Below are 72089 nucleotides of genomic sequence, written 5' to 3' on the forward strand. Positions count from 1 at the left end.
AAAACAAAATGACTTACATCGTAGGTCAGTCTACAGAACCTAAAACACTTGGCTCTGATACCAACTGTAACGACCCAACTCCTTATACTGAATCGAAGTCATTACTCAATATAGAACCAGTGGTTTAAGTCATAAAATTTATTAAAAAGCATACGGTTTAAGAAATTCCATTTGTGAAAAAGTTAAACAAGATAGCCATGCAAAAAGTGTAAATGCGTTCTGATGTCCTACTCGGGCCCTATCTACATAAAAGATGGCAAGTAATGAAAAGGTTTCAAACTCAATTACGAAAATCTAAAATAAGGATAAGCGGAAGCAGTAGTCCCTATGGCCCTCCACGGTCACTTCGGGTCGCTCGCCAGCTTGCCCTTGCCCTTGCCTCGTCCTCTACCTGAAAACATAAAATGAAGAGAGTGAGTAAAAAAAAAATACTCAGTAAGGGACCCACTACTGGTCCCACTAGGTGCCTGTTAGCTTCCTGTCAGAGTCCTGAAACTGGTACCCAATCTCTGGCACGTTCCCGAACACGTGCAACATGCGCTCCCGTAGGAACGTAGCTCTGGTCTTCGGTGCCCCGGGGGGACACCTAGGACAGTCGGGATGCGAGGACCCCGTCGAGTCACTCGAGTCATATCTATCTCATGCTAGACTGGTGTCCCGTCGGACCACACAGTCCTCAATAGGTGGTGATCCCGTAGGACACCCATGCAGGTACGACTCTAACAGACTAAGCTAACAGGTACCCTACTTGCAGTATACATACACATGGCATCAGTATGAAACATATCACATAAATCATCTCTACACTCTCCATCTCGACATTCGCCGCATGGCCACAACAGCTCTCGCCAAACATGACGGGCTAAAGTCTAATCACATCATCAGTTATATCATGCTAACATTTATTTCAGGCATTGTACTGTTTAATTCATAACATGAGAGAAATTGGAGCATACATAGTCTCACACTTCTAAACATGAAGCCAGTAGTGGAATCTCTTACCTGGAGATTCACCCGACGAGTCCTAACCGCAAGACACGTGTGCTTTCCAAGCAACGGGATCCTAAATATTTAATAACGCCAAAGTCCGTAATTAGGTCACCAACGATTAACGGTTAAGACTACGTTGAAATAACTTACCCCAGAAAAGGTTGCAGTGGATGAGTCCCTACTGAAGAGAGTCCTCTCGCCGCACCGGTCACTCGGTCCAAGACGCCCTTAGGAAAAATAACTTAACTTAGTCCTAAAATAATTTAATTTACGTCCGGACCAGGGAGTCTTACTGGGAAAATGCCACAATAATTAATTAAGTTACCAAAATGTAGGTGGATGGAAGCCAAATTGGTCTTGGCGGCTCGGCTGGAAGAGGACAGGGACCGGCTCGGCTTGGCGCAGGCGCGGCTCGGCTTTGACACAGGGGTTCACGCGTGCGGCTCGGCTTGCAACAGGGGGAGACGCGGCTCGGCTACGCAGAAGCGCGCGGCGCGGCTTCACACGCGAACGCGGCTCGCACGCGGACGCGGCTCGCACGCGGAATCGGCTTTCGGGGTTAGGGGCGCGCGGGATGCGGAGCGGCTCCGGGGTTCGGGTTCGACGGCTGGCGGCGCGCGAGGCTTAGCTGCTGGATTCCCGTCGGCGCGGCGGCTGGCTGACGAACGATCCGGCTGCGCTGCGTCGGATCTCAGCGGTGCGGCGTGGCTGAGCTATCCTCCTCCGATCGAAGCGGCGCGGCGAGTTCCGGCTTCGGCTTTCAGAAGCGGCGCGGTACTACGGCTGGCTGAGGGAGACGGCTTCGGCTTTTCCGCTTCCCGGCAGACGAGCGGCACGGCTGCGGCTTCGACTCCCGACTGAGACGTCGCGGCTCGGGGGCTTCGATTCGGCTGAGGGCGTCGGCTTACGGCTGCGTGGCTTCGGTTTGCTCGGCGTGCGGCGGCTTGGCGTGAACCGACCCTCGACGGCTGGGAGACTGGCGCGGCGGCCTGAGGCGGACGACAGGCGGGCGGCGGCGGCGTGGTTGGGAGTTAGGGTTTCCCTCTCCTTCTCTTTTCTTCTCTCTTTTTTTTTTTTGAATTAAATTAGCACGGGTTCCAAGGCTCTTTAAATAAGAGAGAAACTAATTTCCTTTCTATTATTTTATTATTTATTTCCAAAAGTATCTCTCTTCTCTCTCTCTTCAATGAAACACCCTTGACCCTTTCCAAGCTTATAAATTAGTTGCTACTAATTAATTGATTAAATCCTCCTTTAATAAATAAAAAAAAAAAATAGAATAAATTCCAACCTTAGTTTAATAAGGGTTTCCCCCTATTAATTCCAGCAAGACAAAAAGAAATAAAAAAAAAAAATAAAATAAAAGAAAAACGAAAAGAAAAGCTGGGCGTTACAATCTTCCCTCCTAAAAAACTTTCGTCCTCGAAAGTTCTAATCCTCGAACAGCTCGGGGGGTACTGGGCCCTCATGTCCTCTTCTTTCTCCCATGTGGCCTCTTCCACTCCATGGTTCTGCCAAAGGATCTTGACCAGTGGAATTTCTCGACTGCGAAGCTTCTTAACCTCCCTTGCCAAGACCTCGACAGGCTGCTCCTCGTAGCTCAAGTTCTCGCTAAACTGTAGTGGCTCGAAGTCCACCACGTGTGTTGGGTCTGCGACATATTTCCTCAGCATGGAGATATGAAATACGTCGTGCACTGCAGCAAGGGATGGGGGTAGCGCCAAGCGATAAGCCACGGGGGCCAATCCGCTCCAGTATCTCGAACGGCCCTACGAAGCGTGGACTAAGCTTCCCCTTCTTCGCGAACCTCAGAACACCCCTTCATGGGTGCCAACCTTCAGAAAGACCATATCTCCTACTTCGAACTCGAGATCCTTACGTCGTACATCAGCATAACTCTTCTGTCTGCTCTGTGCTGTCAGCATACGAGCTCGGATCTTCTGTATGGCTGCGTTGGTAGTCTGCACTAACTCGGGGCCTAGCATCCTCTGCTCTCCAACCTCGCCCCAGCAGACCGGGGATCTACAGCACTTGCCATACAGAGCCTCGAACGGTGCCATACCGATGGTAGCCTGGTAGCTGTTGTTATAGGCAAACTCCATCAGATGCAGACGGGAGTCCCAACTTCCTGAAAACTCTAGCACGCAGGCCGCAGCATATCTTCCAACATCTGGTTCAATCTCTCTGTCTGACCATCGGTCTGGGGGGTGGAATGCCGTGCTGAAGTCCAGCCTCGTACCTAAGGCAAGTTGAAGTCCCTTCCAGAACTTCGAGATGTGAAGAACGAGCGTCTCTGTCTGAAATGATGGATACGGGTACTCCATGTAGTCTCACAATCTCTGTCATGTATAACTGCCCCCACTTACTGGCAGTGTAAGTGGATTTTCCTGGCACGAAATGGGCCGACTTCGTGAGTCTGTCGACCACAACCCAGATCACCGTGTAGCCCTTTAGGGTCTTGGGCAGTCCCGTAATAAAATCCATCGACACACTCTCCCACTTCCACCCTGGCACACTCAGGGGGTTGCAGCAACCCTGCTGGATGCTGCCTAGGTGCCTTCACCTGCTGGCACACCAAGCATCTACTGACAAAGTCTGCCACATCCCTCTTCATGCCCCTCCACCAATAGACACTCCTTAAGTCCTGATACATCTTCGTACTTCCAGGGTGCATGGTAAACGGGGAACTGTGAGCCTCGGTCAAAAGCTCCGTCTTAACTGCGCTGTCTTCCGGTACACACAAGCGTCCCTCAAACATAAGGCCATCGTCAGCGGATATGGAGAAGTCTTCACCTTGCCCTGTCTCCACCATACGACGCTTCTCGGCCAAGTAAGGATCATTCCATTGAGCAGCGATGATCTTTTGCCTCAAGGTTGGCTGAACTGACAACTGAGCCAACTGTGCGGTAACCTCACCCACTGAGACTGCAATCTCGGCTCTCTCAAAATCCCTGAGTAAGGGGGCCTGCTTGGTGATTAGCGCTGCTGAATGTGCAACCTTCCTACTCAGCGCGTCAGCCACTACATTTGCTTTACCTGGGTGGTAAAGGATCTCGCAGTCGTAGTCTTTCACCAGCTCGAGCCACCTCCTCTGCCTCATATTCAACTCCTTCTGAGTGAAGAAATACTTCAGGCTCTTATGGTCGGTGTAAATCTGAATCTTCTCACCGTACAGGTAGTGCCTCCATATCTTCAGTGCAAAGATTACAGCTGCCAACTCCAAGTCGTGGGTAGGGTAGTTCTGCTCATGAACCTTCAACTGGCGGGAGGCATAAGCAACTACCTTACCTTGCTGCATCAGGGACACAGCCCAGTCCCTTCTTGGAGGCATCACTATAGATCACAAAGTTTCCCGAACCATCGGGCACTGTCAGGACTGGTGCAGTCACTAGCTTCTGTTTAAGCTCCTGAAAGCTGCGCTCGCATGCTGGGCTCCATACAAAAGGGGTTCCCTTCCTGGTCAACTGGGTCAACGGGCTGGCTATACGAGAGAAGTCTTCCACGAACCTCCTATAGTAACCTGCCAAGCCCAGAAAACTTCGAATTTCACTAACCGTGGACGGTCGAGGCCAATTGGTCACCGCTTCAATCTTTGCGGGATCCACTGAAACTCCTTCACTGGAAACCACGTGGCCAAGAAACGTCACCTTCTTTAACCAGAATTCACACTTGGAGAACTTGGCATACAACTGGTTGGCTCGAAGAGTCTCCAACACCTGGTGCAAGTGCTCCTCGTGCTCAGCCTCGGTTTTCGAGAGTAAATCAGGATGTCGTCAATGAAGACTATGACGAACGAGTCTAGAAATTCCTTAAACACCCTGTTCATCAAATCCATGAACACTGCAGGAGCGTTAGTCAAGCCGAAAGACATCACCACGAACTCATAATGTCCGTACCTCGATCGAAAAGGCCGTCTTGGGAATGTCACCATCCCTAATTCTCAACTGGTGATAGCCCGATCGCAGGTCGATCTTGGAAAAGACAGTGGCTCCCTGCAACTGATCGAACAAGTCATCAATCCTGGGCAAGGGATAGCGGTTTTTGACTGTCACCTTGTTCAGCTCTCGATAGTCAATACAAAGGCGCATCGACCCATCCTTCTTCTTCACGAACAATACTGGGGGCTCCCCAAGGTGACACACTGGGCCGGATGAAGCCTTTGTCCAGCAACTCCTGTAACTGGACCTTCAACTCTTTTAGCTCGGCTGGAGCCATTCTGTAAGGGGCCCTCGAGATAGGGGGCAGTGCCCGGCTCTAACTCGATGGCGAAGTCTACTTCTCTGGGCGGCGGAAGTCCTGGGAGTTCGTCTGGGAAAACGTCGGGGGTACTCCCTCACCACTGGTTCGGAAGATAGGGGAAACTTCTGGCTCTCTAATATCCACTACGCTTGCCAAGATGCCCCAAGTACCCTGGCTGAGTAGTTTACTAGCCTTCATGGCTGAGATGACCTTGGGTATACATACCATGCCTGCCCCCCTGAATTTTGAAACTAGCCCCGGAGGGAGGGTTGAAGATAACTTCCTTGCCAAAACAGTCTATATTTGCATGGGTTGGCTGACAGCCAATCCATGCCTAGTTATCACATCAAAATCCTGCATGTCTAACACTAGGCAAGGGTCACGTCTAACATACGATTCGCTATCTCTACCCGACATGCCTTTATTTGTTCTTTGGACAACAGGACCTCCCCAGATGGAGTAGAAACCGACAAAACACTACCCAAGGGTTTCTACCTCCAAACCCACATGTTGAACGAAAACTGAGGATATAAACGAGTGGGATGACCCAGAGTCAAATAGCACAAAAGCATAATGCCCCAAAATTGGGGAGCGTACCTGTCACCACTGTGCCAGCTCGCTCGGCCTCCTGCCGGGTAGTGGCGAAAACTCTCCCCTGCTGGGCCGCAGAAGGCTGGGGGCGGTGTCGTCTCAAAGGGTTTCCGAGGACACACATCAGCAGTATGCCCCGGCTGTCTACATCTGAAACAGACTCCACTTCCAGCCAAACAACGACCTCCGTGGACTCTCCCACAGGTAGTACAAGCGGGTAGCTCTCTCAGCGTCCTCCCGGCTGCTGCCAGCTCCCGTCGGTGTCTCTGGAAAACACCTCCTGATCTCAGTGTTCGCTGCGGTGCTACGTCAGGCTGCGTCTCAACCTTTCTCTTTTGTCCCAAGGCTGACCTCTGCCGGCAGCCTTAGACGAATCGGCTCTCTCAGGCAGGCTCAAATCCAGTGCTATACGTAGTGCATCAGCATGCGTGGCTGGGCGGAGAGCTCTGACAATGCCCTGAATGTCTAGCCTGAGTCCTCTAACGAATTTCTCCGTCCTGGCAGCCTCATCCCTTACCATATCGGGAGCAAAGCGGGACAGCATATCGAACTCGGCGTCGTACTGCTCCACCGTCATGTCGCCTTGCTCCAAGTTTAGGAACTCTTGCAGCTTGGCGTGCTTCACATTGGCAGAGAAGAACTTAGCATAGAAGTTCTCCTTGAACTGCTCCCAAGTTATCTTACTGACATCGCCCCCCAGCATTCTCTCAGCGGTCTCCCACCAGGCGGTGCCTCGGTCCTCCAAGAAGAAGACTGCACACTGCACCTTCTGGTCTTCTGGGCACTTTGTGGGGTTGTCCATAGATCCGTCAAAGGTCTTAGGATTATACTTCCTAAAGTCCCGTAAGTGTTTCGCCTCGGCCGACAGTTGAACTGGTACTGGTGGAGCTTCCTCAGGGGCTGGAGGAACAACGGCTTGGGCCTGAGCAGGGGCGGCCTGGTTCTGCTGGGCGGCCTGGTTCTGCTGGGCGGCCTGGTTCTGCTGGGCGGCTAGGAAAGGCGCCAAAGCAGCTTGCAGCATGTCCTGATAGCGCCGCTCCATCGCGGCGAGATCCGCCTGGGTGACCGGTGCATTTGGGTCGACTGCCGGTGCAGCAGGTGGCGCCTCCGGCTGGCCACGACCGGCACCTCTGCCTCCCCTACCACCTCCTCGGCGTGCACCTCTACGTGGCGGCATTCTCCCTAAAATTCACCAACAAACTTTTCACCACAAGAACTTAACGCCCTATCTCTAGATCTAGACTATTCAGGCAAAATCGTAATCTTAACATTAGCAAGGCTTTAGGCATACCTGGCGAGTGCTGAAGGACCGTATAGCCATAGGGTGAAGTAAAACCAAAACAAAATGACTTACATCGTAGGTCAGTCTACAGAACCTAAAACACTTGGCTCTGATACCAACTGTAACGACCCAACTCCTTATACTGAATCGAAGTCATTACTCAATATAGAACCAGTGGTTTAAGTCATAAAATTTATTAAAAAGCATACGGTTTAAGAAATTCCATTTGTGAAAAAGTTAAACAAGATAGCCATGCAAAAAGTGTAAATGCGTTCTGATGTCCTACTCGGGCCCTATCTACATAAAAGATGGCAAGTAATGAAAAGGTTTCAAACTCAATTACGAAAATCTAAAATAAGGATAAGCGGAAGCAGTAGTCCCTATGGCCCTCCACGGTCACTTCGGGTCGCTCGCCAGCTTGCCCTTGCCCTTGCCTCGTCCTCTACCTGAAAACATAAAATGAAGAGAGTGAGTAAAAAAAAATACTCAGTAAGGGACCCACTACTGGTCCCACTAGGTGCCTGTTAGCTTCCTGTCAGAGTCCTGAAACTGGTACCCAATCTCTGGCACGTTCCCGAACACGTGCAACATGCGCTCCCGTAGGAACGTAGCTCTGGTCTTCGGTGCCCCGGGGGACACCTAGGACAGTCGGGATGCGAGGACCCCGTCGAGTCACTCGAGTCATATCTATCTCATGCTAGACTGGTGTCCCGTCGGACCACACAGTCCTCAATAGGTGGTGATCCCGTAGGACACCCATGCAGGTACGACTCTAACAGACTAAGCTAACAGGTACCCTACTTGCAGTATACATACACATGGCATCAGTATGAAACATATCACATAAATCATCTCTACACTCTCCATCTCGACATTCGCCGCATGGCCACAACAGCTCTCGCCAAACATGACGGGCTAAAGTCTAATCACATCATCAGTTATATCATGCTAACATTTATTTCAGGCATTGTACTGTTTAATTCATAACATGAGAGAAATTGGAGCATACATAGTCTCACACTTCTAAACATGAAGCCAGTAGTGGAATCTCTTACCTGGAGATTCACCCGACGAGTCCTAACCGCAAGACACGTGTGCTTTCCAAGCAACGGGATCCTAAATATTTAATAACGCCAAAGTCCGTAATTAGGTCACCAACGATTAACGGTTAAGACTACGTTGAAATAACTTACCCCAGAAAAGGTTGCAGTGGATGAGTCCCTACTGAAGAGAGTCTCTCGCCGCACCGGTCACTCGGTCCAAGACGCCCTTAGGAAAAATAACTTAACTTAGTCCTAAAATAATTTAATTTACGTCCGGACCAGGGAGTCTTACTGGGAAAATGCCACAATAATTAATTAAGTTACCAAAATGTAGGTGGATGGAGCCAAATTGGTCTTGGCGGCTCGGCTGGAAGAGGACAGGGACCGGCTCGGCTTGGCGCAGGCGCGGCTCGGCTTTGACACAGGGGTTCACGCGTGCGGCTCGGCTTGCAACAGGGGGAGACGCGGCTCGGCTACGCAGAAGCGCGCGGCGCGGCTTCACACGCGAACGCGGCTCGCACGCGGACGCGGCTCGCACGCGGAATCGGCTTCGGGTTAGGGCGCGCGGATGCGGAGCGGCTCCGGGTTCGGGTTCGACGGCTGGCGGCGCGCGAGGCTTAGCTGCTGGATTCCCGTCGGCGCGGCGGCTGGCTGACGAACGATCCGGCTGCGCTGCGTCGGATCTCAGCGGTGCGGCGTGGCTGAGCTATCCTCCTCCGATCGAAGCGGCGCGGCGAGTTCCGGCTTCGGCTTTCAGAAGCGGCGCGGTACTACGGCTGGCTGAGGGAGACGGCTTCGGCTTTTCCGCTTCCCGGCAGACGAGCGGCACGGCTGCGGCTTCGACTCCCGACTGAGACGTCGCGGCTCGGGGCTTCGATTCGGCGAGGGCGTCGGCTTACGGCTGCGTGGCTTCGGTTTGCTCGGCGTGCGGCGGCTTGGCGTGAACCGACCCTCGACGGCTGGGAGACTGGCGCGGCGGCCTGAGGCGGACGACAGGCGGCGGCGGCGGCGTGGTTGGGAGTTAGGGTTTCCTCTCCTTCTCTTTTCTTCTCTCTTTTTTTTTTTTGAATTAAATTAGCACGGGTTCCAAGGCTCTTTAAATAAGAGAGAAACTAATTTCCTCTCTATTATTTTATTATTTATTTCCAAAAGTATCTCTCTTCTCTCTCTCTTCAATGAAACACCCTTGACCCTTTCCAAGCTTATAAATTAGTTGCTACTAATTAATTGATTAAATCCTCCTTTAATAAATAAAAAAAAAAATAGAATAAATTCCAACCTTAGTTTAATAAGGGTTTCCCCCTATTAATTCCAGCAAGACAAAAGAAATAAAAAAAAAAAATAAAATAAAAGAAAAACGAAAAGAAAAGCTGGGCGTTACAAGAAGAATTTAATGCCTTTCATGCACTGTTGGCTTCTGATTGGAAGGGTAGAGTTGTCATCACCAAAGAAAATACCATGTGAATGGAAGGAAATGAAAACCCATGAGTTGAGACCTTAAGATTTTTGGCTTCCCTCCAAAAGAATATAGGAGAATCAAAAGAATCCCAAAAGGAAGACTAATGTATGTGGACACATAGGTCAACCAAGAGAAACATGGTCGACTTTAGCCACCTATAATTTCATGTTCGAAGTAGAAACCAAACAGTTAAGGATTTAGCCAGTTACTCTTGGATCGTTGGAGCCCATGATTGATCTATAAGTCCATTAGGTTCCCCTGCTAACTCATATGGAATTAACTTAAAACAATATGATGAAATAATTCGAATCGTTCGAATTAGGTAAATAAAGAGAAACTGATGAATATATGTGATATAGTTGTTGGTTATAAGTTTAAGATAGAACTTTATGTTTAAATGTGATTTAAATATTAAAAATATGAATATGGATTCATATTCGAAAGCTCAAAATTGATGGAAATGGTCAAAGTGGTAAAAAGTCAAAATATTGACTTTTGATTTTGAAAAGTTAAACTTTGACCGACTTTATATTCAAATGTGATTTGAATTTTAGAAAAAAATGAATGTGGATTCATGCTCAGGAGTTCAAAATTAATCAAATTTGACAAAATAGTCAAAAGTCAAAATATTGACTTTTGACTTCAAAAATCAAAGTTTGATTTGACTTGAATGGTCAAATGACCATATTGCCCTTAGGCTAAAGTTAGTGGAAAAATTCAATGTTTTGTTAGATAATCTCACTGACATTTAGTGGGACAAATGACTACATAAGATGTAAACACAATCCATTAAGATTGAGTGGAGTATGAGGTGTTGATTTTTGGTGAAGTTTTTTCATGCATTTTGCATGTGATGGTTTTATAAAATTGTTTTGATAATTTATTTTCAAATTTTTTTTGATAATTTTAGAAATTATTCCTTTTTTCCAAAAAAAAAAAAGTTTTTTACCTCTCTTTTAACCAAAAGTTGGTTTCTTCCTCCAAAATTCATTTCTCTCTCAATTTCCTCCACCTTACAGGTCCCACAACCCGATTTTAAGTCCAGGGAATAGTGGGTAAACTCTAGTGGTAGCTTCCGATTCAAGTTTGTGAGGAGATATCGAGGATCGGGAAATCATCAAAGGTAAGTTTTCCTTTAACCCTAATTTTGTTTTAATTAGGGTAGTTTATGTATGTTAACATCTAAAATGTTTAGATGCATTTAGAGTAAATTTGATCCGCATTTCCATTGCACATGTTATGTTTTCCATCGATTTACTAATTTAAAGTTAATTTTTGAATCTTTTTTTACAATTTGTTTTAAATTTATTCATCAAAATCGACATTTTATTGATATTTCTATCAAAAATTTTATAAAACTAAGGCATTGATATTTTCATCGACGTCGCTATTTTAAACTTTGGTTATAAAAAAAATTCAAAAAAACTATATAAAAATTCCAAAAGTTGAAACATTTGAATATCTCTTATGTAGTTATTATCAAGTGATCAAGTGATAGAAGTATATCTGTCATATAAATGATATAAACATTATAAGATCCATATGACAATTTAGAGGGAAAATAAAATTTAGAAAAATTTAGAGAGACGACCTAATCTTGCTATAATATTTCACAAATGTCTTAAATTCTCAATTATTTTCATTAATAAGATTTAGCAAATTTTTAAGACGAATTTGACCTTATATTAAAATAAAATAAAAAATTTATATAAAAATATTATATTTATTTACCATAATATTTAGACTGCATTTATTATGAATATTAAAACTGACATATTTGAACTATTAATTATTTAATATATATTTTATATTTAATTTGTTTGATTACATTTATGATTAATCTTAACTAATTATGGTATATGTAACGTAGAATTAGGAAAGTTATTAACTAAATTTAATTAACAAATATTTATCTACAATCTTTGGATGAAACACTTTCACTATTCATTTCTTGATTTTCATTTTATTTTTTCTTTTGGTCAAAACTTGCTTCTTTTGTCGTTCATCTTCTTCATATTTTTTTGGTGAATTCATATTTTTTTCATGTTCTATATTATGCCCAATTACCATTCTATATATGTATTTTTTAAATGAATATTAATATGAATTTTTAGGTTTTTTAATTGATTTTCTCCTACATTAGTAAAGATAAATACCAAATAATATATGAGATGTATATTTTCATTTTTCAATATGTTTATTGATACAAAATAAATAATGGTATCTTTTTGAAAAACTATAGAATTTGTAGAACAAAAAAATGGAGAAACCATACATGTATTTATACAAAACTTGAACAACATAAAAATATAGGAATAAAAAAAAAGGAAAAAGATCATACAAATAACCATATAATAATAACAATAAAAATGAAAATAAATAGAATTTAATATGAGAAAGAAAAAAATAAACCAAATATTTACAATTTAAAAAATAAATATGTCTTAACTCACATTAAATAAATCGAATCTCATACTATTAAAGAAATATATGTATTATCTTACCTTAAATGCTTCAAACTAAAAAGAATAATAAATATACAAAACCATTTTTGAAATTAATTGAATAAGGAAACTATTTTATTTTTTTCCATATATGTATCCTTATGAATTTCTTCTATTTTATTTTTTTTTTTAATAATATTTATCATAATTAGATAATGTTGGTCATTTTGACCTTAATTTTGTGTAAATTGGAGACTCAATGTCCATTTTATGTATAAAAATGGTAATTTTTTAAGCATAATTAATCTAAAGATTTATTTAAAACTTTTTCCCTAATATGGGTCTGGCTAATTAAGCAAACATGCAAAAAAATATTTCAATCAAACTAATATAAGCAATCACTCAAGGTTGTAATTAATTTCATGCAATAAAATATAATAACAAAATTAATTGTACAAATAAACTGGGAGGGATAAAAAAAAAATGAGAATGTGATTTGACATACTCCACCTCCATAGTCCAACCTACATTCGGAGACAAGAACAAACTCCACGACTAAAAATCAAATTGTCATAACAACTCTCTTTAGGGAATCAAGATCATCCTTACAAAGGATTTGAAATGAGAATTTCTTTTTTTTTTTCTTTTTAAATAGTAGATTTACAAGTTAAACACTCGATAAACCAATTCTCAGTATCTCTCCCAAGAATTATATGAAAATACAAAATTTGAATTTGTGAGAGGAACAACTATGGAAGCCTAATGAATTGAGGATCGTAAAAATAATTTAAATTGTTGTTCAAATTTGGAGAAGAAAAATAGTTTTAAAATGGGAGGCGAAAAGGTGAAATCAATTTTAATCTGGGTCTTAGAACTTAGAAAAGGAAAAATTATCGTTGAAAATTTTCTTTTATTAAAATTAACCAGTCGTAATATGCAAACAAAAAAATTAACATACCAAAATTCATGTCCAGATACTCATTAAACATAAACATAAAAGAGGTGTTTAGGATAAAGAGTTATTATAATTGAATTATAATAATATATACCGTACTTAATTGAAGATTTTAAAATAGTATCCAAAAAATTTTAAATAATACTTACATAATCCTCGTCTTACATTATGAAAATGTATATTTTTAAAAAAGGGTAATTATAATAGGTAGCAATTTTTAGAATAATTATTAAGTATGTAGCAATATTTTAAAAGAATTGCAAATATAGCAAAATCTATCGGTGATACACTTCTATCGTTGATAGACTCTTATGGTTTATCAGTGATAGACCAACATCTGTTACATGGTCTATCGGTGATAGACTTCTATCATTGATAGATTTTGACAGATTTTGCTATATTTGCAATTTTTTTAAAATGTTGCTATATACTTAATTATTTTGAATATAATTGCTAAATTTGCAATTATCCTTTTAAAAAATGGTTTTATTCTTGACACTAATAAAAAGCAAAAGTCCACGATGTTTCACTCCTCCGTGTCGGGCAAAAGTCCACCATCATTCATGTTCCAAGTGGCACTTTTCAATTGGTCCACTTTAATGGAAAAAATGTCATGTCATCAACTTGTAATTTTTTCCTTATACCTAGTCAGCTTGATTCTAACTTCTTCATTTGAGCTCCTTACGAGAATAAGTAACTGAATAACTCCTTATTATCCTTTTACATGTTTATTCTCATGTACTCCTTGCCTATGTAAAGCTTCATTATCAATAATTATAGAATAGAGAGCGAAATGTTATTTACCTTCAAAATGTAACACTCTATTTTGACTTATTCAAATTGTATCAGAATCATTATTTCAAGCTCTATACAATGAGTTCTTCGAGACAATAAAATTGTTAATGAATAAGAACATGTTTGTTACCATCAAAATATTAATTAATTAATTAATATAAGATTAGTGAAAAAAAAACCAACACACTAATATAATAACTATAGTATCAAGTAAATTTTGCTTCTCTTTTGTTCATTAATAAACCTATTTCAAGTGAGCTTAGTGTACCGTATGTTATGAAAATTATCAACACAACAAAATAGGAAAATATATATGTATACAGATCTGAGCCCAACGAATTCACGTTGTCTCTTTAAGACAAATTTACTCACCCTAGTACTTGAGTTTTGAGAGTAATTGTCTTTCTAGATAAAACAGATTATCTTTCTTCTAAGATTAGCACCCCGTCTAGAAGATCGGCGAAGAAAACTTTGTGAATCTACCAAACGTGAAGATTGTGGATAATGGAGAGAAAATCTTTTTGGCAGAAGACAAAATCATCATAAAAATTTTTCCTCTTCTTCAACCAAATAGAAAAGGATCGTACTTATATACTTATTCGTAGTCATTCGAAAATTTGTGTCCTTTTTCTATAACACTTTTCATGAAGCGATACATCCATTCATGAAGAAATACAAATAGTTATTGGTTTTCATGAAGTGATGCATCCATTCATGATACATTCATTCATGAAGAAATACGAACAATAACCATTAACTGTATAGTTAGATAAACAAAACATTCATTCATGATTTAAATCAAATTGAAAGTCTAACGAGTATAGAATCTATTAGTCCCTATCATTAATAGAAATCTATTAAAGATAACTATTAATAAACTTAGTTATAAATATAAATATTAATCTTTCATAGAATTTGATTTCTGATACAAGCTGCATGCTTATCATAACAGTTAACAAGAACTTTGTTTGGTCCAGTGATGAAGCCAATTTCGGCCATCCCCACCCAAAAACAACATGGAGTCTAAACTAAAGAGAGGAATGTTTAGTCTACAAGAAGCTAGCAGAGCTTTAGCTATTGGACTACTCAATTGAGACAACCTAAATTGTCGACCTCTTTTCCTTTATGCAAATAACGCAAGTGCAGACAAATTCATTTTGGTGGCAGGAAGATACTACTTAAATTCATTTCCAGTAGATCATTCTTCTCCCTAAAAATAGAACATAAACCAAGTTCACTAATACCATAAATACATGTTGAAATCACTTATCGACATAGTTCACTGTACATATGCATTGATAACATGTGTGTATTATAACGTAGTAGTAAACTAGTTTCTTCAATACATATGCTAACTCTATATATAACATAACAACTATTTTAATCTACTATTGTAACAAAAAAATAACAATAATAATAATGTCTTTAGTTTTTCACTATCATTTTCCATTGAAAACATGCAACAACATTTGGACTTTGCTAAGCAACTCACGAAAACAAGGAGAAGAAAAATTAACTTAATGTTTGACTGTGAGTCATTTTCGTTTCTCACAAGGACTGAAACATGAATGAGCAAAATTTGTACAACCATATATTTGCAAATATTTTTTAAAATGTACCATAATTTAACACTTAATTTTAGATTATATTTATAATTTTTTTAAAAAAATATAATAATTTAATTATTAGTCATAAAATTGCTATTTCTTACGATTACCTCTAATTTTGCAGTCATCTTGGGGCCTAATGGGCCTACAAAAATTGCATGGGAAAGGGTGGTATTCCTTAAACCCTACAAGCCCACTAAGAAAATAAAGTTCAGCCCAACCCGTTTGTGTTTGTGACTATCAATCCATGAGCTAGGCCCACCAAAAAAAAGTGACAAACGTATTAAATCCTAGAAGAGGATCACCTTCGTTTGGATTATTCTATCAAAGCTTTGTTCATTAAGGAAAAGATAAAGAAGAAAGAAAGAAAGAAAACAGAAGGGAAAAAGAGTATTATTACTTTCCAACATCTCTTGTACTTTATCGTCATTACATCGAAGACTTTGAATGAATATTTAACTCACCGATAATTATAAATCATTCTCATGCAACCTTAAAAGAAAATTTGTAAATAACATCTTTTCAACAACTCTACAACCAAAATTAATTTTGTCATTTCATCAAAATTGAGTTTGAACCATTAAAAACATATTTTTAGTAAATTTAACCATTATGGAATCACTCCAAAGCATGCTTGTATTTGAAAGGATGAAAAGGAGAATAACAAATTATCCACAAACAGAAAAAGTAGGAAGATAGCAGAAAGGAGGGGAAAAGATGTATAGTGACATGGTTTCATTGCTTTCTCTTGATAATATTTGGAGAGTTAAGTCATCTATCCATGAAGATATTACATTTACTGTACAGAAAAAATTACATTGAAGTAGAAATGAAGATCCTATACTTGATAATACTCTACCAACTGGTGAATGAATAGGTGCAGAAGCTTTTCTTATTTACACAAAACTGTTGCATCTTTATCGTGCAGCTGACTCTAAACTCGTAGCAGCTCAATCCCTGGAGACAGTATCGTGTGTCCATATCCTTCATGGTGTTGTGATGCAGAAAGCCAAAGATGAAGCCTTTGGTGTCACATTTGACCTGATTGCGATTTCAACAACTTGTGAAAGAGACAAGAGAGACTATCTTAGGAAGCCAAGAAGTTATGAAGGAGAATGCTCCCCCCGGTATGACCATGAGGGTCGATTATTAGCGTTGAGAAGCTTCTTGGATGCTCGGACGTTCTTGACAGTCATCATCAGTTTCTGTCTCTCCCCTTCAACCTCAGCAAACTGAAGGCTTAATTTGGAGTAACGGTCATGCATCTCTCTCAGTTCAGTCTCTACAGTTGTGTACTTTCCCTTTAGATCTAACATGTCTTTGATTAGCTCATTGATGTCGCTAAAGCTTCGAAATATCGCTTCTTCATCACTGTGTTGCTTCAAGAAAGAACTGGACCACATACCAAAATTTGTGTTGAAACCATTAGAATAGTTCAACTTCAAACAACCTAAGAAACATAGATACTACTGCATCTAATAATGCTTTTATGCTAAGAAAAATGCTATAAATTTTAAATTGTTGGGCATGGTTATACTGGGTGATGTACCTCTGAAAATGCATACTTGGTTTCTTTTTTGACCGCAAAGCTTCAGCAAGCTTTATCTCTAGAGCTAGTACCCTTTCTAAAGCATTGCCACTACTCGAAAATTCCTTGAACAAGGGGAATATGTTTCCTAGTTCTTCATTCACCTGAAAAAAAATGAGCACAAGTGTTAAAATGTCGATTTACATATCGAAAGTGCCAAAGAATGTAATTTTCTGTATATTTTCACAAAGAGGGAAGGGTGCACTTAAATAGGAGAACAACCCATTACAAATAAGGAAAAAATAACTTTGGCAAATATAATACAACCAATATAATACAAAAAGGAAACAATCAACACTCTCCCTCAAATTGGTTTGAAGATATCAATCGTTGCCAGCTTGTCAATCAATTTATTGAATTGCCACTTTGGAAGGTCTTTAGTTAATACATCTACAATTTGTTCTGTTGTCGGAAGGTAGGGTATGCATATTACTCTTGCATCAACCTTTTCCTTTATAAAGTGTGTATCAACTTCAATATGTCTCGTCGTGTCACGAAGGACTGGATTGTGGACAATGGAAATTGCTGCCTTGTTGTCACCATAAAATGCATATGGGCATCGTATGAGTGAATCTCAATTCTTTTAGCAGTCTTCTTATCCATATACCCTCACAAATACCATGTTTCCTCCAACAAAAGAGCAATAACCAAATGTGAATCTTCTATCAATCATGCTACCTGCTTAATCAGCATAAGTATAAACTTCAACATTGTGTGAGAAAGATAGGAGTTTCTGCTACCTGGCAACCAAGTAACCCGGTCTCTTTTAGCAGATCAAGAATATACCTCCTTTGGTAGACAAGAATGCCACTTTTGGACCTAGCAAAACTCTAAGGAAGTGCTTTAAGGTTCCTAGGTCTTTGATTTGGAAATCATCATATTAAACCACCAATTCACCCAAAAGCTTAAGCTTTTCCCTTACCTATGGGTTTGAAATATTTGAAAATCAATTTTAATTGGGGAAGAAACGAGAATTCAAGGGCTTGAACATAGGACCTCCCTAGACCACCTGCTTTGATACCATATTAAACCATTAATTCACCCAAAAACTTAAGCTGGTGGTTGAAGGCAAATTTAATTACATATCACTAACACATGATCTAACTTTTTCTTCAAGAAAGTCAGTCTTGTCACATCATTGCCGGTAAGAGTGATATCAACGTAAACTATCAAAACCTTACCTTGTCATTTCATGTATGTTTATAGAACATCGCATGATCGGCTTGATTTTGACTGAATTCGTAGCTCGCTTTTTCAAAGCATTCAAACCAGGTTCTAGGAGATTGTTTGAGACAGTATGATGATCTCTTTAGCTTGCACACTTTGTTAATCTTGACATCTACTTCAAACTAGATGACAAGTCCATAAATACCTCCTCTTCAAGTTCTCCATTGAGAAAGACATTTTTAACATCTAGTTGATAAAGAGATCAATCAAAGTTAACTGCAACAGACAACGAAATTCTGATAGAATTGATGTTAGCAACTGGAGCATATGTTTCTTGATAATCAACATCATAGGTCTAAGTAAGCTCCTTAGCAACCAATCTGGCCTTATACCTTTAACTTCAACACTACCATCAATTTTACATTTCACCGATAACACCCACTTACATCCAACTATTTTCTTATCTTTTGGTAATTCAACTATGTCCCATATTTCAAATTATTCAGGGCCTCCTGTATAGGAATATACAGGTTGGTCATTTTGGATGTGAAGGCTTTATGACTGTTAGACACACTATGATAAGAAAGATAGTTTGCAATCGGATATTTGACACAATTACAGGTACCTTTCTATCAAAGACATCAAGTGAGGAATTATGAGAAGAAGAACTAGGAAAATTAGAAGAAGAAGGAGAATGTATGTTACCTGAATCTTCGTAATCATTTATCAAGTATTAGATTAGTTTTGTGATGGACCAAATGTTTGTTCCTGATTCCTTCGAGTCAAGTTTCTTTTAGTGTAAACCCATTGTTCAGATTTTGACTTATCAAGTCAGTTTATTATGTTTCTCCTCTTGAAGAACTCTCCACACTTGACATCAAAGAATTATAACTCATAATTTCATAATCAATGATGTCCGGGATAGGGATGGGGATAGGTGAAGTGTCCCAAAAATTATCTTTAAAATTAGATGTCTCCCTATGAAGAGAATTTTGGCTAAAAAAATGTTGATTTTCCAAAAAAATAACTTATCCATACTCTCAAATACTTTTTTGTCGAATGGTCAAAACATTTGTAAGCCTTTTTATGGGAGACAGCCTACAAAAATGCATTTAACAGATCAAGGGTCACGTTTAGTGCGAGTCGAGTTGGCATGATGAATACAAGCAGTGCAACCAAACAATTTGATTGGTATGTCAGAGAACAACGAAACAGTGGGAGAATAATCTTTTAATTGATTTAGAGGCGTTCTAAAAGTCAAAACCTTCGTTGGGATTCGATTGATAAGGTATGTAGCTGTAAGAACTGTGTCACCACAAATATTTTGGGACATTCATAGAAAACATAAGGACAAAATCAAAGGAAGAGGAATTGGTCAATCAAAGGCTCCAGAATCTATAATCCTGGAGATGAGTTAATCTAAGAGTGAGGAAAATTACCGAATTGTGCCAAGAAAACACTAGGATTTCCAGATGAGGAAGTTAGTCTCTAGCAATTTTAAGATCTGATCAATCTGCTCAACAAGCTGGAATCACCAACATTTGCATTTCATGTGTGTAGGTGGGAATTCCTCTCCCCTTGCTTTGAACTTCTCCAATTTGCAGGTTTTCCATGAAGCATCCAACATATTTCACGTGTATGTCGAGGTTTATTGCAATGGTCACACTAGACTCAAGAATTTTCATGTGTCTTGCTAGAACAATCAAAGGCTTTCATGGCTATTTGTTCGGCCACCAATGCAAAACTTTCTACGAAATCAATAGACTTTTTTCCAATCTTAACATTCCTGTGGCTTTCTTCCCTAGGAACTTTTGAAAAAACGTCATTAATAGATGGAAGAGTGGTTTTTCCAAGTATTCGACCTCTACGTCATCAAATTCAACATTGAGGTCTACAAGGAACTTGTAAATACAACCGTCTTCTACAGTTCTGTAATGTTTTTTATCATCTGTAGACTTCCACTCATATGAATCAAAGAGATCCAAGTCCTGCTAAATCTTTTTTAGGGAGTGAAAGTATTGTGTCACCAAGTTACTTCCTTGGCGTATATCTCCTAAATTGAGATTCAACTAAAATACTTGTGATTGATTGTCTAAATCAAAGTACATTTGTGTCACATTGGCCCACAATTCCTTGATCGTGGTGTAGCATGTGTAATTACAACTGATGTCTTCAATCATGGAGTTTACAAGCCACGTCATAACCATGGAGTTTTCAACATCCATGCAGCAAATGAAGGATCATCTGGTTTTGGGGCAGTTTTTTCTCCAATAATGTAGCCAATTTTCCCTTGTCCATGAAAATATATTCCAACACTTTGTGAACAACGAAGAAAATTGTCTCCATTAAGTTGGATCGTGGTGATTTGGATAGTGGGGTTATTGGAATGGATACGATTGTCGACGTTGCCATAGATAACTTAGTATCCAACATGACGGAAGCAACAAAAGTCAAAAAACGGAGAGAACAAATCTGAAAACGCCAACCAAACTCATCACCGGCGCGGAATCAACAGCGGATGACTAGAAAGGGGTGACCAGTGAGGACCATGACAAATGATGGCAAAGACAAAAAAGAACACCAACTTACAGCCAAAAAACAAAAGAAAAGTGGCTGCCAGCAGCGGCGATCAGTCAAAGTGAAACGACAGGCGGCAACAACCCTCAAGGCGGCAGAGCATGTGGGCAGGCAGTGGACTGTAAGAGTTTTAGGTTTTTTAGGTTTGAAAAAAAATTAGGGTTTTTTTAGGCTTTCAAGAACCATCTCTGATATCATGCCAAAGAATATAATTTTTTGTATATTTCACAAAGAGAGAAGGGTTTTCTTAAATAGAAAAACAACCCATTACAAATAAGAAAAAAATAATTTTGGCAAATATAATACAATCGATACAATAAAATATAATACAAAAATGGAAATAATCAATTGAAAGCTTGTAAAATTTATGGATTACCTTATGTAACTGCATCAGTTGATGTTCTAAACCAGGAAAATCTGATTCAGGATGATGATCATCATGTGCAAGCGAGTTTTCATTTTTCAATCTTTCCAACTGCCAACAGAATACAAGAGATGAATATACCAATATATGAAAATGAACACCAACATTCTTTCTCTAATATAGCTTACTAACCTCTTCATTTAGGTGGTCCATGCTAAATTTCAGGCTTTGAGCTCTGAAGTTATCATTCACCAGAGCCAAATGCTTTGTCTCATCATGCAGCAAATCCTCTTGATTCCCAGGAGAGATATCTTGAAGTCCGTTGAGACTTCTTGACATCAAAACATCCTGTCATTGACATTAACATGAGGGTGATGGTAAGAGTTGCATAATACAGAGCAAAACAAAGTTTATGTCAAGAAACAAAACAAAGTAAGCCCAATTAGACAATGACACCATATACCTGCTCAGGTTGCCCTTGACCATTAAGGAAAGCATGTGAATTATTGGTCGCATCAGTAGAAATTGATATTGTGCATTCAACTTCTTCACAAGGAGCTGTATTATCTTTATCTGAGGACTTAGACGTGTGATCTTCTGTGCATTTTCCATCACTTCCTTCCTTCTGCATGCTCGTCTGAGATTTGTAACTCTCCAGAAAATCTTTCATTAGGTTCAGTTCCATTGAAAATTTTAATTTGTCATCATTGCATTTCTTTAACAACGCTTCAAGCTCTTGTTTTTCTTCCTTGCAGCATTCAAGGCTGATAGAAGAGCATTCTTTTTCAGCCTTCACCAAATCATATGCCTTCATTATTTCACGCTTTTCAGCAAGAGCTGCATTCAAGTTACCTTCCACCTCCACGATCTTCATTCCCAGCTCTTCATTTCTTTTTATGTGAGTCACTTCGGATTTTTTCCTATTTTCAACTTCATTGATTGCATCTTGTAATTTCCACAACATTTCTTCACTGTGTTTCTTGGACACAGATAGCTGATGCTTCAATTCCTGCAACTTTGTTTCGTATTGTTCTTTTATAAATGCAATTCTGAGAGACTCTTGCATGGCATTGGATGGCCCTTCATTTTCTTTCTTTTCACGAAGTTGGAGGCACTCTGCCTCAGCCTTGTCTTTTAGATCCTTCAAGTGAATAGACAAGTTTTTGAATTCTTCCGTTTTCAAGATTTGTTCAGACAGCCTCTGGGTTAGATCATTACACTTATTTTGCAAGATGACCATCTCATCGCTTATACCTTGGAGCGAGATCACATGAGCATGCTGTTCATCCAACTTTGACCGGACAACCAACAAACTTACTTCCAGTTCTTCCTTACAAAGCAACAAATCATCAATCTCTGTTTCACAAGTCTTCAACATTTTCCCCAGTTTTTCATGCTCTTTAGCATGATGACTTCTATCAGCATCAGCTGCAACCTCCAAAAGTTTAGTCCTATTTTGCAATTCCTCAGACTGATTCGTCAGTTTTTCGTTTGCTTCAAGAAGCATCTTGTTTTCCGAAGCAAAGGCTTCTAACTCCACTTTCAGAGAGTTAAGATTCATCAACAATCTTGCACTCTCTTCAGCTTGGTGTGCTTCACTGACCATGCAATGATTAAGAGCAGTCTCTACATTGACATACTTTTCCTGGACGGCTATAAGGTCCCTTTCTGATAACATAAATTGCTGAACAAGAATTTCAAGCTGGTCATCATACTGAGATCTTGTGAAAACTAGGCTAATATCTGCAGCTATTGAAAATTCATGCATTTCACACAATTGACTTTCCAAACAAACCAAGGAAGAATTCTCTTGATCAAGATGCTTAAGAAGTTCTACAGACTGGAGTAAATCTTTGTCGACTCTTGATTTCTCTGACTCAAGCTCCAACACCAATTGCTTGAGACTTCCAACTTCTGCCTTCATTTGCTCAAAATCTAGCAACTTGTAACTCTTCTCATTTATTTGCGCATCAAGATCTTTAATTATTTTCTCTAAACTATCTCTAGAACTCTTCTCGATAATTAATTCATCAGACAATGATTGACATTTATCTTTTGAACAATCCAGCTCCAACTTAAGCTTCATTGATTCCTCTACTTTTTCATGTAATGACTCAAGTAAAGTCTTTTTCTCCTTTGTTAACACCTCGATGGTAAACTTACAATTTTCAAGTTCTTCATCTACCAACCTCAGTGCTACCATTTCATTTTCAAGGCCATTGTTTTTAGAAGTCAGTTGTTGCAGTTCATCCTCCACATGATCGAGAACAAACAGAAATTCTTTATACTGCTGGGTAAATTTATCTTCAGCTTCACTGCTGTTGATATTTTTAGAAACAGTCTCAATTGCAACGTGAAAAGTATGCACCAGTTCACTGGCCTTATCCAATCTGTTGACCATATCTTGTTTTGTGCGTTCAAAACTCTCTTTCATGATCAGATTATCTGATGCTACTCTGCTTAAGGACTTTTGAGCCGTATCTCTTTCTTTCATCAAATGTCCGTTCTCATTCATGAGTTGGAGAACTTTCTGGCATACATCAAGATGGAGATTTTCAAATTTCAAAACCAAGCCTGCTAAGCTGTTGGGCTCTAAGTCATCATAAACAGATTCACTTAAGGAAGAGATATTGTTAGAGCTTTTGTTATGAGAAGCCAACAAGTTACTCAACTTATCACAAGCAAAACCAACAGTTTTATGCAGATCTCCCTTCATTGAAACCAGGTCGTCAAATTCAGCTCTTAGAGCTTTCAGTTCTTCGTGCAAAGATGCATTCTCATTACGAAGATTTTTGCTTTCAATGCTTTCCTCAATCATTGAATTCTCTAGCTCTAACTTCTTCAAAAGACAGGTTTGGTACTTTTCCTCAAAACTTCTATATTCCGTCACCAAGGCCTCACATTCAGTTATTTTCTTGGAAAGAAAGGAATTTTCACGAGTAACATTTAATAAATTTTCTTCTAAAATTTCAGTTTTCAATCCCATTTCATTATATTTTGAAACCATTGCAGTCTTATATTCATTTAGAGATCGGATTTCTTCCAAAGAAGCTTGCAGTTCAAGAAACAATAATTCCTTCGACTTGGTTGATAGTTCCATCTGCTGACTAATCTCATCTATTCTCTCTTTCATAAGTTTGAAACCAGTATTTGCTTCAATCAAAGTTTCTTGGAGCGTCTTTGAAAATACATCCAGGTATATGTTAACCAAATGCACTTCAAAGACTTCATCTTCAACCTTTTGATACAACCCTTCCTGCAAGTAGAGAGACCTTTTTAAGTCCTCAGAGATAATGCCTCCACTAAAATGATATTTCTTTACCCCTGCATCATGGTTCTGACTCTGCAAGAGTTTGCAATTAGAAAATTCCTCCGGTTCAACTTCCGGCTTCCAACCTATTTCACAGGATTCCTGTCCGCTTGGATGTGAAGAACCAGTAAGTGCATTTTTTATGAGGTTTTCATTAGTCTCAAACACGGACGTGAGCTGAACAGATAGTAGATCAAGGTCCTTTTGTAGCTGGTTCACTGCAATTGAGTAATTTAAGCGTGCCCTTTTGAGAGCTGTCTCAGCACTAGAAGCTCTTCTCTCAAGCTCCTTATTGATGGAATCCAAACTCTTCTTCTCTTCGGCAAAGTTCATTAAACGGTTATTCATTTCGTGATGCAGTGCTTCTATCTCATCCTTAGAAGCCGTGATAGTATATATACATGTTGCATGCTCATTTCTGAGATTCTGCAGCTCTCCAATCATCTGTCTCTGATTTTCCTCAAGTTCATGAATAAAAGCTTCATAGTAGCATTCCATCTGGTCCATTTTCTGTGCAAGGCTCTCCTGTTTTGCTTTTGACTCGTCCAGCTCCCTCAGAAGTTCAAAAATTTTTCCTTTCATTGAGCTGATTGCATCAATAGAATTGGGTTCGTAGGACACCAGACCTGGTATAAGACAATGAAGCATGCTATCAGTATGGTAAATGTCTGAATCGAACCCAGTTCCTGATGTCAATATCTCACTCGTTGAGGAGTTCAATTTTCTGATCTCATTTTGGTTCACTTTGGCACAGGAAATTTCTTGTTCCATTCGTTCTCTGAAATCTTGTACATAGCAGAGCAATGCCTCCAAGTCAGCTAGAAGAAACCGAACATCTCTGTCTTGACATCCAAAGTGAGCCTTGTTTAGTAGATCTCTAATCTTTTCCTCCATTGTTAAAAGCCCCTTTAAACATTGAGGCTCGAGCTTTTGGCATATGTTATCCCGGTCAGTCTCTATGATTTCTTTTCTAGATTCTGATAGACTTGATTGCAGATTCTTTAATCTTTCAAGCTCGTCTTTCAGGTTTAAGCACTCAGATTTCAATACTGAAACTTCTTCTGTCAGTTCTTTACCTGAAGTAGTCTCAGTAGCAAGCTGCCAAGCAATTTTCTGTGTTTCGATACCCATCTCATTGACATGATTTTGCAAAGAACTTACTTCTAGCCTCAACTCAACAATCGAGGACTCAGCTACTTCCAAGCTTTCCCTAAGTCTATTGTTTTCTTTATATGCAGTAGTCAGTTCCCCATCAGCAGCAAAGTCAGAACCCCAGTTATGAGCCCAATTGTTGGACCCCTGCACTGAATATTGATGATCACCCTGGTCTCCTTTCTCTGATCCAGGACTTTGGCCAATGGAAAGTCCACCTAGATCACCAGATACTGTGCTCTTTATGCTGTCAATTTCATGCACATCATGTTTTTCTGCATATAAGCTTTCTGAAGTATTGGAAGAGACATCAAAGCCGGCTGCTGAATCTGCATACTCTTCTTTTCGACCACCCTCATCTTCGAGTAAAGGGAGCTCGTTGTATACTTCTTTGGATCTAATTCTTGCATTGACCTGTTTCACCCGAGGTAGAAGTGGGATGGGAGGCAGGAGAGAAAAGTTTTTTGTAAGTAGCAGAACAATGTCATTGAAATCTGAAATATACATAAAGGGCAACCCCAAGCTTAACTATTACATTAAGATTTACTAGTTCGCTTAAATGGAGGAGCTTATATAATTATATAAAGAGGGGACCGAGTATGGGAGAAGTTCTTTGGCTTACCCAAACTTATTCCTTTATGCAACTTCGTCTTTTAATAGTAACGTAGAAGCAACAAACTAATAAGTTTCAAAGAAACTTTCATTCAAGTGTTTCACCACCTTAATATATTTGATCTAGTTGTGGATAGCTTTCTCACCATAACATTGTGACGCTATTCTAGTAATATAATCTCCTTTTTACATGTTCTGGAAGATGAGCATTCCCGTGTTCTATAGTATTTAGGTAATTTTGAGCATTAATGCTGTAACTGATTTCTAACCTGGCCATCTCTTTATTAAGTTTATTAAGGGTTGTATTTCCTTCATTCTTCATTTCCTCAGTTAGGGTTGTTTTTTCCTATCAGGCGATTTAACATTATAAGGATTTCCTTCGAAATTCTCCAGGTACAAATGTTTTTATAATTTAGCCCCAGAAGATAATAAGTAGAGAAAACCAAAGGCCATGAGTGTATATTCCAAAACAACTTAATCGAGTAAACAAATAATAAGAAAACCTTATTTGAGTGAATATTCATCGAATCCTTAGATGGTGACATTTTTTCACTCGGAGATTCTCCATGACTATTTTGATCTGAGAATGTCTGCAGCCCCCTCTCCCTGAGCTCCCTTTGCTGCTCAAACTCCCTAAAAAACGACAAACAAATGTTAACAGGATGTAGGACAGATTATGAAAGTTTCATTTTAAAACGTACCTGAAACCAGTTTTAGAAGTAAGCAGCTGTACAGTAACCTGCCATTGAAAATGATTGAGCAACATGTTACAGTTGAATTATAAATTAGGCCAATGAAAATATGAAAACAAATGAAAGTGATAGAATCAATATTGATGAGAGATTTGAGCCCTATGTTAGGAATGTCGAGCCTTTCCAAATTCTTACATGTAAAATAGTTCCAGATTCACATCCATTAAGAGGCAACGCAACACCTGAAGGCTTCAATGCATCAGCATGGTCAGCCAGATTGACGTAAGCTTCTCCGAGGATGCTTGAACGAGATGAGCCCTAGAAATGTAAGGATTTGGTCAAAAAAAAAAAAAAGTTAAGGCAATTCTCCAGAGTGCCAGAGAAGTTCAAAAACAAATTGAGAAAAGAGAAAATGATAATGAGTTGATAGGATTACTACCATGGCCACCACAAGTTTATAGAGCTTATCATCATATTTCTTTGTTCTAGTGTCTTGAAGAAGTCTAGCTGTTTCATAGATAGGATCAGCCCATTTACAAGCTCCATTTCTCACATTCGCTTTAGTTGTCTTTGCTGTTGCCTTCCCAGAATCAGCAGGAATAAAAGATATAAACAGTTTGTCCCATCCAAATTGTGGAATCTAGATCAAGAAGAAGATAACAAGATTCAATCATTGTATTTTTCGTAGGCAGTTTATCACATTAACATAAAGTGGCATACCGTATTACTAGCAAGTCAGCTGAAAATAGATAAGGAAGAAAGAAAAACAAGTACAGAATATTTCAAAATGTAAGAGTCATACATGAAATGCGGCTTTTTTTTTTTTTAACAATAAACTAACTAGTAGCTATGCAGGCATTAAAACTGAAAAATGCAATGAACTTCAGCGATCCATTTTCTTAATAAATACCCAGATCTCTACCATTAGAGTCTGAATAAAAGATTAGTGACAAGGTTCAGACTTGGGAAGAAATCCAAGTTCCTTATCCACCCTAGATTGACTTTTGAGACAACATATTCATCCAAATATGAGAGACAGCACGACAAAAACAAATGGATACGAACACAACAAAGACTAAATAAGTATAACGAGGTATACATATAACTGCCATGGTAATATCATTGAGCCAATCACCACATGCCTGAGAAATATGTTCTCTTTTGTTTTTTCCAAATTTAAAATATAACACAAATTTTCTTGGCATACCCACTCTACGCATGATTGGCATCGCTAATTGAAAATCCAATATTTTATATTTTATATATTTTGTCTACACGAGAAATATGTTCGGTCTTTGTTGCAGTCATGACATGAAAACAATAATGCACTGGAGCCATGTTCTCAAACACAAGACACCTAGAGGCTAGAAAGAACACAGAAAGGAAAGAAAAGTAAATATGGAGAGTGTCTGCTGATGAAATAAGTTGACTTACATGCGTGGCATGAAATTGAAGCCTGAAGACCACCTTTACTTTTGTCTTCTCAAGCTTCCACTTAGCAATCCTTGACATTTCTATGCAATATCGCAATCATCCACTGCACAAGATTCCATTTCACAAGCTTAGTTTTGTTGTTTCTACATTAGTTGATAAATTATATATAATTTTTTTCATTTCTGAAAAAATTGAATAAAGCTAATTCTATTTGTTTAGTAGAAGAATAGTTTTCGGGGAACTGGTGAGGAAAGTGATATCATTGATCTCTTCAAAAGAAACCTTCTGGAATTGACATAATAAATGAGGAAGACTCAATGTCTGGAAGAGGCTTGAATCATCATCACTTTCAAGAAGCAATACTTAACAATGCAAAAATGGGGAAGGAAAGTGACAATTGAAACTTCAACAAGAAGGCAGAAGCAAAACAACTCATAGGATAACTTGCCAAAAGCCTAAGGAAGTATAAAATAATGCACGCATAACATATAGTTTTTCCATTACCACTTACAAATCGAGGAGATGGTCAGATTATATTATAAAGCTTAAGCAGTTGAGCAAAAAAAGCAGCAGGTAAAAGTGAAATCTCATAGAGTTCATTGATACAACTTAGGTAATGAATTCAAACTTAGACTCTTCCTTTGACTAAAATAACATGGCAACCTTTAAATATAACTAGGAGAGGATAGGAAATCCCTTTTCTTCGCAAAGAAAATAGAGAAAAGATAGAGAGAATACAGCATGAAGTAGTATGTGCTTGCATTTGGTAATCTAACTAAGCAATATAAAAACAACCGACCTGGAAGAACATTAAAGTCATAAAGTGCATTCAGCGAGAGATTAAGTCAATCCAGATGACACATGAGAAATTAGATAATGCTGAATAATCCCAATGCACATAATTCAGACTAACGAATCCATACTTATTTGATTAAAATTAAGTTATCCCAATATAAAAACAACAGACCTAGCTAGTGCTAACGAGTTCATACTTATTTGATGAATATTATCATTACCAACAATCCCAATGCACATAATCAAATTCTTCGGTGAACAATTGCAGCAGGCCAACTAGATAACTAAACTGGAAATTCAAATTCACAGTCACGAACGGTTTGTAGATCACACCGAAAGGTCAAACCAAAAGCATTGAGAAAATCAGCGAAAGAAATTAAATGACAACTGAACGTTATTAGGTTAGGGAGAAACTAGCACACAAAAAACAGAACATACAAACTTAAAGAATACTGAAGATTCAGCTCAAGCATCTTGAACCCAGATTACAAGTTGTTTCTGAAACAATAATGTTCACTCTCGACTCAATTGCTCTCCCGATGGACTTGAGTTCAATGCTTTGTTGAAGGTTTGGACCGTTAATCAGGAAATTAAAAGGGGAAAAGAAGAAGAACAAAACGTCATAAGAGAAAGGGGAGGAAGAGAAGAGAAAGATTATAGAAACAGATGACAATTCTAAAACATACCTTCTTGGAGGAGATACAAAGTTGTCAGAAACCCAAAATATTATTAACAAAATTGAGAACACCCAGCAGAAACCCCCGGATCCGGGCAGTGGAAACATGAATGAGCTAAACCAAATTCACCCTCGGAAACAGACAAAGTCGTGATTTAGAAAATTGCCCCATTCAAAGAAATGCCGCTCGTGCACTGAAACCCAGAACAAGAAGACTGACAAGAACAGAGGGCGAAACAGAATCTCAAACCATCTGTCCAACCAAATCTGGAAAAAAAAAAGGAAAAAAAACAGAGGAAAAAAAAAAGGAAAATGCACTGTAAGTAATGAGAGAGTTTAAATTGAAGAGAAGCTAAAGAAAACACTTGCATTTCTCTTGAACAAGACGTCATATGAAAACCCACCAGAAGAAGGAGTAGACCCAGAAGCCAAAAAATTCCAAAACAAATTATTAGAAAATTACAGAGTGGAGAAAACGCCAAATGCAGGAAGGTGAAACAGAACAAGGATATCACCATGGCAGTAAAAGTTAAAAGGAATGAGATTAAGAAGTGATTAATTAAAGATTATTAGCACATTTGGAAATTTGAAATTAATTGGGGTTAGTGAGAAAATGTAGATGGGTACCTCGAGTAAGCTGCGGATCTGCAGGTGCTTGGGTTGGAAGAAAGAAGAGAAAGAGGGAATCTTAAGTGAAAAGTCCGGCAGAGAAGAAAGGGAAAATGAAGAAGGTTGAAAGAAAATGGGGCGTCAGTATTTGGTAGGAGAAGGAAAATGGAGAAAGGGAGGGAGATGGCTCCGGCGACGGCGGTGGTGGCGTAGATGAGCAGTAAAAAGAAAGTAAAAAAAGAATGGGTTTAGAAGAAATTAATAAGGTGAGATGGAGCTGAGATTTTAGCTCACAAATCAACTTCAGGAACCCGCCAAAAGCTTGTGATTGCCTGTCCTCCAATTAGTTATTTCTCTTCTTCTTAATCCATTTCCTTCTTTTTTTTTTTTTTAATTTTATATTACGGATATACCCTCCTATTTTCAATCTATTCTTCCTTTTGCCCTTTATTTTTTAACTCATTCTAATATTCACCCCTCAATGAATTCCCTAACATTGCCTATTTTTCTCTCTCTCATTTTACGTTTTCTTCTTCTTTTTTCTTTTTCTTTTTCTTTCCCTGCCCAAACAAAACCCCTCCACAAAATAATAATAATAATAATAATCTATATCTACCCTATATAAAAACATGGATGAGAATAATTTTTTTTTTCTTTCAATTCTATCCTTTTTTTTTTTAATCACTAATTTCCTACTTTGGTTTCATTTTCATTGTAATTTACTTTTAAATTTGAACTTAATTATAATAAATATTTGGATATTAATTATTTTAACTTATTATGTCACTTAAATTTATCTAAAACCATTCACTTCCTCATCTCCATCTATTCACATTCCCTTCTTTCATATTAATTATTTTATATCTCTTTCAACCTTTCAAATTCTTTTTTCTTTTTAAATCTTTGGATATAAATATTTCATTCTTTTTCTTTTCTATTCATATTCACAAGTCACCACAAAAAAAAATTAAGGTTGTCTTCTAATTATTTTTTTTTTATTTTTACTTTGTTCTCTTTTTTTATATATTCCTTCGTTTATAAGTTTATTTGTAGTACACAATACAAGTAGGAGAGACTCGAACCACCAACTTCATAGTTGATACTTACAATTATGAAGTTTAAACAATGAATTGTGTAAATCATGCAATCTTGAGAATTTTTTTATAATGGAACCATGGGAATCTTGGACATTGTAAAATTATGAACTTTTGCCTCATGTTTTTAATCAAGTCAATGTGATGTTCAAAATTTCAATCCATTTAAACATTCGATATGTAATTGATACATATAAAAAAAACCTACTAATCGATCTAAAGTTTGATTGAATATATTGTTTCATAGTCATACTATCAAATTCTTTATATCTTTTGGCTCATTCGATTTATACACACATGTATAACAAGTCTTGATCAGTAAGAGGTCTCTAAAAAATGAAGTTGAAAAACGTATTTCCAAAAATCATCGGTAAATAAATATAGCTCTATAACATTTGTATAATTAATTACTCTTTTTTTATTTAGTTAAATAAAATGAATAATTAACGTACATACTACCAACCAGTAATAATAAAAGGTTTCAAACCTTGTTATGTTAGGTTTAACTTTAAAATGCAAGTATCCGATAACTGATAGTATTGTATTCATCTTGTATTTGTATTTGTACATGCCATGCCATATATGAAAAAAAAAAATGCTAAATTACAATTTTGGTTCAATATTTTTTATATTTATTTAATTTTAGTTGTAGAATATAAATAACTATATTTTTGATAAACTTTAAAAAGTGCCGCTGCTTGTCTGTTTAAATATTGTTATTTATTAACATTTTTATTATAAACTTAAAAATCTGCAGTTTGTTGTCAATGATTGGGTATGAAATTGGTCATTATACAACCTTTTTTTCTCATTTCACAAAAATAATTTTTTTAATAAAATATTTGTTAATTTTATTTTTATATATTAGAAAGATAGGAAGCATATGAGATTGATTTATTAAATAAACCTTTTTTTCCTTTGAAATTACATCTGCCTTATTTTATTTTATTTTTTTTTCATGAAAATTAATATTATTTAATTAATTTTGATAAAATTTAACTTTGAGAATAAGTTTCAAATCTATTAAAAGCAGGTAGAATGTCTAAATTTAAAAAGGACAAAAATATAATTAAGAAAAAAAAGAATATATAATCACTTTATGCATGTAACAAAGTCAAACAATGGAACATGCAAGTAGTCTATTTTATCAGGATTAAAATGAATTCATTCAATAATATAAATGGATTTATTTATTTATTTATTTATTTATTTATGTTTTTAAATTTAAAAACAAATTATAGGTTACTTTGAAGGCATGGGCAACCGTTCACTGTTTTGCATTGCTATTTTACGGAAAAACGACCCTTTTGGTGCATTAATAATTTCGTCCATTTATAGTATGTAACAATGTAAATTCCTCTTTTCGTCGGAGGCCTAAGTAAAACATCATTTGTAACCTTTAAATGAATTTCCTACCTTGGAAAAAACAAAGGAAGTTAAAAATAGGAACATTACTTATTTTATATTCTATTTTGTTTTAACTTTTTAATATTATTATTGTTTATTTACATTTTGATTCCTATATATTTAAACTTCAACTTTTTTTTATAAAAAAAATATAACAAAGCGACCAAATATTTATACTGTATAGAACAATTTCAAAAACAGAAAAAACTCAACCCATAATAGAAAATACAAAAAATGTCTCATCAACCTCACGGTAAACAATGCACGTAATATAATATTTGGTATACGATCGTTTAGATTTAGCTCTTGTATGCTATACGATCCTTTAGATTTGGTCGTTTAGATGTGGATAGCCTTTTCAATTTTATCGTTAATTTGGTTACAATATTGTTTAATTTGGTTATACGATCATTTAGATTTGTTAGATTTGTTATACGATAGTTTAGGTTTGGGTAGCCAAATCTAAACGATTTTTTTTTCAAATTTTTGTGAACGATCATTTAGATTCAACTAAACGATTTTTTTTAAGATTCTTTTGGTACATGATCGTTTAGATTTGTTTACAAAATCGTTTATTTTTTCAAGATTTTGGTACACAATCGTTTGTTTTTTTTTACACGATCGTTATCTAAACAATTTTTTCCAAGATTCCTTACAGACAAATCCTTCATAGACGATCATTTAGATGTGACTATTTTTTGCACACGATTGTTTAGATTTGATTTGGTTACTCGAATCTAAACCATCTAAACCATGTAAAAAAAGAAAAGGAATAGAAGAAAGACGATTGAAAGAAATCGTGGCGGAAAAAAAAAGCTGATAGAAAGAAATGGCAAAAAGGAAAAGAAAGACGGAAGGACAAACCTGAAATATTTAAAAAAGGACTAATTTCATGGGTTTTGTTACATACGCCGTAAATATTTTAGTTGTTTGTTATATTCATAAAAGTTTCCCTTTAAACTAAGTTAATTTACATATATAGAACAAAATTAAAAATATTTACGGCTCATATTACAAAATAAAAAAACTCATGAAACTCGTATAACTTGAGTTAATTTTTTCACAAATTCCAGATTTGCCCTTTCAGTATTTCATCATCTTTTTTTCATAATTTTTCCTTTTTCGTCATCTCTCACCTTCGACATATTTTTTCATACGAACAATATTTTTTAATTATTTTTTCATTATCAAGTATTGCGTTTTTTTTTCTTCTTCTTCTTTTTTTTACTACATGATCGTGTACCAATATATAAACGATTAGTTGTCTATTCTAGATAGACAAAGATGAACCACTATCACTAATAAATCGTTTACAATTGGTACAAGATCGTTTAGACTAGGTACAAGGGTGTTTAGACTAGGTACAAGGGTGTTTAGACTAGGTACAAGGGTATAAGATCATTTAGACTAGATACAATATCGTTTTTTCGCGCGTGTGTGACCATTTAATCGCGGGGTATTTTTGTTATTTCATATTGTGGGCTTGTGGACTTTTTCATTTTTTTTTAAAATTGTTCTATATGGTGTAAATATTTTCGCGTTTTGTTTTATTTTAAAAAAAATGTTTTTAAGCTATCCATTTATATACATTCTTCGGTTATTATTTTTTTTATTTTAATATATGAAGTTGTAAAAAAATAGAAAAATTGTTAAATAATAACTATCGAAAATATTTTTTTCAATATAGCAAAATTTTACTTTAAATTATTCACAGACGTTTATAATTGTATATCACTAAACTGATAGGTGTCTATCTAAATCTATCATAATCTATCGCATGTGAAAAAGTGAAAAATTATTATATTCATAAATGAGGTGGTTTATTTTTCTATAAATGAAAACTTTTCTCTCAAAATATTCATTTTAAAAAAGAGTTACCATTAAAATCTCATTGGACACAAAGGTCTAAGACAATATTTTAGAAAAATTAAATGAATCATAATGATCATTTAACACATACAAGGACTAAATTTAACATTTTCTAGGTTTATATAGGCTTAAATGGACAAAAATTAATGTATGAAAATAAGAACATGCATTATAATTTAGACCAAAGTTTAATGTATAATATGATGTGATAGAAATAAAATTAAAACTCGATGAAAAAGAACTTAAATTTATTTATTTTATTAAGAAGATACTTAAGGAATCAAACAAATTTCAAAATTAATTGTACCAACCTCTTTTTTCTTTTATCTTTAAGAGCTAACGTATGTTTCAATGATTTTTTTTTTTTTTTTTTAAATTTTAGATGTAAATTGTGCAGTCATTTTATGATCATTATGCACTTAAAAATATTTCAAAATGAACAACTCAGTTAACATCATGTATGAATCAATTTGATTCAATCATGCACCTCCTGTGAAAAGAAATACTCTGATATCTATTGAAATGTCTTGGACATGACTACATGAGTAGCTAGCTTTACCATTTTTTAGTATCTATTTTTTAAAAAAAGTGATTTATTTTAGTTTATTTGTAAATTTCTAACACAAGAGAAACTACATAAAAATGAAAATTATGAAGCTAAAATGGTTAATTTTAAAAAGGTGAATGAACCAAAATAGACACCTTTAAACTATAAAGACCAAATAAAACTTAAGTAAAACAATGAAAACTAAAACTCCATTCAAAACTATAATTTTAATACTAAACCATATATATATAGATAGATAAATAAAAGAAGGCTTACGAATTCAACAAATAGATTCAAACTATTAGCATATATACAATATTTTTTAAAAATTATAAAATAACAAAAACTATCAAAAAAAATCTATTAATGATAGAAATTTATTTCTAGTAAATATTAGTCTATGGCTAATAAAGGATAAAAGATATGGTAAATTTTTTTATTATATTTATAATTTTTTCTAAAAGGTACTGGTACACAATTAATTATTATAGGTAAGGCGTACATAGAGGAATTATGCATGACATAATCAAACACAGAAGGCAAGACATATTTTTAAAATTTAATGGAATTAAATGCACAAGTTAGGCTGTGTTTGGACAAAACCTTAGGCCACTATTTTTGATTGGTTGATCACCTACTACTTGTTTTCTTTTTAATGGATTTGGTTTTGGTTTTGATTCTCATTCCCACCAAATGATTTACATTTTAGCAATTAAAGTCAAAACCAAATAGCTCCAATTAATGTTGATTTTGATTCAACTATCCCTCCCATTTTAACTCGGTAACAACTGCAAGTTGCTATACCAATTATGTAATTTTAATTACTGTTACTTTTTAATTAAACTTGTTGTTATAAAGTGATATAAATAATACAACTAGTAATATAATGTACACAAACTATCTATAATAGAGGTTAGGAATGGTCATCGATCGGTCGAAGTTGATTTTTTTTTACAAAATTGACTCCGATCAAAGTTGATTTAGTTAAAGTGTCAAACTGACTTCGACATCAACGAGTAAAGGTCGGTTTAACACTTCAAATATTTTTTGAAAATTCTCGATTTGAAACTTTCCAAAATTGACCCCTCTCATTTTCCGATTGAGTGACTTCGGTTTAGTCGATTAATTCAGTTTTTCGGTATATCATGCTCACCCGTAATAGAGGCAAGCTATAAATATCGATGATTCAATTTTATAAATATAATTATGGACATTTTAGAAAAAAAAAACATCAATATCACATAAATTTAAAAGAATTTGAATGTGTTTGATAAATTTTTGAAATAAAATTATTTAATTAATTAAGTAACGATGTGTTTTTGAGCATGTGAATTGAAGTTTAATATGATTAGTAATAAAATAATAGATGTAGACCAAAAATGAATGTGACGTGAATATCTCATTGATAAAATCTAGGCTATACTAATTATACTGTTCAATAGTAAAAGTAGAGGTGTAATTAGACCAAGTTTGGTTGGTTTTCGAAAAATCAGGTTAACTTGAGAAGTGGTTCTGTAGCTACAAATCGACTCGAGTCAGGTCTAACCCATATTGAGTCCGATTAGGTTAGATCTTTTTAAATTATTTTTTTTCCACTTTTTCTTCATCCCATTCTTCCCTTCTTTTTCTTCTTCTAAGAACCAAACAAAATCCAAAAGCTTTTTGAATGTGAATCTGAGAATCCCTAACGAAATCTGAGAAATAACCCTTAAACTTACTTTACAAAATCTCGAGGGATAATCCAAAAAAGTAACTCTCTCGTGGGTTCCTCTTTTACACAAATTCTTAAACAAAATAACAAAGAGTATGCTTAAGCAAGAGTTGAAATCTATTATAGAGGAAGAGATTGAATTTTTTTAAAGGAAAAGAGGAAAAAAAGACGGTGAGAGAGATCTCGAACAAGGACAACAGTGGCAACAGCAAGAATGGTCTTGGCGTTGGCGAGGTTAGATTCCACGATGATACGATCAAAAGCCATGGGTAATTGGAGAAATGAAATCTTCCGGATGTTGCAACTTTTTTTAGTTGAGAGAGAAAGGTGGTGACGTTTATAAACAAATATAAGAGGTAGAGAGATGGAATTCTAGTTTTTTTCACTTTTAAGTTGGGCTCAGTGGTTCAGACCAAGCCATCCGTTTAGTTCGTTTCGATTATAAGTGAATATAGTATGAAATGGATATAGTTCGAATTGAACTGATTCGGGTCAGGCCACAATTCGATTTATTTTTTAAACTTCTATTCAATAGTAATTAAGAAAATGACTTAAAAAAGTTATACGGGAACATTAATATAATTTATTGGATAGTGATAGTATTGCTCTCAAAGCATGATATGCTAAATACATTTTCCACATAATCGGAAGCATTTCATGAAAGAGTATCAAAGTTAACCCTAATGTATACAAATATGAGAATCTCTCCCGGATCAAACTACATTCCATCTAAATGTGTAGATGCTCTAAAAAATTAAGATAACGTAGGTGTTTTAAGTTTGAGTCTTCGTCGCTTACTAGAAATGAGGGTCTAATTTGTGTATAAATTGATGTGTTGTGCACACCCATAAGAACCTTAATCATTTGGATGACTACATAGTGACTAAATGTAATAATCGATGATTACCTAGTGACTAAATGTAATAATCAAGACTATTGCTATTATGTAGACATGTCGTCCATGTGTTTATACTAAATATCTAAACTCATTCCTCCCATACTTGAAGGATATAAGTCTGCATTTAAAGTGAGTAACATCATCATTTGTGTTTTTTCTAAATTTTAATTTTGGATAAATAAAGTTCTAAATGAATAAACAAGGCAGTATTCATATTAATTCAAGTTTGAGGTGAAATGACTGTGAAATTTCTATAATGTAAAATAAAAAGTTTAAATTAAGTTAAAAGGGGATAGATGTGGTTTCATTTCAAATTTTAGTTTTTGGATAAAATTGGCGACATTTTTGCAATATTTCCGTAATATTTACTTGAAATCTCCTCATTTATGTGTTTAATTTCCATATGTATTATATCTCTTATTCGATATATTGTCAGGTTTTGTCGTTTTTTTTTTTTTTTTTTTGTGTCTTTTGATGCTGCAAGTGCACATATGTCTTTATAATATAGTGAAACAGTAAAATATTGAATATTGTTATTTGGGAATCAAATGTCTAAATTAATGTTATGTCTAAATTAGAAACTATATATCTTTTGGATTATTATCTTTTAATTGATTACCAATCACTTCAAACCAATTAAGAAATATGACCTTAAGAATAACTTTTTGCATGATAGATAGTAACAATCCAATTAAATCAACGACCTTTGCAATTAAACATTAAATTTAGCATGCATTGAAGATCAATCAAGGTAATAAACACAGTAATATTGAAAAACAATCACGAACACAACAACCATATAAAATAGTATGCATTATTAACTTAAATTTATATATGTTAAAATGTCATTTTGGTCTCCAAATTTTTAAATTTGTTCAATTTTAGTTCTTACATTTTCAATTATTCAGTTTAAATTTAGTCTTCAATGTCAGTTTATTGTTTATTTTTTTTAAAAAATTATTATCTATATCCTTTTACTATAAATTTTAAAAATATATTCTCATATTATATTTTTTTGCATGAAAAATTATTGTTTTTCTCTAATCAATTTTGGTATAAATTAATTTTGAGGGACTAAATTTAATTTTATTAAAATTACGTGGACTAAAATTCAACGATTAAAAATATAAAAGTTAACATTAAACAAAACTTCAAATTAGGGACCAAAATGGTATTTTTACAATTCCCAAAAGAGTTCATCAACAGCCTATAACTATAACATTTAGTCATTCATCAACGCTAGCTATAACCATACTCTCACAATTCCAACAACTATGAATATGTAAGGAGAATGAAGAGGGAAACACCACTCCCATGATGATTCTCGTTATGAAAAACGTTAGAAACTCTTTGATTTTCACCTTGGGATCTCGAACGACCTTTAAATGGGCATTCCCTCACTAAACTCTTATTTTAGCTAAAACACTCTCTAAAGCTCTCTAGTTTTGTATTTAATTGATTTAACACTACAAGAAGTGAGGTCACTCTCGACAGATAAAAACGTCGAAAATTAAGTTCCGACATCGAAAGAGACATCGGAAAGAGAGTCGGAAGAAATGCGTAGGGAGACAGATTCTCGACGCATCGCCAACACGACATCGAGAGTATATGTCTCCCAATGACAGCGTTTCTAATGTCATCCGTGCGTTGAAAACAATCTATCCCCGATGTCTACATGTCTGACGTCATTCGTGCATAAAAAATAACCATCTCCAACGCAACATCGGAAATCCTGTTTCCAACGCTTTCTTGGGTGTGTCGAGATATATACCATATTCCTGACGTATGTGGTGCGCGGGAAATAGTTTAAATATATATATATATATATATATATATATATTTGAAATGTTTTTTATTTAATTATAATATTCGTATTCATTTTCGATTCTAGTACGATTTATGCAATAATAAATTACAGAAATTTCACAATAAATTAGTAAACACCAAAATAAAATATCAAATTGAACAAAAATTTAAATATGATTACGAAATCAACAATAGTAAATATTCATAATACAACAAAGTTCAAAAATTTAAACAAAGTTCATAATAGAAATAAAAAATAGTAAATATTCCAAAAAAGAGTACACAAAAATCTATACAAAATAACGTACATCTCCTAACGAGTCTCATACGTCATTCTACACTGCGGGACCTACAATGATACAAAAGTGCCTAAGTTTAGTACATATGCATATCATCACTGGATAATGTCAATTCAAGAATTTAAGAATAATGAAACATATATATGTATCGCAAAGCTAGGGATCATGCGATGGTCCTTGCTGTGTCTGAATAATTGCTTCTATGAGCTTCCGCATTTGTTCTACTTGTGAAGCTAATATATCTTGCTTTCTTGTTTGTTCTTCAATCGCTCGCCTAGCTTCATCAAGCTCAACCCGAAATACAAGATAACCTATTGGATAAAAAATTTGTAAAAAAAAATATATTATTTCTCTCTCCAAAGCATTCACACATTGATAAATTATAATGTGAAAGCTCCTTCATATACCTATTGGTTGGCCAATGAGTTTGGGACCTTGGGTCACCCAAGTTTTAGAAAGAGAGAGGAGATAGGCAAATGAGGATATGCCTACATCTCTTGAGTATTTTGATTCCAATTAGTTTCTGTGCAAAATTAATTGACAAAAAATGGTTGTTTTATCCTAGGGATGACGATGCATAATTCTGTTTACACGATTCAGAGTAGAGTCGCGAAACGTCTTAAAGAGAGCGTGTTCCGCCTGCGACTCAAACCTTTCACTAATCCAATTTCTATTTTGTAGTCTCTGTTCCTTTTAACAATCCGTTCAGTTGCTACATCATTTCTTTCACCACTATTTGTCGGATTTGGACGATTTTTTATATTGAAGACCAAAATGCAACGACACAACCCATTAAGATGCCAAAAATCCTAGAATAAAAAAAAAAGATTTCTATAAAACAATAATGGCGGCACAGAATTAAAAGACAACGTCGCAATGCTCTATAACTTTCACACACAACAAACCTCTTCAAAAGCGTCATGACCCTACGATATTCTCCACTCCCAAAACATATGAGTAGAATCGAAGCTCTCTCTTTTTACCAAAATGGGCCATTTTATATATATATATATATATATATATATATATATATATATATATATATATATATATATATATATATTGCAATTTTTAAGCTAAGTTTGGAAATTCCCAGGATCAAAAGAATTAATTTAAGACTTAATTCTATGATTTTAGGCAGAAAAAAAAAATGGGAATGTCTATAGAATTGGGGAAACTAGCTCAAACTTATGAATGACAAAATCAGTTTAGATTCTAGATTTAAGCATGAATTTTAAAGCCAAAATATTAAAAAGAGTAAACTTTAGACTATGATTTACTATCAGTTTGATTCGTTTGTTTATATCAACTTATTTTAAACCTAAGATTTACTTAAGTTTCCAAAGCTGGAAACATGAGATTTAGATAAATAGTTAAGCTAATTATGATTTTTAGAATAAATATAAGTTCATGAGAATTTCTTTATTAGCATAACTGATTTATTTGAGCAAGTTATAAGTTTTAGAAGTTTGTTTTACATTGCTCTATACTCGAGATATCTAGAGATGAGTTTAATTCCTATAAGAGATAGTTACTTGTGCATATAGTTAATTTCCATTGTTGGTTTTAAGTTTACTCGATGATAACGATATCGTCAGAGTGTTGGACGTGCCCCACTATGATAAAAACGTTACGAGTATTGGACATGTCCTACTACAATGTAGCCATATGGGTATTAGAGTAATGAGAAAGTCTACAAGTATCTATAAATATTTCTTGATTTCTATTAATTTTCATGTAACGCTATCGGAGTTAATTATCTTAGTTTTGTTTAATTAGATTTAATTTATTGGACGTTATTTTGAATTCATTTAATGAGAATTATTTAATTTTATGGAAATTGAAATTAATTAAATATTTTTTGGATGAATATTTAATTAACAAGAGGTTTTGGCTTGCGATGTTGGAATTGAATTAAATTAAATAATTATAGATGTTTTTAATTAAATTGTAGAGGGAAAATTTTGTTGAAGATTTGATAATTATATGTATATGTAGAAATATATATATAATTATGATAGGAAAGGAAAAGATAATTATATTTAGGAAAAGATAATTATATTTGTTGAAATATAATTATTTAAGTAAAAGATAATATGTATTTTAGAGAAAGGATATTTATTAAGAGAGAAAAAGGAAAATATTTATATTTTGGGAAAATATCATTTTTTGTAAAAGGTTAATTATTTTGGAGAAAGATAAATAATAATTAATTATTGTGGAAGGTAATTAATTATTTTGGAGAAAGATAAATAATAATTAATTATTGTGGAAGATAATTAATTATTTTGGAGAAAGATAAATAATAACTCATTATTGTGAAATATAATTAATTCTTTTGGAGAAAGATAAATATTGATTTTGGAAAAAAATTAATATGATTGGGTAAATAAGGAAAGAGAATAAATTGAATTTATTTAAAAGAAAAATTGATAATTATATATTGAAATATAATTATTGGGAAATGGAATGTAACATCCCATCTTTAAGGAGTTTTTATCAATTATGTTGAATTATTTGGGTCTTATATTAAATATTGGAGCTAAAATTTAATTGTTCGGTCAAGATAATTTATGTTATAATTTATGAGTGATTTATTGGAAAAGATTTTGTTGATTAAAAGATCTGAGGATTTAAGTTAATTTGAGATTTTGGAGAAAAAAGTTGGTTTTGGTGGAATTGGATTTAATTGAGTATATATATATATATATATATTATATATATATATATATATATATATATATATATTTAATTAATAATTTAGATTTTTGTGGAATATGGTATTAATTATTTGGTTTTGTATAAATAATTAATATGAAAAAGTAAAGTTAATTATACGACGGAATATAATTATAATTATTTGGAAAATAAGATAATCCATGAGATGGTTGATTTAATTGAACGAGAAAATATATATTTATTTAGAAGAGAGAATGATGGTTTAAATAAATATATATGTTTATATTTTGGTGAGAGAATATAATAATAATATTATTATTAATGATTATAAATGCCTAAGATTTTTTGCATTTAAGAAATTTATTGATAAAAGATAATGAGAATAAAAATATATGTATATTTTGGTATTATATATATATATCCTAAAAAGAGGAGGAAATAATAATAATAAATATTATTGTTATTATTTGGTTTATAAACATCATTGGAATGCTTAAGTTGGAAAAAAAAAAGTTTTTAATCTTCTTCACTAAGATAATCCTCCACCGTTGTTGCCTCACTAATTTTAGTTATGATTGGTTTCTTTGGCAAAACTTGAAGGTTTGAAGTGACAAATTTTTCCATCAGGGATAAGAGAATTTTTCAACCTCTATTTGAGTAACCTTGGTAAGCTAAGAAAATTAAATTAATAATTTGTTAATTTAATTTTGGATCTAATTGGTGTTAATGTTGATGACTGATTTACATTGATGATGATGCATAGTATATTAATCACATGATTAAGGACGTTAAGATTAATATTTATGTCATGTTTATGATGTTTATGATATGTTACATGCTATGAATGAGCGTTCTGTTAACTTTGTTTATTAGAGTTGTACTCATATGGGTGTCCCTCGGGATCACCACCTTTTTATGACAATGTGGTCCGACGAGATCACCAGTCTCATGAGATGTTATGTATATATAAGTATTATGCATGCTTTCCTAGTGTAAATGAGTGATCCAACGGAGTCACTTACAGCCTGATTGTCCTAGGTGTTCTTTCGAGTTCACCAAAGACCAGTTTTTGTCCTAGGTGTTCCTTTGGATTCACCAAAGGCCAGCTGTGTTTCTACGAGATCACTAGATTACGTGTATTCGGAAACGTGCCAATTTAAGGGTACTTCCTTACGGGACTCTAATGGGAAGTTAACAGTCACCTAGTGGGACTAGTAGTGGGTCCCTTACTAAGTATATGTTTATATTCACTCTTTATATGTTTAATATTTCAGGCAAAGGTAATGATAGAGGAAAGTTGGCGAGCGATAGAGAAGGATCCATGACATGCCATATGGGGACTTAGTTTTGCTTCCACGTCTATATATCAATGTTTCAGTATTTTGTTTTAATAAAAATTTAGTCCTCCTCTTTTTAAGAAATTGTCAAAATTGTTATTGATCTTTAAAGTAATAGTTTTCCTCTTTTCAAGAAAGTGTCTCTTGTTATTGTTTATTTTTAGTAATGACCTCAACTTAGTATAAAAAGTTGGGTCGTTACATTTCAAGCATATGCTTTATTTCAAAATAGTCACTCATTGGTCTTTGACTCGTTATTTTAAAATGTTTTCTACTTTCCAGTTAGAGATCTTGATTCTTAAGCCTGGCCTACTATTGCCAGTCTTCCATCCAATTTTTAGGTTTCCTTTGTTATCATGTATCTTAATAATGCATCCAAGGGTATGTTGAGATGTTGTTTTGAGGGAGTGGACATGTATATGTCTTTTGTTTACTATACTTTGATTAGGAGTTTGTTATGGGTTGTATAGTTATGTTTAGAATGTTTATATAAGTATTATGCATGTTTTCCTAGTGTAATTCCAAGTTAAGAGTTAGTATAGTACAGTAAGTTATTGGTGAGTGTGGGTGATCAGTAGAGCGATACTCGCTGACAGCTTGATTTCTGTAATTTGCTTTTCAAAATTAACTCGTGGATATATCAAGATGCATTCTAAATATTCGACTTAAGTAGGTGGTTAGACTAGGGCTTTGCGATAAAAGGGGCATATTCTGCCTATGCATTACTCATTTCATAATATTTAACATTTAGCACAAGTTTTCCTCTCTTGTCCAAGTGTATGCGAAGAGAGAGTTTTTCTGGTAAGGTCAGGGTTGAACTCAGGGAATTGGTGCTCTAAATGGATTTATCGCGCGTTACTCCTACGCGCTATCTATACAATATAAGATTATGAATAATATATCTAAGTATTTACATTATTGTGTGATGGAGTTAGCAAGATGAACATGACGATGAAATGTGGTGAAGTATGAACTTAGGTATTACGCATGGTGATGCAGGAATATTTAACTAATTAAATGCTATGCGAGGGAGATTAATATGTTGAGGCGAGCAACCTCTCGATGCTTTCACATACTTGCTAGCCTTTCAGGACCTAGATATTTAAAGTTAAACGATGATTTGTATCTAACCTGTTTGACTGAATTACAAGCAACTCATCCAATATTAAGGCGAGCAACCTTCTCATGCCTTCACCACACACACTCGCATTTTTTTATACATATGCTAAAGATAAGTGCGGCAACAAGATTACATTGCTACAATGTTCTCGCCATCTATTTAGCTAAATACAGGTCATCACGCATCAAGTGATAACAGTCAATGTTTTGTCTTTTCTCTCGAATAAGACAATGCATTTATGACCACATTTAACTGAACAAGATAAATAACGTAGACATCTAGATTCTCTCTCTCTCGACTCTCATCTAAGACAAAGGAAATGATGGAAGAATGACCTTGCTCTCTGTTGGTAAATTTTCGCACACTTTAGAATGAAGAAGACGTTGCTATTCATAGGCAAGTTGTGATATGATATAGAACATTTTGGGCTTCATTTAATTCTCTGATAAAGTTGTTTAAAAAATGTCGCAAATGTCCTTTTCATCCTTTTTGACAGTCACGCTAACCACTTTTTTCTGCTAGTGCTTTAAAATGTATAGCTTTGCTCTACGTTTCGCTTTGTTGCTCTACGTGTGTCTAGGCTTAATGTGATTGTAGCTTTGGATGAAATGTTGGATTGAAGGACTAAAGCCAATAGGCTAATTTGCTTGGATCTGCCTTTGTTAATGATGGTCGATCGATGGAGGCAAAGATAAGGCAGGACGACAACTAGAATGAGACAAAATCCTAGATTTTTGATACCATGTGAATTTTCTATATAATTATATTAAACAAATTAGAGTACATAATTAACCTTTTACGATACTGAATATATAGACGAAATTTTAAATAAAAAAATCTACATAAAAAGGAAAATATAAACAGGGAAAATTCTAATGTGAGGCCCTGATCATGTTCTACTTTACGTGGTAAGATTTTATATCGCAAAAATGGCTTGTGTGATGAGACTGCTATGTACGAGAAGTAACTATTATGTGTTTTGAGCTTACTTCACCGAGAAGTAGTGACATCATCCTCGTATAAGAAGATCGGCGATTGATTTGACTTTGCCACCCAATCCAAATTCAGGATAAGGAAATGGCAGTGACACATGGCGTTCTAGCATTGACTGATTTGCACCGTTGGATAAAAGTAATCATTTATGCATGAAAAGTGTCACCGAAGAGGCTTATAAATAGATGAAGTCTAGTCATTTTGAAGCTACTTTTACCATGTGTTAAGTTAAGAAAGAATTAAGAGAATTTCCAAGATTTCCAAAAGCTTGAATCTGACAAGAAGTTGCAAGGAAGCTCTTGGCTTAAGAGCTAGGCAAAGAAGCTAGCTGATCATTTATCGTGAGTGGTTCTTCTTAAAATGTTTTTAAAAAATAAAAGGATTTCTGATGTGTTTAAATCCTTAAACGTATTTCCATTGAAACCTTATGATTTATAAATGAATGAGATTTCACATGAACTAAAATGATGAAATAAGATGACCTTATGTACCCTATGCGATGAAATGTGATTTCCTCACACTTGTTGTGTGTTCTGGTGTGGGATGTCTTATCCTTGCTGTGTGATCTGAGATATGATCCTCTATTTTTGTTATGTGATCTGGCATGAGATGTCTTTTGCTTGTAGTGTGAATTGACATTGGAAGACGTGTTATGCGTGATGAAATTGATGGAAACTTGCTAAATGCGTTGAGATTACTCCGCATAGCTACAACTTAGCAAAATAGTGTAGTAAATGCCTAAGATGAGGAAAATGTACAAAGATGTAATTAATATGTAGAATGATTATGCGTTATGGTGATGTGATAAATTATGTAGAATGAGGTTATATGTGTTACGAGCCTTGATACATGATTTAAAAAGGAAAATGATTTCCATGTGATTTAGAAATAATGTTTTGATGATGAGATTTGATGAATTATATTAATCACCTAACACATTGAATTAATTTGTTTATACTCAAATGTTTCAATATTGGAATGATTTACAACGCATTATGGCAACTTGTTATCAAAGGTGTTGATAAAAGACCCCACTCACTAGACATTTTCATATAACATTTCAAATGTTTTTTTTAAATCCCCCCCTCCCCCCAGGTAGCGAATGACATCCAACATTGTACTTGCATCTTTGATCGCCTATTGTGTCATATGTGAAACACATCTTTTTGATAGTGGCCACTGTCATCTCACATAGCATGTAGAAGCTAGGTGAGAAGAGTCAAACATTGTTTTTAGTTTGTATTTAGTTTCTTTGAAAGGAATCTTGCACTAAGGGTCAAATGTACTATGTTGCTAAACATCCATGAAGTCTTGTTATTTCAATTGAGTCCTCATTTTGTATTTAAGTTTGTTGGTTGTGTTTATTTTGCTTACTAGGCATTCGACGTGATATCTTGCAGCGAGACTCGTGTAGAATGTTTAGGCGCTGATATCTCCACTTGGTCAAATAAAGTGATGTTTGGGTGAAGTGAGGCACTAATTTATTAGCAATAAATCTTAATTTTCTTTGCAACTCTTCTTAACTTCAAATCTCAACCTTTTGACAAATCAGTGAAAAATACTATCAAACAACGTTAAATCTAATAAAAACATATAAAAACTATTCCAAACACATGATAAATAACATAGGTGCATTTTACTTTTTCAATGCAAAATGTTCTCCCCCAATTTGTTGATTTAATTTGGGTGATAATCCTTTTAGATATCATGAATTTTTCATTTTTGGTTAGAAATAAAAATATGGCTAAAATACAATTTTAGTCTTTTAAACTTGAAAGTTTGTATTTATCGTTGATCTTTCTGTTTCTAAAGATATCCATTTTTTGCCTTTAAGCTTTCACAATTATAAATGTAGTCTATGAACTAAGTGTCTTTTGAATTTTTTTGAATTGCTTAAAAATTTAGAGTTCAGGGCTCATTTAGACATTAAATTCTAATTTATATTGAGTTGACGACCAATCGATCTTTACAAAATTCAAATTTCTAAACAACATGTTAGATATAAATAAAAAAAACCATAAATTTATTAGATACAAAATTGAAAATTTAAAGATCTATAATAGATAATTATAAAAGTTTGAACGTTAAACAATTACAAATATCAAAACATCGATATTAAACGTGTAATTTAATTAAAATAAATTTTGTTTTAAACTTTTGAAAACTAAAAGTGATACCCAAATCTAGCTAATTATATAAACCATAAATGTACTATATTTTTTCTTCTTTCCTTACTTTTAGTCCTTTAAAGGCACTGCTAGGAATAATTGAAAATTGTGAGTTTTTTCTATATAAAAAATTCATTTAATATCATATGGCCTACAACAAACATCACAATTTATTAGATAATAATTGCCTTGAGATTTACATCATGGCATTATGGAATCATTTATTCTTCCAAACAATAAGCAAAGAAAGGTATGATAAGTGAGGGTGAAAAATGGGCATTGAGCCATAAAGAAAAGGATTATTCCTTTTGAAAAAGAAAAGGAAAAAAATGCATGATGAGTGAGGGTGAAAATTAGAGAAACACAATGGAGCCACAAAGAAAAGTATAATTCCTTTTGATAAAATTTATTTAAAAATAAAAAGGTAGTTTAGAAAATGTCTCAACATTAAGGGTAATCTAGCCACATGATTTGACAACTAATGATTAATTAATGAACATCCCTCAAACAATTATACATATATTAATTTTGTAACATTAAACAAAGATGCAAGCAAGTCAATTTTTTTACATGCCAATAACATTTGAAAAGGTTTAATTAGACCACAAACAATCAAAGCAAATATCCAAATCAAGTCAACTTGGTGTTAGTGTGTGCCCAAGGTCGTCTCAGAGTGATTAGATAAGAGTATAAGGATAACATTCCTAATAGATATGATCTTGAGGATGAAGTTAAAAACAAAATAATTATGTTTGAAATTAATAATATAAGTTATAAGAAATTAAGAGAACTTATTCGTAAACCTGACAAAATCTTACCAAAAATTTTCATATATCAACAAGAACGTGATTCTCTGCATTTTCATTGTATTGTAAAACAAAATATATAGAAATAAAAGATCACAAATTCGAATATAATATAAATAATAGATTTTTTAATATTTATTTGAAAATAAAAAATATGTATTTCTTAATTTAAAGGACTTATTCTAATTTTTTTATAAAACATTCACATTTTTATTGATGTTAATTAAAAAAAAAACAATTAAGAGTTTGACATTTTTTTTTGGATTTTCTTCCGTAGATAATGTCAAACTATTTATATATATATATATATATATATATATATATATATATATATATAAACTTAGACTTCTATTAGTTTGTGCTATTTATAGACTTCTATACGATTCTATCACTAGTAGACGTTAATAGATTTATATCTACATTCATTAATGATAGACTTTATTTACATAAATTAGTGATAGATTTTTATCAATTTTTATTAGTGATAGACTTCTACCTACTTCTATCATTGATAGAATTATTATTGACAGAGGTCGATCATAGACTTGTACGTAATTTGTATAGAAAGGTTATAAAAGATGTTTATTAGAAGAAAAATAATAAAGAAAAAAGGGAAAGGAGATAAAAAGAAATGGAAAATTAATGGAGAGTTGGTGGAGAAGAGGAAATGGACAATTGAATGTAGCCAAGGAGCGGAGCGGAGCACAGCACAGCACAGCTTTGGACCATTGGTGTATCATTCATTGGGGTAGTGAAGCGTGCACCAAAATGGGGCGCACTCTGGGCCCCGGCCCCACCTTCACATGCCCATGCTGCTCCATGCGATGTCGTTTCACTCTAAATTCTTATTAAATACCTCAACCCACATCACCTTTTTTCTTTTTCTTCTCTCTTTTTTTCTTTTTCTTCTTCAGCTAATCTTGAAATAATAAATAAAATATAATATCTTTTTCTCACGTGATCTCACATGCTGTCTGCGCTTCTTATTGTCACAAAATGTATAAGCATCACCTTTTGCATCATTTCCATTTCTTTCTAATTAACTCTACTTTTATTTCTTTATTGTCATCTTTTATATTACTTAAACTGGCAGCTAAATGATTGAAGTGAATAATTATCTCTGTTGAGGTGGAAGCATCAGCTAAACGTATAAGCATCACCTTCACTACCACGTTATAAAATCGACTCTTTCTTTGTTCGATCTTTCTAATAACTTCACTTACTACGACTAATTTCAACAACCACTTCAAAATGACCAATTCTAACTACTATTTTGGTGACCACCTCTAGTGAAGACTATCTTTGACATCCAATTCTGTTCACTAGCTTCGACAACTATCTTTGACGACATTACTACCTATGAGATCAAAATATGACGATCATTTCCACAACCAACACTGATGGTCTCCTCTGACAATCACTCTAATAGCCAAGTTCAACTAAAGAAACCTCTAACACCCAATTTTGACGAAGACCAACTTTGGCAACCAACTTCGAAAATCACCTTCATAGACCACCTATGCGAGACCAACTTTAAATGACCAATTTCAGGGAAACCACCTTTGACCCCTCATTTTAGTGATGAGCGCATTTTGTGACTTGCTTAGATAATTGTCTTCGACGACCAACTTCTATGATCACCACTGACGACCAATTCATATTCTTTAATTAATAGCCTTCTTTTTATAGGAAATTTGATATTAGTTTAAACACTTTGAGTATAAAAAATTAAACAAATCTGTGTACAAAAGAAATAGTTAAGTGTGAGTGCAATTAAAGTCTCACATCGATTAAATAAAAAAATGATAATGAGCTTATAAAGGAAAACAATTGTCACCAATGATAAGAGGTCTTTTTGAGGAGAAACCAAAAGAAAAATTTTCCTTTCTTTTCTATCGTATATTTTCTTTCATTAGTTTTAGTTTAATTGATAGAAAAAATAAATAAATTAAATAAATCCACAAACTTATAAAGCCTAATCGTGAAGAAGAAGAAGAAGTTTACTTTTTCTATTTTTCCTACGATAGAAATGGTAGACTTTTTTTTTTTCCAACAAGCACAATCGAAGCATTAGATTCGTGGCTTCTTGAACCACTAGCTATGCTACGTGGTTGTAGCATTATCTAACCTTCCACATTAGAAAATAATTCTTGAAACAGGATGCAGTATTGTAAATAGTGTGGGTTATTGTTTTGCAGGAATGAGAAGTATATATGTGAAGCTTTATGAGTTCAATAAAATTTGATGAGGAGAAATGTGATGGAAGGATCAATTTCATCTAGTGGTAAGTGAGTCAATGATGTATTGATACAAGCTAAGTTACATAAGGCCTTGAAGGAAAGACTAAAAAGTGGCACTTCAGAAGAGTTAAGCAGTTATGGTGGTTCAAAAGAGTTTAATTACTAGCAATTACAATAAAAGTTCTAAGAAATTCAACATGAGCGATGAAGATCAAAAGGAAATTGATTTGAGAGCTAAAAGTGTAATCAAGGTAAATTTGGCTAAAAGTGTTATTGATATGTATAATAAATTTCGTTAGCAAAAGAGTTTTAAAAAAAAGTTTGAAGCAATGTATCAAGCAAATAACATCTCAAATTGATTATACTTGAAGGAGTAGTTTAACATTTTGCGAATTGTGAAAGGTAAAAAAAGCTCAAATCATATGAATTTTCTCAATGGCATCATTTATGAGTTGGAGGTGATAGAAAATAAAGATAAGGTATGCATACTCATATGGTCAAATTGGTGTTAAACGATTGTTTAGTATTTATTAACTTCTTTGCACGATTGTTTAGTATTCTCTTATTACATCTAAATACTCAATTATATTTTCTTCTTTTCCAGATGAGAATGTCTATTCCTATTGTTATTTTTTATGGAGGCCAATGGAATGGTTGCAATGTTTATGAGAATTACTCAGTGTCTGCAAATTTGGTAGATATGCGAGTCAACTTTAATTTTTTGGGTGCTTTGACATGTGAACAACTTGAATTGTATGAATCAGTAGAATTATTTGTTTTACTTGATTTTGGTAAAAGTAATGTTCAAATTGTGGTGTCGATAAAGAAGGACAATGATGTTGCTTGGTATTTAGCTTTTGCTAAAGATGCAACTAGTGTCTTCATTAGTTGCCCATGTAAGTGTTAATTGTTTGGGAACGTCTTCTTCATCTAGTAGTGTACGGGAGAATGTTGATATGTCACTGAATATATGTTTTTCTTCTTCTGTTTTAAATGATGAAGTTATAAGAGATATCTCTTATTATTCTGATTTGAAGGAAAAAAGTTTTTTTTGAAAGTAAAGAAGTGCTTTTAAAGTGTTTTTGCATAATAGCAGTGAAGAACAATTTTCAATTTAGAAACTACAATATCAAATTTAAGGTCTCTTGAATTTAGATGTCTGCAAGAAGGCTGCAAATGGTATGTAAGGGCATCTCATTATAAGAAGAGTGATTTGTGGATGCTACGAAAATACACTTCTGACCATGATTGTTCATTGACTACTGCCCAAAGTTCTCACATGCAAGCTTCTTCAACAATAATTGACAATTGTTTGATAGATGATTTTAGATTTATGTCTACTGATCGTTCCATTCCTAAAGATATTGTGCATAAGGCTCGTACAAATCTTGGAGTTAATATAAGTTACCAGAAAGCTTGGAAGGCAAAAGAACATATGGTAAAAATATTACATGGTGACATAGTTGAATCGTATGCATTGATTTCAAGATTTTTTGATAAATTGATTGAATCTAACCCATGTATGATCAGTTTATTATATCAGATTTAATTTGATTTGCAGATAGATATGGATACTAATATCACAGTCTATCTAGATAGACCAATATTGGCATTTTTCATTCTTTATGTTTTTTTTTTGTTTGTACTGATAGAAATGTGTTTTTAACTATTATAGGTACATGGCTGCTTTAGAAATGGATGATAGTGGTCACTTCAAGTTTTGCTTTATGGCTTTTGGTGAATCAATTGAGAGGTGGAAATACTGTAGATCTATTATTTCTGTTGATGAGACATTTTTGAAGTGTAAGTTTGGTGATATCCTATTAACAGCCTTATCACAATATGGTAACAATCAAATCTTCCCTCTTGCTTTTTCAATTGTAGATTCTGAAAATGATGCATCGTGGACATGGTTTTTTGAGAAGATACGAAGTAGTTTTTCAGAGCGGGCTAATTTAGTCATTGTTTCTGATAGACATCTTTAGTATCCCCAAAGAAATTTTAAAAGTGTTTCCTGATGTTGAGTATTGTGTGTAGACAAAACATCTTTTAAGTAACTTGAAACTCAATTTTAAGGATCCACTACTTGATAAGTATTTCTTTAGCTGTGCTTATGCCTATACTGTTGAAGAATTTGAGTACCATGAGATACATGGAGTCTATTTGTTCAAATATTAGAGATTATCTTATTAGTGTTGGTTTTGAAAAGTGGTCTCAGGCATATTCACGTAGACGAAGGCATAGAATGATGACATCGAATTGTGCAGAAAGTGTAAATTTAGTGTTTAAAGATCTTAGAGAACTACCTGTGGCAATGATGCTTTGTTCAATTAGGGATGTATTGCAAAAATAGTTTTATAAACGAAGTAAAGCTACTTCTACAATGAAGAATCATTTGACTTCTTCGGTTGAGAACATTCTGCGTTTAGAACATGAAAAGTCGAGAAGATTATTGGTAAGATTTTCTTTATCTCGAACAGTTAGAGATAGATTGCTATCTTTGTCTATCCAATAGATAAAGATAGCAATTTATCTGTTCCTGTCTCAGATAGGCACTGATAGATTGATATCTATATATATTTGATGTATACAGAGATTGAAATCTATTTCTTCTTATTTTATTAATTGTCCTTATTTGTGTTATATATTAGGTTGATCTAATAAGTATAACTGAATACCAAGTAACGGATGGAAATCAACAGTTTATTGTAAAGCTAAACGTGGGATGTTGTAGTTGCTGAGTATGGGATGTTGAAGAAATTCCTTGTGCACATGCTCTTGTTGTTCTACGAATGCTTAATTTAGATACCTATTCTTATGTATCTGAGTTTTATTATAGAGAAACACTAACAGCAACATACAATGGTTGTATTCAATCTATTGGATCTCATTTTGATTGAAGAGTTGTAGATTCTGTCATTAAAATATTACCTCCAGTCTTTAAACGCCAGGCCTGGAAGACCAAGAAAACAAAGAATTCCATATGTTGGTGAATTTAGTAGTTCAACAAGATGTTCCAATTGTAATCGTAAAGGACATAATAGTAGAACTTGTAAGCAAGGCAAGGTTTGAACAATTAATGAAAATGCATACTCTCTTTCTTTGATTATTATGTATACACGTTTGATATTAAATTTGATAGAAAGTTGATATCGTTTAGACATTAGATATATAAACGATCGCTTAATATTTTGTATGTGTATTAAGAAGATCGTTTAGACTTTATAAACGATTGCTTAAAGATATATGCACGATCTTTTACATTAGTGTGATACATATAAACGATCACTTACTATTCTTCACATGTACGTTTATGAAATCACTTAATATTATTTTAGTCATATTAAACGATCGTGAAACAAGTTGTATATTAAACAAATTAAAACATGTGTCAATACGTGTGTTTTTGGTGTTCCTAAATGAATAAGCCAGTTGTTATTTTCATCTTCTTCATCTATCTGCAAGCGCATAAAGTAAGAATGTTCAGAGACATCATGAAGAAAACACATCCAGAGAGATAAATTATATTTGTCTATACAATTTATTTTTATTGTTTGGAAAAGAGTTAAACCTGCGACAATATTTGTGTTTTGGGTGTTTCTAAATCTGTAGTTGCTATTGTTTCCAAACTACTCTGTCTTTCCAAAACAGCAGTTTCTTGTAAAGAAAAAGAAACAACATGATCCTGTTTTATTTTATTTGGAAATTGAGGAACATTAAACAAAACAAAGGAGTGGAAAATGAATAAGGCACTAACCGTAGGACAATTTGTTGTTACATACTTCACCATTATATTAACTTGTTCATCATCATCAAGAAGATCAAGGCTACAAGTATATTTGTGGTCTATTTTTATCTACGACTTTTGTATATGCAACTTCTTTCTCATTCTGTTGTTGTTGAAGTTTGTCTGATGGTGGTGGAACATTCAAGCTTGTCATAACCATTGTCAACATGCATTTTATTTCTTTTATTCCTTATCTTAATAATATTTATTATGTTTCTATTTTTTCTTGATTTTTTCTGATTTCACTTATTTCATTTAAGATTTTATTTGTTTCATGGTTTTTTCCCATTTCTTTCTCTCTTTTTTTCCTGTTGCTCTACTTTTTCTTTTCTTTCCTACTTCTCAATATTTTTGAAATATCTCAAAATTGTTTGAGACTCTTCTTCTAATGAGTCCATAGGTGTCATGGAGAACTACAAATAAAATGATATTAGATTATTAGTGAAAAAGTAGTAGCAAAGGTAATGATAAACAGTGATAGATTTATATCATCATTTATTCAAGATATAGATGAATAGAAAATTTTTCATTGTCTATCTAGATAGACATATATATAAGCATGCTCTAAGTTTACTTACATTCTCATATTCAAAAATATCAATGTTTAGATTTCTCCAGTCACTTGTTTCCAAACATTCCCATGTTACAATTGGTGGCTTGCAAGCTTTCTTCCAAACCCAACATCTAAATTGGAAAGTCTTGGTATTTTCTCAAAAGCCCAATAGACTAAAGCTAGGGGAAATTTTTGAAGGTATACAACATCCTTGTCACTGTAGCATGCTTTTTTCAAGAACTGATATGTTAGGATGTATGATAACCTCCGCCATGGATAGCCTTTGAAGATTTCTTCATTATCCAATATGTTAGATGTAGGAGATTTATGTGATTGTATTGCTATTTGGGAATTAAAAATGCTTCTAAGATATAGAGGTTAACTACTTTTTCTTTCAATGAGTCTTTCTCGTTGCACAACGCTTTAAAAGTTTTTTCTATATCTTTTCTTGTTATAAAGTCATCATGACGGAAAAGTGAATTTTTCAAACAATTTTCTTTTTTTTCTCCTAGATTTAACTCAGGGAATTTGTGACCTTTTAATCCAGTCACAAAACAAAAGTCTTTCAGCCCAAATTCTGCTATATGTCCATTGAAGCTGAAAGCAAGGACATTAGTTTTTTTTTGTATGACATTATTTTCTTAATAGAAAATTCAGGAATTGTGTTGGTATTTTGGCCATTTTAATGTTAAGGAACTGGCCAAAAAGACTGTTTGTCAAAACTCGAGAGAGAATTCTTTGTCAATTTTTAACTTAATCGGATTCAATGTTTCTAAGTTGTAGTATACAATAATTCTAAGGTTTTTTTTGTTCATCTTCCATAATAATGTAATTTGGGTAGTGTTTCACCTGTTGAATGACATAATAAATAGTATGTTTCAAACAAGGGTAAGTTTAAACAAATTTACGAATGCAGATCACTATAAAGAAAAAGATACACAAACATACAACGCTATACAGACAGATATTTACATTCTAGTTTGTTACCTTTTTTCCTTTTTCTTTCTTTATTTTTATTTCTTCTGTCTTTGCTTTACACCTTATTGATTTGCTACACGATGCTTGTTGATTCTTGCTCACCATCTATGTGTAAAAAAGGAGACTAATATAAGTTATATTCAATGAAATGTATACAATCAATGTAGAAACAGACATGTTGGTATGTGGGATAGATCGCGATAGATATAGATTGATCGAAATGAATATAGATTAAGACCTCTTTGTATGCGATATAGATCGTGCTAGATATATGTGGATGATAGAGATAGATCGAAATGAATATAGATTCAAACCTTTTTGTATGCAAGTCAGATCGTCGATCACGACAGTTCTGTTGTAGTTACCAGGATGTAAACGATTGACGACGAAGACGATGAAAGAAAAAGTCTGAGCAAGTTTCTTCACCTTTTTATAGCCCATTCATTTGGATGACATTTTTGTGATTACGATTTATTGGAGTTTCTATGAATTTTGGTTTATACTTATATAAACGATCGTTGAAATTTCTCTACACGATCGTGTATACTTAAACTTTTTCATCATCTTTTACTGTTTATTACCTTATCATTTATATATATGATTATCGTTTATATAATGTACGAAATCGTGTATGATTATCATTTATATTTTCAAACGTGATTAGATGCACATATGAGATAATCGTTAAAGATAATTTATGTGATCGTTAAAATATTTTGTTATCGTTTAGCGTTTATTGTTGATCGTTTATGTATTTGGTAATTTACAAGATCATGTATCAATTGTACTAGGGGTGTACATAAGCCGGGTTGAGCCGGATTGGAGGAAAATTATGGACCAACCCAAAGTATCCGGGTTGGCAAAAAATGAACCCTATCGGTTCAATTCGTAGGTCAACCCAACCTAACCCAACCCAAAAAATTCGAGTTGGGCCGGGTTGGGTTGGCGGGTTGTTTTTTTTTTTCATCTCTCCATAATTTATTTAGACAAATTTTCATATTATTTTTCAATATGCAAGGTGAACAAATTATTATTCAAGGTACAATGTGACAAATATATATGTGTGTTATATATTCAAATTTCAAGTATAGAATGTTAATTCAAAATAAGGTTTACTTTTAGGTTTTAGGTGTATATATATGTATCTATATATGTATATATAATCGGGTTGGGCCGGGTCAACCCTACCCCTAACTTGCACAACCCCGACAACCCGGCTCAACCTTTTTTTCTTCAATTTCTAACCCAACCCAACCCAATATAAAATCTAACCCAACCCAACCCTTACGGTTTGGGTTGGGTAATCCGGGTTGGTCGGGTTACCGGTTTTTTTGAACACCCCTAAATTGTACATTATTCTATATGATGCCGTCTAATAGTCGTTTATTAACATCAGTCGCGCGCGGACGATTAATCGCGCGTTTCTTGGGATATCTTTGGTATTTCGCATTGTGGGTCTATGGACTTTTTTTGTTTATGAAATTGTTCTATAGATGGTAAATAACTTGCCGCTTTGTTATATTATTAAAAAGACCCCTATAAAATTCGTTACTCGATTTTGTATCCTAATAATTGAGGATGTTGGTTCAAGCAACAATAATATATTTTTTGATTTAGTTAAGATTTACCAAAAGTGGGTGTGTTTACAAATACACTATATTCGTGTTATGTGATATTTTGTTTAATTTTTTTTATCTCAACAAATACATTGCATTTGCATGGGAGTAATTGTCATTAGGGATAAAAGTCGGACAAAAAAATTAGAAAAATTAATTTGACAAACGATTTTGCCATAAATCAAAATAATTTTGGGATTTCTATTTTTCTTTTTCTATCCAATATTTTGCTATTTTCACTGTTTCCTCCACTTTTTAAAACCAATAAAAAGCCATATTTTGCTTATGGCATCCTTGTAAAATTATGACTTTAATTTTAAATGCTTTATTCTTCTCTTTTTTTCGTTTTGCAATCTTTTCTTCCTTTCTTCTTTTTCTACCATTATTTTCTTTGTGTTTTATTTGCACTTCTTCCGCTTTATCCTTTTTATTCTTTTGCATCTTTTTCTTTTTTGATTTCTTTTTCCATTTTTTCTTTCATTTCTACTCTTCATTTTTTTTTCTTTTTTCATTTTTTTTCTTTAAGTATCTGCTTGAGTGATAAACATTTTACTATAAAGAAAATCTAGAGCATCAAGTATTGAGCATCAAATATCGAGTAGAAGGTACCTAGGCATCGAATATCGAGTGTTTAGTATCTAGGAGATAACATAGAGCATATAATATAAAACATAAAGCATAGAGCATCGAGCATTGTGCATACGTGTATCGAATAACGTTTTTCATTTACAAGTATATGGATGGATTTCATTGACAAATTAGTAAATTCACAACGTGTCAAGGCAAGTAAGAGGCCCACTTACATTCACTCTTAAAAACTCGGTCATTTTTTATTTGGGCCTCCAATGAAGGGCCCATCCATACATTATAGCACAGGAGATTCACACTAAGAATATTTACCTTCCAAAAACAAAAACTCAAATCTTCCGAGGAGGAAGGAGAGGCGTACAAGCTCAAGAAAACAGAGACAGGAGAGAAAGGCGCTCCAGCAAGCAAGCATAGAATGCCTTAAGAGTATGTTACAAAACAGGGAAGCATTTTACAAGAGCTGCAAATAAAGAAGTTTGTATTTTCCTTCATTCTCAAGTAATGACATTTCCCAAGATAGCTTAGGCCATTCATTTCTAACTTTCCTTTAGGTCAATTCAGAACAAGAAATGGTGACGATGGGAGCCCAAAAACCATTTCAATGGAGAAAAGGAATACCTTGTAAGGCTCTTATTTTTCTTCAACATTATATTTACACTCATCTCTAATTTGACAACAAAGCCAAGGTGAAGAATGGCTTCGCTATAAAATTATTATTACCACACAACAATAACCAATTGCCCCCATTTTAATGAGTTTCAGGAACTAGATACAGCTTTTGAGATTCATCAAGCATATGGACATCAAGAATTTTACCTCCGTCTTCTGATAATATACAACATTCACCTGAAACTTGTAGCTGTTCTGATGATTCTTTGATGAGCTCTTCAATGGTTAGTGGAACCCATAGCACAATTCCAGGTCTTTTGTTTTCTTCAGGATCCCATGGGTGGAAGGGAAACACCGTACATTTCTTTGTGGGTTTTTTGTCTACAAAAACAACACAAATGCTCATTTTTTATTTTATGCTAATCATTTTCAAGTTTGATTTCTTGAGAAGTAAAATGGAAGCTCAATAAACCTGTGAATTCTCGAGAGGAATAAGGAGATTCTGACAACTGTGAAGCTTTTGCCTCTTCCAAGAGCTTAAGCATACTTTTGTTTCCACAAATTCGGCCTTCATCAAGCGGAGTGTTTCCCCATCTGCAGTATCAAATGACCATAGCAAGGATGAAATAATATGAACGCAAACTTTTCTTAATCATTAATGGAAGTGCTTTCCACAGGGCTTTCAAAAGGGTTGACAAGTAGGCTCCATTATTAGACCACAATGTATTGTTTTATGTTCTATTTGCATACCTGTCCTTCGAGAAAACACTAGCCCCAGATTCTAAAAGCAACTTTGCCATCAAAGTTAGCCCTTCTGAGACAGCTATATGTAGCGGAGTTCGAGAATCATAATCTTTGGAGTTGGGATCAATTCCATAGCACAATAATCTCTTAACAAGATCTGAATCACCCCTTGAAACTGCTGTACAGAGGAAACTACCAGGACTATCAACCTTCAATGAAGCACCTTCTTTAGAAAGCAAAGCAGCAACTTGGTCGTTCCCATTCTTGATGGCTTCCATTAATGGTGTATTGCCAAAATTATCTGGGAAAAAAGACAACACAATATTAATAAGTAAAAGAGAAGAAGAAAACCTCCAAAAACTTGTATACTACTGCCTATAGTGTACCTTTAAGGTCAATGTTTACACCTTCCTGAATAAGGAAAGCTACTATATCCTCGAATCCTCTGGATGCCGCAAGATGCTGTGGAAAAACAAGAAATCGTTTAGCCAAAGTAATTCAATAACAATTCCAAGAAAAAATACTTTAGTATAACTATAACAAAAACAATAAAAGTCTATTCCATACCAAAGGCGACCTCCCGTCATAATCAGTCTTGTTTGGATCAGCTCCAGCTCGAACAAGACCTTTTAATTGGTACAGATCTCCATTATATGCTGCACTGTTCACCTTGAGAGCAAGTTCAGCTTCTTGTTTGCCAATATGAAATGTGATATCTGACTCCAATTGCTTAACTCGAAGGTTTGTTTCTTTTCCCTTCAGGTATGGAAAAGAAACGAAATTACGTAATTGAATTGTGTAAGCAAGTACAAAAGTTCAGGGTTCTTAGAAACCATAGCTCTTAGAAAATTAATTCAGCAACTTGAAACCAAAATTACACAAGTGAAATTGGGTTACCTCTAGAAGGTTGTTCAAGATTTTTCTCCCGTCGTAAAAGTATATGTCAAGGATATTTGTAAAGGACTGCTTATCAATGCGTAAGAGTCTACACAATTCACACACTCGAACTGTATAAGGTTGAGGAATATTGCAAAGAATTGAAATCTCTCCAAAAGAGCTGTTGGGTTGTAGTAAATCTATGGTCTCTTCTGAACCATCTTGTCCTATTCCCAATTCCTCCTGCAGAAATATGGTTAACTTGTCAAGAGCTTCAGCATTCTTTTTTTTTGTTAATATTCAACAATATTTCGGGCCCCTTCCAAAGGCAAATAATAAGAGGACACTAGGCTAGAACAGAAAATATGATGAAGTATTAAGAAATGAGTATTCAAGGCATGTAGCACCAATCTAATCAGACGTATATATTCTTATCAAACACAGCCTTAAACTACAAAGGAAGCCAATATTTATCAGATGTTCCAAAGATAAACATCGGAACCAAATTCCAAAACTACCTCCCCTCTCCCTGAAGAAGTCTACATAAGTTGATGAGGGCAAGTGCACATACAAAGGAAAAAACAATCCACGGAAAAAAGTTGGTACTGGCAAAATAAATTATTGGAAACAAAAATTATGATGAGTGAAGTCATACCAGCACACCATGACAGACAAAATAAAGTTGATCAACCACATTTCCTTGTTCCATTATCACCTCGCCAGGCAGAAAAAACTCTTCATGGAGTCTAATAACCTATAATGACAAACCAAAGAAATCACAAGAAAATCAAAACTACTTTCTTAAAAAGAAATTATCTGGTTACAACTAGAAAATAAAATGCTTACTATTTGATTGATGAACTCTGGAGAGCATCCTCTAAAGAGAGAAACATTCTGAACGTAAGGCAAGTACAGTGTTTGGGAAATCTGCATAAAGTGAAATATCGTCATGCTAGCAACCCAACCTCATTTATGCACTGAAGAAAGAGCCTACTTCCTAACAAAAATATGACAGAATAGAAAGCTAACCAACACTGATTTGAATATGCAAATCATTACTCTCTGCTCGTCCAAAATCAAAGATATGATAAAAGAAAGTGAAAAGAAGGCATGTTTTCTAATGCCATTGCTTTGATAAACGAATATGTTCATGTTATCACATTATATTTTACATCTAAACTAAATTATGTAAAATTGAAAATCAGTGTTTACCTTAGCACGGATTGATATTGGTATGTCCTGTAGAACAGTAGCCTCAGTGTAGCTACTTTCATACTGTAAACGTAAGTGACCTTTGATCTGATCACGGATTTCCCTGCTAAGTCTATTTCTGTTCATGTATTTCATTACATCTGCCATTTTATCCCTGAATTTCACCGTCTTGGATCCTTTTACAATCAATGCAGTCATGTTACCAATCAAGTAAGCACCGAGAACCATGTCAAATGACACGTAAATCATAATGAATATCATTTCCCTTAAGTTGACTGCATGTATATCACCATAACCTGTTCATAAACAATCAAGGATTAGAGAAAACACAGCAGAAATGAATCAGAATTTCAAATGCCAGTAAACAACCAACAAATGAAGGTTATTATTCTAATATTCAATTAAACAGAACAAGCATCAACAGTTTTTGAGATACATGGATCGAGAAAGAAACAGGGAACTAGTTCATTTTAGTTCATGCATTTCCATTTCATTGATTCAAAAAATTGTCACCGAAGACGTTAAGATGGTCCAACTTACCAACAGTGGCCATAGTGACAATGGCAAAATATAAAGATGTGGTGTAGCGTTTCCATAAATCAATCTCTCTGAAATGTGAGTAACTGTAGTCCCCTAGTTTTAAGCTTCCGATCCATGTGTACCCTTCTTCAGAAGCGGGAAGAGTAGTTGCCAAATAGTAAAAGATGCAGGCCGCAGTATGTGTGCAGTAAAGTTCAACAACAAGTAGCTTTACAATTCTAGTAAACATATAATTAATACGTATATCCTTCTCCATCGTCTTAAAAAAAGCATCAACTTTCCGCACCCGAAATAACCTTATCCATAGAAGGTATCTCACCTCCTCTCTTCTCCCACAAGCCTGTTCAAACAAATGTAGAAACAACCTTAATAAAAAAAATTCCATTCTTTAAAACGCAATAGTATCTAGCAATATATCTTTGCAGTTGAGAAGAGTATTAAAACGGGTGATGCTATCAGATGTATAAGGTGTGTATATATATATATATATATATATATATATATATATCCGAGAAGAGTTTAAGGTATTTGCACCGAAAGGATTATTCAAGTTTCAACAGTCAACAATCTGTATACTTGTACAGGGAATACTAATTAATATAAAAGATGGTCACAAGCCAACGAGTTTCCCCATTGTGAATTCAAGAAGATGGCAATTTGAATATAATTGCATAATTACCAACTAGATAAGAAATCGAAGGATACAATTTTCATAAAGGCCATAGCAAATTATAGTACATGAAGAATGATCATGAGCAGAACTCTTTTAACTAAACCTCTAACTTTGTAAAACCTCCTAGGTCTATTTTGCTTCCATCAGACACTCTTCAGAATAATTAAAGAAAGTTCAGTAGAGTGTTACCTTATAAATGATGTCCCATGGCATACAGCTAAGCAAATCAGTCACAAAAGTGGATTTCAAGTACCTGCAGAGCAAAAAAAATAACATATTACGTGAAATCATGGCCATTATCAATCTGGATATAGACTCATTACCCATATGCACCAAATAATACCTCTCTTCAGAGAAATAAAATCACACAGAAGACGCTTCCACTCCAATAATAAAATTATACTAAACTTATTTATATTTGAACTATCAAAAAGTGAGCATTAATCTCATATAGATTCAAAAACAGAGTGATACGCAAATGAAAAAGGAATGAATTGGGAAGGAAAGGTAACTGACTTGAGTGCTATTGGAGAGCGTTTATAGACCATTCGGTATGTCTGTTTGTCTCTGTAGGCAAGGAAGAATTGGAAAACAATGTCAAGGAGGAAAGCAATCTGTCCAACAATGTCGAGTATAAATAAATTCTCCGGTAATCCCCTGAAGAACCCGAATTCCATGGGTGTGAAGAAGGAAGAGTACACTGCCCATATCAGTATGAACTTCGTCCACGCCCTATACCATCTGCATTCATATTATTTAATAACTTGAGTAACACTTCATGCACTTTTTTAGTTCAGCCATTGCAATTGCAGGGTGGATCCGATGGATTAAGATTAGTGTCTTTATCCACCAAGCTATGTTGGGATTGACAACGCACGAGTACTAACTCAGTTAAAAAGAGTTTTCTCTTCTTCTTGATAAACATTTTAAAAGGTAATATGATAAATACATAAAAATTGGACATTTTCACTCAAATACAAAGATGGAACAATAGTTCAGCATCATTTCTGATATAGATTCTTTCATTTGGAAGAACATAGCAACCTATAGAATGCTGTAGCTATTCAAGTAAGATTGTCTTTCAAAAGTATTCTCTCTTGAGGACAAAAAAAAGAACCCTTTGAAGGCTTTTTGTGGGAATCCATTTAATGAAATCTTGAACAAAAAAATTAAATTTTAAGGGATGTTTCTTAGGAATTCTTCATCACGGGGTTCGAAATTTAGGATGCCCTTTACGTTATTTTGATTCCTTAGCTCATTTTTTCTCATTTTCATCTTAGGCAATTTCTACCATAAAAGTTTATACTCCTCGCTCACTTTCCCTCCATTTTTATTTTCTTAAATCTAATTTTCATAAACTTGATACAGATATAGATCAATTTTAGATATACACGGATTGTGCGGAATCCTTTTTCATGTTAAAATATTCCAGATATGAATATCAGTGAATTTGAAGGCTTTGATCTCCTTTCTGTTTAATCACTGGATTTCAAAACATTACACTTTTTTTAGTTTTTATTCCGATCTCAATTTAGTTCCTAATTGTCAAAATATCATAACTTTATCAATTGATTTCAAAATTTTATATGTTTAACCTCAATTTTCCATTAAATATCCAATCTCAACCGATATCTATTAATTCATTAAATACAACACATTTATTACTAATAGACACGGATAGACTATAAAATCTTATATTAGTTTTTGCTGTACATTGAACATATTTTACATAAGAAAAATTTTCAAACAACGAAAAAAATTGGAACTATTTAGTTTATTAAAGGATTTTTACTTTATTTGTAAATAATTTCAATTACGTGTTATAATAATCTCTCCTTATGATTTCATTAATTATTTGAAATTTATTAACATACATTAATATTGAAAACAGAAAATAAGTATTTAGTAAAAATTAAGATAAAAATATAAATATTAAAATTTAGAAACTAAATTGAAGTAAAACTTAAATGTCAATGGATAAAATTGTAAGATTTTAAAATTTAGACTAAATTAAAATCAAATTCAAACTTAAAAAACAAATGTGTACCATATTGAAACCTATAAATTAAATAAAAAATAAATTGAAAGACTTGACAAAAATTTTTTTAAAAATTATTGTAAATAATAAAATAGTTGAAAATATTTTTAAATTGTTATAAATATTTTAGTTTATTTTACTGTATATATAAGAAAAGGGTCCTAAGTATTCTTTTCCTAATAATAATAAATTCAAAGAAATTTTTTTTATAGCAGAAATAAAAAATAATTGATAAATTATTTAGACTTCACATAGCAAATTTGTTAAAAGATAAAAAGTTTCTATTTTTATTTTTGACAAATTTTTATAAAACAATTTAAATGTAAGTTTAAGATACAAATATAAATACCGTACAATTTAATAAAATCCCAAATGTATGTATATATCTTTACCCATCACTATGGAAGAAATTTAAAATTGGTATTAGGGTTAATTTGGAAAGAATTAAACACCAAACCCCTGGTCTGCACAACCACGTGTTGAGGTACAATCCAAGAAAGGTTGTGACTCTGACTCTTTTGTGGTTTTTAAGTTTGGAAACCAAAATTTGCGACCTTCTTCAAATACCAAATTAAAATGCTTTTCTAATTATCTTGTGTCAACGTGGCAATCTTACCCAGAAAGTTTGCCAACAATCCCAAAATAATATTTATAATAATATGATATGAGCAAACTAAATCCCAAATAAGTTGACCTTTCTATAACCATCACTGTTTCCTCCATTTTTTCTAAACAAAATCGTAAACTTTCCCTACCCTGGAAAAGGACATCCAACTCATAAAAACCAAAAACGCCAAAATCTTCAAAATAGATCTGACAAACACAAAAACATGCATTCACAATAACAGAAGAGGGAAGGTGAAAACAACCGACTAGTAATAGTTATTGAAAATAAATTTTAATTTTTCAAAATAATCATTTAAATTACAATTTAACGTAAAATTGCTTGATGAGACTATAATATTTTACCATATTTGTATTCTATCAAAATGAAAACAAAAAATGCTTTTAAACATAGCCTTTAGAGTTCAAATATAAAAACTTAAATAATACATAAAAATGATATATATAGTATTTGAGTAAATACCCTATACGGCAAGGCAAATAAGACTTGAAAGATTGATTTAATAATTCTTTTTTTTTTAAAAAAAAACATAGAAATATTCAGAAACCCAAATTTACTCCTAAAACTTAGGCAAAGCTGTCAAAATGGCAGCTGATGTGAGGTGTGACCGAAAGGGGCAAGAACCAAATATTATTTTCTGTGTGACCACCCATGCCACCTCAAATTACGATTTAATTAATGAAATGTCAAGAACCAATTTTCTTTTTTTTTTTTTTTCTTTTTTTGAAACTAAAAAGATAATATCCTATCGTCCATTTGTAGATCTATCACTTGTCTTTTTCCAATTGTTTCGAGTTTTGGCAAACACAAATTGGCCACAAGTATTTGAACCTTCAACAACTTCCTTTGCCACATGTATGACAATAATGGCGGGAACACCACCAACTTTCCTTCGTACTTCAAGCTAACTTAAACTAAATTCAATGCTTGGAAATGGTGGAATTCTTTTTATTATTGTTAAAGACTACTTTTTACTTTTACCTTCACTTATTACTCTCCATAAAATAAATATTTAAAAACTGTGTGAGATTTATAAAATAAAATAATGTAACATCCAGTTGCTAAATGGAAAAAAGTACATCTTTTACAATCAAATTATTTCGACCACATCTAATCTTATTATTGTAATTTTTAAAATTGTAATTTTTTTTTTATAAATTTTTTATATGAACAAAAAGGGTTTAGGTAATTTTAAAACCCTTAATGGTAAAGTCATTTATAGTCTCAAATTTTAGTTTGTAATCTTACTTCCAGTTTTGAGCTTTTAAAATTTTAGCCCAAAGTACAATGCCTTTCTTTACTTTGTCTTCCATTTTTCTAAAAATGTTTTCAAAATAGATCATCTTTGTTTCAAAATAATTTGACAAAATAACTAATGTATAAAATATTATAAAAATTGAAAAATAGACGACTTGAATTATATATATATATATATATATATATATATATATAAATTATCAAACAGATCGACTCTAAATTTTAAAAATTCTGTCCAAGTAAACTATTTTTCTTGGTTTAGGGTGACTTCAATGAAAAGATACAGCTATGCACATTTCTAGACAATATTCAATTTACGAATTTATGAAATATTATTATGCAAATGTTCACAAGTAAACCTATAATTCATGTTGTCTAAAATATGAATATTCAAATTCATATACTCCACCTGTAATGAGCTCAACTTTTATTTCAAAGTCGAAGTTAAGAAACGTTAACCAAATTTATGTATATTGTTTATTTTCTTCAAACGAACTGTTGTTAATTATCAAACAAATAGCAATTTAAGAAAAGAAAAAAAATGAAAAATAAAGAGTAAACTGAAATGAAAGCGGAAATAGCGAGGCAGCAAGAATACAGAAATTCAGGGGAGAATCCGAAACGTTTTGAGAATTGATTGAAAATAATTTTGAAATTGAAGTTCGAACGAACCTGCTGTCAGGGAGGATAACGAGGCACTTAATGCCATTGATGAGATTTTCACGGCTAAATCTTCTACGATTCTGGTCAATCCTCAATTGTGTCTGAATCAAATTGAATCGACTCCCTCTGGACGATGTGATCCGTTCACGAACGCTCTCCACCGTATATTCCACTTCTCCATCCGAATCCGGCCGCCGGTAGTTTCCAGCTTCCTCCTCCTTCTCTCTTCCGCCGCTCACGGCCATCGGCTTTCAACACATAAATCAACAACGACTTATGGCGCCGATTAATAAATTGTACCTTCTTCCTGCATCAATTGCGCGAAGAAGTGAGAGACATTGAAGATCTACATGGTTGATTTGAAGGAAAGAGGAGAAACGAAAAAAAGGCGAAGTCAATTGCTGAACTCAAGGTTCAGCTGGAAAGTTCGCGAAGGATAGGAGATGGAGATGAACATGGAGGATATAGAGAAACAGAGGAGAGGAAATAGGGAAGAAGATTAATTACCGTGCAGAATGGATGTCTTTATAAAAGCATTTTTTTTTTTCCTTTTTGGATTGATAGAATCACGCGCGGAAAATGAGAGGAAATTTTTGGAAAAATGGATACACGGAGTTTAGATTTTCACGGAGATGTTTAAGAAGACGATGCCTAAAGTTGGAAAGAGAAAATGCACACAGATTGGATCAAATTGGATATAATAATGAAGAACCAAAGAGTATTGTTTTCTTATGCTCTTCTTTTCTTAAAACAAAACAAAAGAAGAAGAAGCTTAAAATCTTTGAGAAGGAAGTAATCGACTTCATGAGGAATATGCATGACTTGAATTTATAGTCACAATAACTGCATTTTCCCTCATCTTTTTTAGTACTCGATCTCCCTTCTTGCCCTCTTCGGGAATATATAAAATAAGCTCAAATCAAAATCAATTCAATTTTAATCACTCATAATCTAACCTTTTCATTCTTGTTTTATATTACTGATGTAGATGTAAATTCAAACTTTGTATTTTATTTTGTTTAGCGATTGTTTTTATATTAGCTAACGTATATTTACAAATATAATAAAATTCTACTTTTTATTCACCCGATAAAACTTATATAACTCATACATACACATTACATACTAATAGATGTCTATCTAAATAAAAATTTTGCCATATTTACAAACAATTTCAACAATTTTGTCATTTTATAAAATAATTTTTTAACCAACACGTTAATAAAATACTAACTGTCACGTTAGTTTTATTAAAAACAAATTATTTGTTTACTTTTGTTTACTTCACTGTTACTAATTAAAATTAAAACCACATAAATATGACTACAAGAATACTCATGGTGATAAATGATGGTTGTTTTTGTTTTTGGGGTCGGGGATTGAAATTGTCATATGCATGACAAAATAAGAAATTTTCACATATAAAAAATGTCAAACCATTTATAGAAATAATAAAAGAAAACATTGATAGATACTAATGAACTTTTATCAACTTTATCATCGATAGTCTTAACAATAGATTTTTATCAATTTTATCACTAATAGACATTGTCAAACTTTTATCGCTCCTATCAATGGTAGACACTTCTATCAATTTCTATCACTTTTAGACTTCTATCAACACCTACATAAATTGTAAAGAATATATAACAATTTTATAGATTATAATAAAATTTAGAATTAACTCTTAAATTCTATCAATAATATACAATATGTTTGATAGATAAATTTTAGTATAGGCGATGATGGACTATTATTAGCATCGATGGGATGAAAAAAGATAATGTTAAACATAAACAAAATAATAGAGGAGAGAGAGGAAAGGAACTTGTTAAAAAGAGAGAAAAAAAATCATATACAAAATTATAAAGCGAATATTGAACAAAATTGTGCATACAATGAAAGTGAAAAAAGAATTGAGAAGAAAAATTCCGGTGTTAATCAAGAATGAGAGAAACAACAAAAACAAAAGAGAGGTTAAAAATTGTGTTAGTCTTTAAGGGTACTTTTTTGATTGCCTATAAAAAAAAAAGTTCATTTAAGAATACATTCTTAAAAAAATATTTTTTGTAAGATGAGTTTAAAATTTAAATACTCACAGATTTGGTTTGACCTTTTTATAAATGTTTATATACGAAATTGTGTTTGCTTTGATTTATAGTTATGAACAAATTTCATAAAAAAAATACACACATTTTGAATCTTTTTTTTATAAATATATTTTAAAATTAATTGTACGTTATCTTGAAATTATTAATTTTTTAGTTACTTGAAACTAATCATTAATTTCATTTTTTTATTAAGTTTTTTTGAAAAATTCTATTTTAAAAGCACAAACATTCTAAAATGTAAATATATAATCATAAAAAAATTGATTTCCATCAACAAAATATAAATAAGATAAATAATTTTTTCGAGACAATAATGTAATATCAATTAGACAAAAAGATGTGCAATTCGATCACGTTCTTCATTCATCTTTATTTCACGAATCGAACCATAATGTTCTTCATTGACGTCCTCATGATTTCTTTCACATATGTTAAATCGAAATAGATTTGGTTGAGAGAGATTTGCTAATCTCTATATTTAAATGTGTGTTTATATACATTGAAAGAAAATATTCAAAGTATTTAAAAATAGAAGAAAAAACAAAAAGACCGACGGAGTAAAAAATAGATAGTAAAAAGGAATAGAAAAATAAAAGAAGGAAAATAGATATATGGAAGGGATTTCTCATTAAACATAAAATAAAAATTTATTCTAAAATTTGGTTGCATGTGTTTTCTCTAAAATGATTTATTTCATAATCTCATTTTTCCAAAAAATATTTTAAATGAATGCCAAACACCTTAGTTTATCTTAAAATATAAATTATTTTAAAAATTAAACACTTCAAAAACCAATCCAAACATACCCTAAATTATTATACAACAAATAATTTTATCAACTTTGGTTTATAAAATGATAGCAAAAATTTTCAGAAAATCAAGTCTTCGAGCCGATCAAGGTGGGAAATTCCTATTTTAATCCCAAAGATTTAAGTCGGGTCCTAGGTTGGAGATGTGGAGGGGATCCCCGCCTCGACACCGATCCCAACCCAAATATTTGTTTATTATTTTTAATATACATCGACGAATTTAGTATAGGTTCTGAGAGTCGAACCTCCTTAAAATTTATTGTCTTTATATAATATATATAAATAATTTTTTTTAATTTTTAACACAAATATAGGTAATTTAGTGGTTACTATGCTTGTTAGCTCATCTTCTAACCTAAGTTGAAAGCTTACTTAGGTAAGTTATTTTCTAGATTTTTCTTGATTTACTAGTATGTATACATGTATGTATGTATACATGTATGTATGTATACATGTATGTATGTATATATGTATATATAAATAAAAGTGTGTTGGATTTAAACAAATTTAGTTCATAATGTAATAAATTAAACATTATTAAGGTATTATTTAAAACCAGTTTTGACCATCAATCTGTTTTATAACTTTTAAAAAATTGTCCTTAAATAAATTAAACAATAATAATACTAACTTTAATTTCAACGTCAAATATTTGATTTTTCAGTATAAATCCAACACTCCAAATTTAAATTAAAATATTTTACTGAGTAAAAAATATAAATGAAGATTTTTTACTATTGGGACTCAATCCCCGAACAGGGGTTCTTCGAGTTTCGACCTTGACCCCAACTCTCCAAAACGAAGAATGGAGCGAACACGAGGTTCCCCACGAGATAGAGATGAGGAATGCATCTCTGATCCCACCCACCCTATTTGCCAACCCTAGTAATGATTTAGTCTCGATGTTTTAAATTTTGTAACAATTTAGTCTATGAATGTAGGTAACAATTTTAGTCCCGTATTTAATATTTTTTAACTATTTGGTCCTATTATAGAAATATAGAAATTAGGATTAAGATTTAATAAGATAACTTGCATAAACAAACCAATAAACG

The 72089-nt window shown here is 33.7% G+C and overlaps 2 protein-coding genes across 5 annotated transcripts; both read right to left on the reverse strand.

The window, feature by feature from the left end:
• Window positions 1-16110: 16110 nt before the first annotated feature.
• On the reverse strand, window positions 16111-30695 carry LOC103499300 (uncharacterized). Of its 3 annotated transcripts, XM_008462278.3 has the most exons (12): window positions 30400-30695; window positions 29783-30039; window positions 28302-28404; window positions 27307-27507; window positions 27063-27185; window positions 26877-26914; window positions 26679-26808; window positions 21565-25977; window positions 21294-21449; window positions 21114-21212; window positions 16955-17097; window positions 16111-16797 (listed from the first exon to the last, which is right to left on the reverse strand). In XM_008462278.3, the coding sequence occupies exons 3-12, from the start codon at window positions 28377-28379 to the stop codon at window positions 16509-16511; spliced, it is 5670 nt and encodes a 1889-aa protein (XP_008460500.2). In that variant the 5' UTR covers window positions 28380-28404; window positions 29783-30039; window positions 30400-30695; the 3' UTR covers window positions 16111-16508. The 3 variants fall into 3 exon arrangements, with proteins under 3 accessions (XP_008460500.2, XP_050946327.1, XP_008460503.2); XM_051090370.1 differs by lacking the exon at window positions 30400-30695 and having other exon boundaries at window positions 29783-30141; XM_008462281.3 differs by lacking the exons at window positions 29783-30039; window positions 30400-30695 and adding an exon at window positions 29535-29688.
• Window positions 30696-58954: 28259 nt separating this feature from the next.
• Window positions 58955-68946, reverse strand: LOC103499301 (potassium channel SKOR). Of its 2 annotated transcripts, XM_008462282.3 has the most exons (14): window positions 68622-68946; window positions 68124-68421; window positions 64048-64272; window positions 63721-63784; window positions 62859-63198; window positions 62319-62614; window positions 61953-62033; window positions 61762-61860; window positions 61128-61349; window positions 60798-60986; window positions 60617-60692; window positions 60237-60531; window positions 59959-60080; window positions 58955-59867 (listed from the first exon to the last, which is right to left on the reverse strand). In XM_008462282.3, the coding sequence occupies exons 2-14, from the start codon at window positions 68357-68359 to the stop codon at window positions 59626-59628; spliced, it is 2487 nt and encodes an 828-aa protein (XP_008460504.2). In that variant the 5' UTR covers window positions 68360-68421; window positions 68622-68946; the 3' UTR covers window positions 58955-59625. The 2 variants fall into 2 exon arrangements, with proteins under 2 accessions (XP_008460504.2, XP_016902567.2); XM_017047078.2 differs by lacking the exon at window positions 68622-68946 and having other exon boundaries at window positions 68124-68615.
• Between the last annotated feature and the right edge of the window lie 3143 nt (window positions 68947-72089).

This window comes from Cucumis melo, chromosome 9 (assembly GCF_025177605.1).
Source record: "Cucumis melo cultivar AY chromosome 9, USDA_Cmelo_AY_1.0, whole genome shotgun sequence".
NCBI classification, from domain to species: domain Eukaryota; kingdom Viridiplantae; phylum Streptophyta; class Magnoliopsida; order Cucurbitales; family Cucurbitaceae; genus Cucumis; species Cucumis melo.

What these genes read in the sequence shown, in the direction of transcription:
- LOC103499300 (XM_008462278.3), bottom strand. Translation starts at nt 28,379, where the DNA reads ATGTCAAGGATTGCTAAGTGGAAGCTTGAGAAGACAAAAGTAAAGGTG. An exon ending in AATCTGGAACTATTTTACAT is followed by an intron (nt 26,915 to 27,062) that starts GTAAGAATTTGG and finishes TTTCAATGGCAG; the next exon opens with GTTACTGTACAGCTGCTTAC. An exon ending in ACTTCTAAAACTGGTTTCAG is followed by an intron (nt 26,809 to 26,876) that starts GTACGTTTTAAA and finishes GTCGTTTTTTAG; the next exon opens with GGAGTTTGAGCAGCAAAGGG.
- LOC103499301 (XM_008462282.3), bottom strand. Translation starts at nt 68,359, where the DNA reads ATGGCCGTGAGCGGCGGAAGAGAGAAGGAGGAGGAAGCTGGAAACTAC. An exon ending in CGCTCTCCAATAGCACTCAA is followed by an intron (nt 63,785 to 64,047) that starts GTCAGTTACCTT and finishes TTTGCTCTGCAG; the next exon opens with GTACTTGAAATCCACTTTTG. An exon ending in TGTCACTATGGCCACTGTTG is followed by an intron (nt 62,615 to 62,858) that starts GTAAGTTGGACC and finishes GTTTATGAACAG; the next exon opens with GTTATGGTGATATACATGCA.